The sequence below is a fragment of the Rhipicephalus sanguineus genome, chromosome 4 (genome assembly GCF_013339695.2).
Source record: "Rhipicephalus sanguineus isolate Rsan-2018 chromosome 4, BIME_Rsan_1.4, whole genome shotgun sequence".
Lineage (NCBI taxonomy): Eukaryota > Metazoa > Arthropoda > Arachnida > Ixodida > Ixodidae > Rhipicephalus > Rhipicephalus sanguineus.
Window position 1 is genome coordinate 141,110,067 of NC_051179.1, and position 72,089 is coordinate 141,182,155.

At 46.8% G+C, this 72,089-nt stretch overlaps 1 protein-coding gene across 1 annotated transcript; it reads left to right on the forward strand.

The window, feature by feature from the left end:
• Positions 1–18,040: 18,040 nt before the first annotated feature.
• On the forward strand, positions 18,041–55,603 carry LOC119390757 (uncharacterized). The gene is made up of 5 exons (XM_037658446.2): positions 18,041–18,282; positions 42,964–43,191; positions 48,396–48,539; positions 52,316–53,497; positions 54,988–55,603. Exons 2-5 carry the CDS (start codon positions 42,984–42,986, stop codon positions 55,197–55,199), a joined length of 1,746 nt encoding a protein of 581 aa, XP_037514374.1. The 5' UTR covers positions 18,041–18,282; positions 42,964–42,983; the 3' UTR covers positions 55,200–55,603.
• The last annotated feature ends 16,486 nt before the right edge of the window (positions 55,604–72,089 follow it).

Genomic DNA, 72,089 nt, shown 5'->3' on the forward strand with positions numbered 1-72,089 from the left:
CTTTATGACGAACGTAAATGAGAGGTGCTAATATGAAAGCTATTACATGCATGTCATATATGTCATGATTTACATGCCACGCTCATGGTGCATTAGCGGCCGTTTCGCTAGCTTGATATACACCAAAAGTGCTGTTGCGCGACGCGGCTCTATGACGAACGTAAATGAGAGGTGCTAATATGAAAGCTATTACATGCATGTCATATATGTCATGATTTACATGCCACGCTCATGGTGCATTAGCAGCCGTTTCGCTAGCTTGATATACACCAAAAGTGCTGTTGCGCGACGCGGCTCTATGACGAACGTAAATGAGAGGTGCTAATATGAAAGCTATTACATGCATGTCATATATGTCATGATTTACATCCCACGCTCATGGTGCATTAGCGGCCGTTTCGCTAGCTTGATATACACCAAAAGTGCTGTTGCGCGACGCGGCTCTATGACGAACGTAAATGAGAGGTGCTAATATGAAAGCTATTACATGCATGTCATATATGTCATGATTTACATGCCACGCTCATGGTGCATTAGCGGCCGTTTCGCTAGCTTGATATACACCAAAAGTGCTGTTGCGCGACGCGGCTCTATGACGAACGTAAATGAGAGGTGCTAATATGAAAGCTATTACATGCATGTCATATATGTCATGATTTACATGCCACGCTCATGGTGCATTAGCGGCCGTTTCGCTAGCTTGATATACACCAAAAGTGCTGTTGCGCGACGCGGCTCTATGACGAACGTAAATGAGAGGTGCTAATATGAAAGCTATTACATGCATGTCATATATGTCATGATTTACATGCCACGCTCATGGTGCATTAGCGGCCGTTTCGCTAGCTTGATATACACCAAAAGTGCTGTTGCGCGACGCGGCTCTATGACGAACGTAAATGAGAGGTGCTAATGTGAAAGCTATTACATGCATGTCATATATGTCATGATTTACATGCCACGCTCATGGTGCATTCGCGGCCGTTTCGCTAGCTTGATATACACCAAAAGTGCTGTTGCGCGACGCGGCTCTATGACGAACGTAAATGAGAGGTTCTAATATGAAAGCTATTACATGCATGTCATATATGTCATGATTTACATGCCACGCTCATGGTGCATTCGCGGCCGTTTCGCTAGCTTGATATACAACAAAAGTGCTGTTGCGCGACGCGGCTCTATGACGAACGTAAATGAGAGGTGCTAATATGAAAGCTATTACATGCATGTCATATATGTCATGATTTACATGCCACGCTCATGGTGCATTCGCGGCCGTTTCGCTAGCTTGATATACAACAAAAGTGCTGTTGCGCGACGCGGCTCTATGACGAACGTAAATGAGAGGTGCTAATATGAAAGCCATTACATGCATGTCATATATATCATGATTTACATGCCACGCTCATGGTGCATTAGCGGCCGTTTCGCTAGCTTGATATACACCAAAAGTGCTGTTGCGCGACGCGGCTCTATGACGAACGTAAATGAGAGGTGCTAATATGAAAGCTATTACATGCATGTCATATATGTCATGATTTACATGCCACGCTCATGGTGCATTCGCGGCCGTTTCGCTAGCTTGATATACACCAAAAGTGCTGTTGCGCGACGCGGCTCTATGACGAACGTAAATGAGAGGTGCTAATATGAAAGGTATTACATGCATGTCATATATGTCATGATTTACATGCCACGCTCATGGTGCATTCGCGGCCGTTTCGCTAGCTTGATATACACCAAAAGTGCTGTTGCGCGACGCGGCTCTATGACGAACGTAAATGAGAGGTGCTAATATGAAAGCTATTACATGCATGTCATATATGTCATGATTTACATGCCACGCTCATGGTGCATTAGCGGCCGTTTCGCTAGCTTGATATACACCAAAAGTGCTGTTGCGCGACGCGGCTCTATGACGAACGTAAATGAGAGGTGCTAATATGAAAGCTATTACATGCATGTCATATATGTCATGATTTACATGCCACGCTCATGGTGCATTCGCGGCCGTTTCGCTAGCTTGATATACACCAAAAGTGCTGTTGCGCGACGCGGCTCTATGACCAACGTAAATGAGAGGTGCTAATATGAAAGGTATTACATGCATGTCATATATGTCATGATTTACATGCCACGCTCATGGTGCATTCGCGGCCGTTTCGCTAGCTTGATATACACCAAAAGTGCTGTTGCGCGACGCGGCTCTATGACGAACGTAAATGAGAGGTGCTAATATGAAAGCTATTACATGCATGTCATATATGTCATGATTTACATGCCACGCTCATGGTGCATTAGCGGCCGTTTCGCTAGCTTGACACACCAAAATTGGTATTGCGCGATGTGACTGTATTGCAAGGGCTGGGCAAAGATACTTTGAAATTGTATCGCGATACGATACAAGATACTCAGGCAAAAAGTATTGGAGATACAAGATACTGCCGCATTAATTGTATCCGATACGATACTTGGCAATTGTATCTTAAGATACTTCGATACATTCTCAAATTTGTTATTATAGATCCATACAATGTAGCAGCAAACGCCTATACACAAAGATGTCTTTTTGAAAATTTCTGAACTGTGACCTATTTAGTTTCACTTGCATGAAATGTCTGTTAGTATCTCAAAAGTTTTGCCCTTCTTGCTCAAAGTACATTCGTTTCCTTCCAAAACAACTTATTGGGGCTTGCTTTAGCTTGTTCACAGGACAACTCTTTATACACTTCGCTGACAGCGGTTCTTGCTTGTCATTTTTGTAATTGATGGGAGTCGCTGCTCAGCTTGCCAACCAGCTAGCGGGTTGCCATGTAATCACAATAACGTCAATAAGAAGCCTTCGCACGACGGCGCAAATACAGGTGTGGACTTTTACCTTGACCGTAAAAGACAGTTTGTACAATACCATATATCCGGAGAGGTGTACAGCAGCAACAACGCTAATAGCGACTTTTTTTCTTCCTGGGGGGGAGGGGGGAGTGGCGCGAGGAACGCATGGTGTATACGGGGCTTGCGACCGTTCGCTAGCGGCCCGGCCGGCACACATGACCGTCACCGTTCCGTTTGTTTTTGTTTTCTAAATAAGTATGTTAGTGAGCTACACAGACATGACTGGTCTCAAGCATTTCTTTCGTGAGGAACACATGGTCACCATGTGCTGAAACATAACCGTGGAACAAAAACTCTATATTTCAATCCGCGTCCAGATTTCACTCGTTATGTACATCCGTATCGTTGTTTCTGGAATCCGGACTCAAAATCCCCTTCAGAAATGACCCATATATGAGATATGTCAAAGGCCTCCTTTCAAACGGCAACGTCATTTTGTTCAAACTCTCTCTGACCCCACCATCTTCACTGTCCCCGGACCTTTGGAGCTAAATTTCGCGACTGCGTCCCGCCGGCTATAATCTGAGTTTGAGACCCCTGGTGTATACGTAGATGACGTAAACCTGCAATGAATTTGCATGTTCTACTTAGCTGCTGGCGTATGGGATTCTTTATTGGTATAATCACTAACGTGCAATTTTTTAGCAATTTTTCTTGAACGAGAGAACATGTGCCACACAGAAATGTCTCAGACGTATTGCGTAGCTGCACGAAGCATCGCAGGACACCGCAGCTATTCGCGCTATTGCCGCTTACGTAGCGATTAGTAATAAGAAAAATATTTAAGAAGGCCTAAAACCGGAAAACAAATATTAGTAAAATAAAGAGGTGGTTGTTTATCAAACATTCACATTGAATGAGTACAGAAACACGATACAGATGGCGCCCTTAACAGCTATGATCACGAAGTATCGTCAAATTACCTGTTGAGACCAGTCCCTTAGCCCAAAATTTTTTCGGGAGGGGGGGGGGGGCACTTGCTGAAAACCTTGACTATTTGAGAAAAACACCTATTTTCATTATTTATTTTTGGCATAACCACCTACATCACCAAAATTTCGGGGGGGGGGGGAGTGGCCCGGGCCACTGCACCCCCAAACCAAGCCCTTAGCCGGGGGGGGGTGGAGTGGCCGGGGGGGGTGGTGGAGCCCTTAGCCGGGGGGGGGTGGAGTGGCACCCCCAAACCAAGCCCTTAGCCGCCCCGCCCCCCCCCCCCCCGGCTAAGGGCTTGGTTGAGACAATGTGAAATTCAGTGCCTATGGAAAATTGCCTGAAACGGCTCGTTGGGACGCTCATGAGTAAAACGGAGCATTCAGTAAAACAACGTTTATCGAATCCCCTTCCTAACATCTTTAAGATGGCTCTTCCATTTTTATAATGCTAACTCAATTTCGCTATTTTCTTAAGCGGTAAGTAGAATATTTTGTACTGTATACTCAAGGCACGCCCACATAATAATATATTTGTTTTCAAAATCACCTTGGCAACGTGTAAATGTGTAAACAGTAGTAGAAATAAAGCAGACAGAACAATAAAACAGCAATCTTTTTTTGGGAGCGCGATACAAAAGACATACTGCAGGGACCAGACCGGAAAAACAGTGCAGAGACTTAGGTAATGTATGTGACGCAAAATTACAGCTAAGAAAGGACTTGTACCTTGTGCTAATAATGAAATTATGATTTCATAAATTCTTTGAATAAATGCAGATGGAAGTGAAAAATACCGTACGCCAAGAAATTTTCTGTTAGGTAAACGCTTGCTCTATTAGATCTAGCATCAGTACTTGTGGTGCTAAAGTTGTTAGAATCTTATTTGCATATATAAGTTAATTTATTGCATGCAAGTCAAACTTATATCCTCGAGATCTTTTAAATCGCTGATATGTAAAATCCACGCGACGCAAAGCAACGCCATTCTTGCACGCATCACATTTCGTTACGGATCAAGACGCAAAAGAGTCTGCAATAACGACACTGTAACAACATCAGATTTTGCGCGATAGACGCCACACGTAGTGGAGTACGCGGCGCAGGACAGTGGTTATGAGCAAGTGTAGCGGCATTAGAGCAAGTAAAAAATGCCAGGCCTGCGCTGAAACCGCAGCACAGTCACAGCGAAAGCTGGAAGAGCGGCGTTTCTAGAGCCCGTTAAGCTCTCTTGGGGCTACAATACAATTACACTAGAAAGGTACCCACTACGTCATAAATCACAATTTTTGTGAAGTTGGGAAGCACCTACTAGGCCATTATTCGTCATTCTGCGGAGAAGCGAGGCACCAGCTACACGTCTGTAAGGCATTATGTGCACTTTGTTGACGCGACGACTGATGACGATGAAGGAATTATGGCTCAGCCCTTTGTAAAGGGTTGGAATCTTTAAACGGCCCACCAGTTATGTAATTTGCATTGGGTGACGCCCGGTCGCTATTTCCCTCTCCCGTCATGCTGTAAACATACGTTGACGTGAGAGAGAGACGGGGGGGGGGCGAAGAACTTTACTGAGACCCCGATGAAATGAATCATGCGCTTATGAGCTTCCTTGACAACCAATACAAGTGCACTTGCGAGGAACCCACTACGCTATAAATCATTGTAATTTTACTGAGACCCCGAGGAAGTGGATCGTGCGCTTATGGGCTTCCTTGGCAACCAGTACAAATGCACTTGCGAGGAACCCACTACGCTATAAATCATTGTAATTTTTGAGATGTAGGGCAGCAGGCACTGTGCCATTTTTCGTCATTCTACGGAGAGCGTTGGCCTGCTAAACCCATGTAAGGCATTATGCGCACTCTGTTGATGCTGTGCCTAGAGACGATGAAGAATTATGGCAGAGTCCTTTGTAATGGGTTGGAAGCATTCAACAACGTACTCGTTGCGCAATTCGCATTGTGTGACGCCTGGTTACAAAATTCGCGTTGTGCGACACTTGGTGCTTATTTTACCCTTCTACCACGCTATATTGCATATGCTAATGTGGTTCCTTCCCGACATGAAGCCTCTATAGGACTTTTTGCAAAGCAGTTTCAAGCACCGGCATGGCTCAGAGGTTGAATACTGGGCTCCCACGCAGAGGGCCCAGGTTCGAACCTCGTTCCATCCTGGAATTTTTTTCTTATTTCCCTTTTTTTTCTTATTTGGAGCGATACTGGTTACGGACACCGGCGGCGGCGGCAGCGGCGGCGGCGTACAACTACGGCGCCAAAAACGGCCGGTGAAATGAACTCATAACAGCTTTCGCTGTAAAATAAAAGAAATCGAGAAAACAAAAGGTACGTGGGCTGGGCGTAGACGTCCGCGTGCTTGTCTTCCTGAACTACCCTCACTGAACGACTCTGGCGTAAGAATAACGTCACTGCCCTTAGACTTATTCAGATCGCTTAGTGGCACCAGTACCAGCTTGAGAAGCGGAGTTTGGCGAGCGATTATTGTTTCGCACGGCTGTGTTGCGATAGAAGTATCTTGTATCTTAAAATACACGATACATCATCGAGTGTATCGGAAATACAGATACAGATACTCGACTTTCGAGACGTATCGCGATACAGATACAAGATACCCAAAGTGTATCTAAGATAGTATCTAAGATACATGTATCTTCGATACTGCCCAGCACTGTGTATTGCGAACATAAGTGACAGGTGGTAACATGAAAACCATGATATGTCATGTATGGCATGACTTACATGACATACTCATGGTGCACTCGCGGGCATTTCGCTCGTTTGATATACACCAAAATTGGTATTGCGCGATGTGACTGTATGGCGAACATAACTGAGAGGTCTTAACATGCGAAACATGTTATGCATGTCATGTACGGTATGATTTACATGACACTGTCATGGTGCGCTTCCGGCCGTTTTGTTAGCTGGGTATATACCAAAATTGGTATGGCATGACACGATTGCGTGATGAACATAATTGAGAGTTCATGCATTGTATATACCAGAATATTGGCATAGTATATACCAGGTTTTTGCATGCATGCGTGCATAGCAAACATGCCATATATGGTGAACTAGATGCCATGGCATGAATGATTTCATTTGGCTCAAAGACAAACAAAGCGATGTATACAGCTCTTTGCTGGCTGCTTCGCATTACATCGATTCCCATAGTGCGTGGGATCTGCCGGATTTTTTACAGTTTGGAGATAATTGCGACAAGTCACAAGGTCCTGTTTGCCTGATCGACCTCATCACATGGCCGCTGCAAAGCACCCACAGAATGTCAGTGATGCTCTGGCTGTCCCTTTTGCAGACAGACAACCAGATCAAAAGAAGTTGATTGAACAGCATCTGCATGATGGCACGCTTCTGAAGTGTTTTGACGCATTGGGAAAACGGTTTACCTCACGTACTGGACATGAATCCGAATTCATTGTTGAAAAGGATGACCTGTACACATAGATCGTATTTCTTTCAGGAAAGAAAGTGAAACAGTTGGCAGTACGCAGAACATAAACGCTGACCGTACTCAAGCTCGGGCATGAAGGTATCATGACAGGACACCAAGGAATTAAGAGGACTACAGATAAGGTGACCGCCGAGGTCTACTGGCTGGTTATGAGCGAAGATATAATCAAAAGATTCATCAAAGCTTGCGATATTTGTCAGAGGACGATTCCGAAACACCTTCCGAAACACGATTCCGAAACACGGGCCCATTTAGGAAACGTGCGCATTATTGATGCTTTATTTGAGAGAGCTGGGATTGATATAATAGGACCTTAGAGGCCTTCTTCTGCTAGTGGAAACAAATATATTTTAGCGATGGTCGATTTTGCTACCCCATATGCTGACGCCGTAGCTCTGCCGATTATAGAATCCAAAAGCGTGGCAGAAGCGTTATCACAAGTATTTTCGAGGGTTGGCTTAACTCGCGATATATTGAGTGACCAGCGCAGGACATTTACGTCGGAGCTAATGGCAGAAATTAGCCGCCTGCTGTCCATCCGCCAAATAACTACCACACCGTATGGCCACGCCCGCTTCTTCTTTTATTTTGATGTATTCGGGTTTGACCCTCAAAGACGGCTAGCAACGCTCGACGCAGACCGCACCGCAGCGTTTGAGAAGCTTTGCGACTGTAGTAGATCACTTTGTTAAGATTGCGCGCAGGACGCAAGTAGTCTAGATTATGCCAGAGCTTGCGCGACCACCAGTGATAAGACTGGTTAGTTCGATGCGCGATGTACAAAAACGGCGCTTCCAAGCCATGATCAATTTTTTCGATGGCCGACGCTCTGTTCGCCGCTATCAGTGTAGAGTGTGTATTGCTGTAGTTTGACTTTCAGTTGTCCGGCCACAAATAAAGAGTTTCATCTTGGACACGCCGACTGCTGCCTTCGTCGACGTCACGACCCCGTGACAATATCATCGAATGTGCAATGGCCTTGAGGAGTGATTCAATGGCACGCTGAAACGAATGCCTTGCCCTTTTTGTCAAGAGCAGCTGAAGAAGTGGGGCAGATATCTGACTCTTCTTCTCTTCGCGTATCGGGAGGCTCCACAAGCCAGTTTAGGATCTCTCTCTTCGAGTTGTTATACGCACGAGCGAGGTGATATGACAGTGTTGACAGAACTCTGAACAAAATACGCACTGGACACGGAAACCAGAACTACGTACGAGTATGTTGTTGACTTAGGGAACCGTCTTGAAGAGATGTGTAAAATGACACGAGAAGTTGAAATAAGTGAAAAGCAGCCAAAAGTTTTGCTACAATGCAAAGAGCCGTCTGCGTGAGCTCAAACCTGGTGACAGAGTACTGATACTGTTGCTCACAAAAAATGACAGCTATTACTTCAAAGGACAGGGCCCTTCATGATCACTGAACGAAAAAGTGAAGTTGACTACTTAGTTGGCCTGGACACGAAAAAGCGCTTGTTCCACATCAATCTACTAAGCGTTACGAGGATCGAGACACGGTCTTTCGCAGGCGAACTTCAGCAACCTGTGCAGTAAAAGCTGAAGAAGTCAAAGAATCAGAAATTTAAGACATTCCTTTTGTGCTGCTAGCGAAGACACAGAACTACGTTCATAATTGAAAATTTTGTTGAAGCGCACTAAAAAACAGACGGACAGAAGAGACTGACAAGGACAGCGCTTTAGTGCGCTTCAACAAAATTTTCAATTATGAACGTAATCCAACTGGCCCAACTTGCCATCTTGCCACAGAACTACGCTCATGCAGAAATTTGTCAGGAAGTAACACCTGCACAAGTGCACTCGCTAAGCGGGCTCGATGCGTCACTTCAAGATATATTTTTTATTCAGCCAGGCCTAACTGATCTTGAAGTATGTCGTTTACAATTGACGACACAGTCACCTATTCAGGTGAAACTATATTCAATACCTTTTGCAGTTCAGAAGGCAGCAGATAAAAAGATTGATGACATGCTTTAGCAAGGCATTAAGAAAAGTCAGTGTCGCAATATCCGTCACCTATCGTTGTGGTGCAAAAAGCCAGGTAATACAATTCGACTTTGCTCCGATTTCCGACAAGCGAACAAAAATACTGCGCGATTACTGTGAACCAATATCCCGCAGAGACACTATATTCGGGAATGTGACCAAGAAGAAATACTTTTCAAAGGTAGATTTTACGAAGGGGTACTGGCAAATCCCCATGTCGTAGGAGTCTAAGCCCATCACGGCTTTTTCCACGCCATCAGGCCTATACCAGTTTAGATAAATGCCCTTCGGTCTAAAGACGGCACCAGCAGTACTCACAAAACTCGTCAGGAAGGTAGTAGATGGCCTACTAAGCATATTTAATTACTTCGATGACTTGTTAGCGGTGACCGACACATGGGATCAAGAGTTTTTTTTTTTACTCGCATGCTATTCTCGCGAGTCAAACGCGCCAACCTCACAATCAAATCTTCAAAAACGCAACTCGGCTTTAGTTCGATACAGTGTCTTGGTCATTAAGTACGATATGGCACAATGAAGCTGTTGAATCACACAGTAGAAAAAATCAAAAACGCCCAGCCTCCACAGACAAAAAAAAATACGTACAGTCCTTTTTAGGTCCTGCAGGGTATTATCGAGATTTTATACCTGAGTATGGCTAGCTCACATACCCTTTGACGGAACTTTGAAAGAAACGCGCACCCAATCAAACTGGTAGCGCAAGCGAACATCAAACCGCTTTTGATAGAGTGAAAAGCGCACTTGAAAGGAACCATGTATTAAAGGCTCCTGATTTTACACTTGAGTTCGTTCTGAGAACGGACCCATCAGAGCAATGTTTAGGGGCTGTGCTTCTCCAAGAACATGACGCAATATTACATCCAGTAACATACGCCACTCGAAAGCTGTTGCCACGAGAGGTGCATACTCCGCTGTAGAACCTGAATGTCTAGTGGTAGTATGGGCAATCAAGAAATTTCATGTATTCTTGTATGATCATCATTTCATATTGGAAACAGGCCACCGGCCCCTGCAATACATAAATTCAAACAGGTCTTCACTACGCGCATTCTCCGTTGAAGCTTGCTTCTGACCGGATATGGTTTTCCTGTACGTTATATCCCTGGAGCCACCAACGTGGGTGCCGACTACTAGAGTCGCAGGTGATGTGAGCCTGCATGTGATCATACATAGGTAAGCACCAAATTGGTAGTCTCTTCGGGTGAGATAACTAGTTTTGCGCAATGTGCATATATGTTAAGATTGCACAAACATTGTGTTACTCATGAGTAACATCACGACGACGGGTGTTTATCTCTCTACGGTGCGTTGTTGTTTGTGTGTGTCTATTTCTACGGAACAATGCCATAGCATGCGATTTCACAGCGAAGTGTTCCCCTCGAACACTTCTCGAAATGGGGGCTAATGTGGTGAAGTGCATCGGCGCCACAAAGACGAGGACGACGAAGTGGCTACAGAAACGCGCAAGCACGCGCCAAGCAGCACTACTGGCCTCGCATGGCAGACACTGTGCTGCACGGGCCACGTGGGCAAAGAAAAAAAAAAGGAAGAAATAGAACAGGCCACATAAGTCAAGCTGACGGAGCAAGGATCTGGAGCAGAAAAGACGCGTTGGCGTGGTCGGATGTGAACGTTCGGGAGGCCAACATCTGTCGGAGGTACCTGGTGGGGCGCCAACGCCCGAGGGACATCGCAAACGGCGCGTCTCCTGTTACTGGCGCCCAGCAGACTAGACGCAGAAGAACCGGAGAGAACTCGTCGAACGATTCTGTGATGGAGAACGCCACGGCAGCTTCGTCCAACAGCAAACTATGGGCGTTATATATTGCTTGAACTCTTATGTAGAGGCAGCTTGGGTGTATATTATATGCAGTTGTAGTCTGTTATCATTGTCGTTTGTGCGTTTTGTGTTCGAATATATGTTTGTGTGCCGTGCCACGGTGTCCTCTTCTTGGTTGCCCTTGGAGTCGTCTCTAACGCACGTAACTAAGCCCCCGAGTCTACTTCGTTACACCGGTCATGGCCGCTTTAACGGCAATTGCATTCTCGACAGGAGTGACGCGTTCAGATTCTCAATGAAACTGTTCATTTTGGAGGCGCATCCATTGTTCTCTGCAGCACTCCATAGCCCGTCAGCGAATGAACCGTGCAATCCTCTTTTGCAGAGCCTGACCTTCATTCTACCCCATACGTCCTCAATGATGTTAAGGTTTGCCCCTTTGGCGACCCATCTGCGACACCACTCCCCTCGCATGTTTAGAAGTTTCTGAACAGCCTTCGCGGTGTGGACAGGTGACAGGTCTTGTTGGAACAGGAAGTCTCCATCAGGAAAAGGCATGTCCAACGCGTAAGAAATCACAACATAATGAAGGATGTCGCAATACCTTGCCGATGTCAGCGGTCCTTCAATACGATGCAAAACGCCAAGTTCATCTCGGGACAGCAGTACGACCTCTCAGTGCGAATTCCTGCATGTAAAGAGGGTCGCAGCGGGCATTGACAGGGCGCCGCACGCGTTGCTTTTGGTCCCAGGGTGTTGTGAAGGTAGAGTCATCGTAAAAAAAGTACGGTGTTTCAATCGTCCGTTGCCCAGGAGACGTTTTCGGTCGCGAAGACGCACTCTGTCTTGTTTGCCTCGGAGAGGTGCAGATTATGGGCCGCGAAGTGGCTCTTGAGTTTTCTTTCTGCTAGTCTTTATTCTCGACGCGCTTGCAAGCACACCAGCGGCAGCACCGATCTCTTTGGCAGCGCTGAAAGGGCTTGCCTGCGCGATGTCAAGGATAGTCTTGAGCAGCAGTCATTGCACGCGGGCGCCGTTTATGAGGAACGTCGCGGATGCGGCCTTCATCCCTACCAGTTTGGATGATGCGATTGACAGTCTTAACCTCACCGCCATGTCTGCTATTTGGCGTTGAGTATATTAAAGACGATAGTCTTTCTTGGGGAACCTAAACGCCTAAATTTTGGTCTGTCTTTCTGTCTGTCTGTCTTTCTGTTTGTCGGCACGTCCCTCGATTCAGCCACCCGGCCAAAGTTGAACCACTTGCTTACCGCCCACCCATCTTGAACTGGTATGGCTGTTCATACTAGTGAATGTTGTCGATCAAAAAGTAAATATTACGCATATCTGAGGCGTAGCATCATTAGGTAAGTATTAGGTGGTGTGTTCGTTTAATAGAAGATACATAGATACGCAGTTTTAAATACCTTGATGGTATGCGTTTAACGTTGAGACAGTAACGCTGAAGCGATCAGCGGTCCAAGCCGAGCAAGCGCGAGCGCCAACAACAACCGTCTTCGTCTTCTTCTTTCGCAGGCGTTCTTGTCTGCGCCTTACCATGTTACAAATCACTCCCCCGCGGAAAAGGAGCCATCCTGGCGACCTAAGGAACAGGTACAACTGGTGGGTCATAATGCGGCTTCAGTCGATCGACGTGAACAGTCTCGCGGCCGCGACGACGGCGGTCCGTAGATGATTGAACAGGCTCAATCATATAGTTAATTGGGGATGCTTGACGTAGGAAGCGGTAGGGGCCTTCGTACTTAGGCAGTAGCTTTGTGGAAAGGCCAGGAGCGGAGGAGGGAACGCGAAGCCACACCAACGTTCCAGGCGAATACGACTGAGGAGGAAGGTTTTCGTCGTGACGGTCCTTCTGGCCCTACTCGCCCTACAATGTTACAACCCTAGTTTCTTAAGGTGCGCTGAAAATGCGACTGCGCTGAAACTTGTCTTCCTCCGTGCCCTCTGCACAAGCTCATGTTGTGTTTCGGTTTCGGTTCAGTATTGCATTGTACGAATGACAGGGGGCGCCGCTCTGGCATTCCTGTTTTACCCAGGCGACGTGTAAGTAAGAGAGTTTGTGGAGAGTACTCGTTGAGTGCGGACGTTTCTTCTCCTTCGGCGCATCGCGCCAAACAGCCTGTTTGGGCTGGCCGGCGTCCCCACCGGTCGCGTTGGTCACCGCCGGTCTTCGCCTGCCGCTGCGCCGGGACTACCAGCCCGCAACACAGCACTCATGTTTCCCGACGTATTGCCAGATGGCATCCATATCTCACGCAGCGCCTCTTCTATCGTCTTTAGACGACATTTGCAGCGAAGCACGCAGATACACGGCCAATTTTTTCTTCAGGGACAGTTAAGCTATGTGCAGGCGCTCAGTGTGTGGCAGACGGGACGTTTTCCAAAGTAAAGAACATATTACTATTTCATTCTGCGCACAACACATAGCCACACTCACGCTATTGGATGCGCGGCGCATCAGTCCGGAATTCCCCTTCAAGTAAAGTCAGGCAAACACAAAGTGCCAGGTTAGATATCACTTATTTTGTGAAGCTTGACTTCTCGTGCACGAAGTTTGGACGTCAAGCCATGGCGGCAGTTATCATTCTCGAAGCTGGCATCAGAAGGCAAAACGAGGGCGGGCGTGAAAGCGAGTAGAGGCGATACGCACTCGGAGGAACAGCCAAACCCTGCCCTCACAACTCCTAAACATGTTACAATTGGCGGCACAGTCAACCTTACAGTGCGCTTGGCCACGCGCTCCCGCGTTGTTTCGGGTTGTTTCGACGAGGAAGTGGCGAAACCTTTGAAAAATGTGTGACATGCCTCATGCTCAAGCACATGAAGATTAGTGATGAGGTACAAGTAAAAGTGCATGTGAAATGTGTTGGCTGACCACGTAGCTGCAGCCGTCCGCGAAGACCCTGCCGATCCATCAATAGTTGTCCTTGTAATGGACCTAAGACCCTTCCTAAGAAGGCTGGGGGATTTATGGCAGCGCTTATGGGATAATAAAACACATAATAAGGCACATGTTTTGAAACCATATCATGGGTAATTGGTCGCCAATATCCATGACATACCGCGTAGAAGTCACGCATTGCAGGCTTAGAATATGCAATACACACAGCGCAAGCGCACATTTTTGTCCGGTGGTGAATCACGCAGTAATTGCTGGGGGTTTACGTCCCATAACCATGATATGATTATGAGAGACGCCGTAGTGGAATGCTCCGGAATTTTGGGCCACCTGAGCATAGGCCTGCGCAGGGTTCCGGTTAAGGGGAGGCGAAGTTTCCTCGCAGCCCCCCTCCCCCCATTGAGTCAAAGTATGGGGCAGACGTTGCCCCCCTCCCTCTTAGGTGCCTAGACCCCCCTCCCGTGCACAAGCCTATGCACCTGGGGTCCTTTAATGTGCACCTAAATACAAGCACACGGGCCTCTAGCATTTTGCCTCTAACGAAATGCGGCCGCCGCTGCCGGGATTGGATCCCGTGGCCTGTGGGGTTAGGACCGTAACCGTTAGACCACCGCTTCAGGTGATGGTGACCCACCTAGCTATGATAGATGTGGGGAGCCGGTACCGTGCTCCAGATACTCATGCAAACCACAGAACTAGAGTATTACAGGAAAAAGCATTTTCTAATCGCATATGGCGGCGACAAATGCCACTTCATCCTTTAATGCTCGTGGGTAGGAAGTAGTGGCATAGGCAGGGGGTGGCACACCGGGCCCGTGCCTGCCCCCCCCCCCCTCCGAAATTTCTTTTTGCCATGGCATATAGATCACGTAAAGCCGTATATAGAGCACAAAATGACACTCGACCCCGTCTCCCTGTCCGGCCCCCACTTCAGATCAAGGAAGTGAGCCCCTCCCCCTCCCGAAAAAAATTTCTGCCTATGCCCCTGGTGGGAAACCTCTTTTCAAATATAAATCACTATTAATGTTTTGAAAAGATTTGTGTAGTTTTAACGGTAGATTCTCAGGAAATCCGTAGTACGGCCTTTCAACAGGGCTTGTTGCTGCGGAAGCTGCATTACAGAGAGGACCGGCTTTCTGGCTCACAGGCCTTGAGGATGCAATCGTGCTATTTCTATATCGTCGCATTTTGGCACCGTGTCACTTGTCCCATATTTAACAGCGATAGACCATTCCACTTGTCGCTGTCATATATTGACACTACCTTTTACGCTTGATAGCGATTGCTTTTAGTCACATTACAGTCGTATTACATCTTATCGTCGTAACTCATTGGTCAATTAACGCTGACACCACATCAGCAGTAATGGCGCTCTTTGGCCACAAATGGCCCTTGCTTCGCTGAACCCCGCGTATCGTCATCATATGTTTCTTCAATCAAACCAGTGCTGTGCTTTTTGAGACCGCGTTATCCCCGCAAACTTTTTCATTGCATCAGGCCACCTAACTTTCTGTCCCCCCTTCGCACGCTTGCTTTCTCTTGGAATCCAGTCTGTAACTCTTAGTGACCAGCCGTCATCTTGCCTTCTCACTACCTGCCCTGCACATTGGGTCCTGTACCACGTACCCTGCACTGTATGTGCCCTGCACATGTGCGTATGTCGGTTTATTCCTGTAAATTCGGGGCTTTTTAAAATAGAATTTCTTTGCATTTTCTTGTGGCGAGCAATGGGGGACGTTATCACACACCGATTGTACCGATAAGCATCTGTAAAGCCTCATTTATTTCTCTCTCTCTCTCTCTCTATGATTCTTCGAACTCCTGATCAGTTCTTTTTTTCTTTTTTATTTTTTGTCGTGGAATTCTAGTTTCTTCGTCTACCGCCTATTGTATTCTTGGGCAAAAACTTGGCAGCTGCGCGGTCGGCTGTAGAGTTCGCCAAGTAACAAGTAATAATTTCTCAGGTTTTACGTGCCAAAACCACTGTGTGATTAACAGGCACACCGTGGTGGTGGACTCCGAATTAATTTTGACCGCCTTGGCTTCTCTTACGTGCACCGAACTCGAAGTACGGGGCTGTGATTACAATTCGCCCCTATAGCAAATTATTACGATCGCGGCCGCATAACGCTAATGCGGCCGCCATGGCTGGGAATTTAACCCACTACCGCGAGCTTATGCGCGCGAGACCTCGGCCTGCTAAGATGCCACGACAGGTAAGCTGTGTCACTAGAGCAGGGGTCTCAAAGACGCGGCGCGTAGCTTCACAAGGAATAAAGTTTTGTGACTTGTCGCTAAATGGTACTCGCTTTATTTTCTCGCCTATTGCGATTAATAACGCTACGTTCGGGTAAGCCACAGACGGGACTGGTCTCAGGCATTTTTTTTTTTTTTTCGTGCAGGCACCCCATGCGGTCATTATGCGTTGAAACATCACAGTGGAACCAAAACTCTACATTTCAGTTTCAGCAGATTTTAGTTGTTGTGGAGACCAGTATCGATGTTTTTTCTCGAAAGCTGACGCCAATTGCCCTTCAGAAATGACCCATATATGAGATATCGGAAAGCCGTTCTTTCACATGGCATCGTTAGATGTCCGTCCTGTGTCCTTTCTAAGTCTTCATGCATAGTGCGCTTGTTTCATCATGAACCTTTACCAACCTACAGTACTGACAGTTATCGTTAGGTGGTATTTTGTTCAAGATCTATATCCCCCCCCCCCCCCAGTGTTGCCAACTAATTTCTGAAAATACCTTACGTAACGGTCAAAATTACGCTTCTTTACCCTACACAACTTTTTTATTACCCTACGTTTTACCCTACGCCTAAAAATTGCTCGACCCCCTTTCCCCCCCCCCCCCCCTCTTGAATCATCGTCACTATCCCGGCACTAGCACGACTAAAAATTTCGTACTGCGGGCCGCTAGCTGAGGCGAGTTTGAGACCCCTGGACTAGGAAAGAGAAAGGGTTTAATGAAATGCTGGACATGTTAGCGTGGCTATTCGCCTGAACATGCTACTCCAGGTGCTGTGTGATGATTAGTACATGTACACTGATAAACACTTAACATCGTATACAGAGACATAGATTGCACTACTTACAATGTATCGTTCAGGCTCGTGGCCCGCAAGAACGTCAACAGGGCTTTCGTGGCGCGTACCGCACAGTTTGTACTTTGCCATGGGCCGAGGATATGCTGCAGTTCTAAGCGCGAGTCCCTTTGAAGGTGTAATGCGACTAGTACGCAGAAATTATCTGCGCGGTGAAACAGGACAAGTTACCGAAGATTGTGTAGGTCTCATAACCATGTATATAGCATTGAACAGTTTTTTTTTCTTGTGTGTTGATTATAACGTGATCTAAGGCACCCGATATGGCACATCCCTTACATAACAAATGCCGTTGATTTAGCAAATATCGTTGAACACGTAGTGCTTCGGCCAACGGAACAGCACGAATGAGCATGGGACAAATAAATAACGCGTGATAATGGCGTTCCCTTGTGCGTGATTATTTGGAGCCACTTCTGACCAGTTCATTCTTACCTGCAGGCTTCGCATTCGTACCTTTTTACGACTACCGAGTGTTTACTGTTGCGCGTCCTTGAGCACCTCTCGAAGGTTAGAGATGAGAGCAGGCAAATTAAGCAAATCGTGAGTTTATCGCAGGGCGTTCATCTGCTTCACAACCTTGAAGGTCCAATTTCCTTAGGGCGCAAGGCACTGAGCAATCAAAACCCGGCGCGAAGAGGCGGTGCAGGTGTGGTTTGTGCGGGCTAGTGCTTAAAGTACTCAGCCGTGGGTACGCGCGTGGAGCAAAGCAGGCTGGTGGACGGGCGATTGCGCAAGAGCATGTATTACACATATTTCGAAAACACGAGCAAGTTTTCCGCCTATTGCAGTTCATGACCGCCGCGTCACTTTAACCTTCGTAATGGCACTTATACATAGCAAGTGGCGGTTTCGCTTTCCCCCTCTGAGACGGTGTCCAGCGTTTGCGGACGCTATCGAAAGCAAAAGGATTTGCTTTGTGGCTGTCGTCGGTGCTGGCGATATGCCATGTGGCCGCATCGGGATGGGTTTTCTGTAGATATACGCGCGAAACAATCTTGCCGTCGCACAAGAAAAATCCAGTCATCTAGTTGTAGGAGCAGGTATAAGAAGAAAGCGTCGACATCCATTCTGTCCTCTGCGACCACGGTGACTTACCTGCCGGAGGAAAGGTTCCAAGAGGAATAAACTTTTTCAGGGTAAGTGATTTTCTCCATTCACTTCAATGTGCCTTAAAAGAGACGATATTGGGTAATAATAAGGTTATATTATGCACAGTTCGAATTGGGCGCACACACACACACACACTTCGCACTCAACCTCTTTAGAAAGGAAGCATGGTTAACGCGTGAAAGAAATCCAAGAACTGTTTGCACTCACACAATTTGTAATCGCATGTCCTCCTTTTTAAAAAAGGACAACAATATTTCCGCCTACTGCGTAAAATTACACGTACCTATTCACCCCAGTCTAATTATTCGAGATGATGCACTTCTACCCGTGCCCAAAATTGTCAGTTTTATTTTACAGGAAACTGGCTTTTTAAGTTAGTGTTGTAACCACGCAGTTTGTGCTGTTTATTATACACCTTTTGACTGACTCAGCGTAGCCATAGCCGCCTTTGCGACACAAAACTTCGATTTACGTAACATTTATTGAACGTCATACAGTAGTGATATTACATTACATTAAAGTGGAGTTGGGCGAAAATAAATGAAACTTAAATTTAAATAAAACTATCTATGCCCTACCTGCCCCACCAAAGTATCGCAGGCCAGAACCGATAACTGAGATAAAAGAACAAAATGTACCTAAATTTCGATTGGAAGTGCCTCATGAACATCTATAAGGGCTTCGTACGATCATAGTTTGAACGCAACACGCGATCGTAGTTTATGAGTCTATACGGCCAGCGCTCTCAAGATGCTGACTTCATGCCCCGCCACGGTGGTCTAGTGGTTATGGCACTCGACTGCTGACACGAAGGTCGCGGGATCGAATCCCGGCCGCGGCGGCTGCATTTTCGATGGAGGCGAAAATGTCTGAGGCCGGTGTACCTAGATTTAGGTGCACGTTAAAGAACCCCAGGTGGTGGAAATTTCCGGAGCCCTCCACTACGGCGTCTCTCATAATCATATCGTGGTTTTGGGACGCTAAACCCCAAATATTATTAAGCTGACTTCACGACCCAATGCAATGAAATGGAATAGAACATCACAGAAAAACACTTTTCAGTAGAATACATACAACACTTTCTTTTTCATCCAGCAATGTCTCTAGGCACAGAGTGAATCCGTTTTTTAGGGGCGAAGCTCCTAAAGCCGTGGGTCTGTCCTGTGACCGGTTTGTAACCACCTAGTTGGGGCCACCTCTAGCTCGTGAGAAGCGCGCGTTCTGGTATGCAGAAGAAGAAGAAGACCACGTTGACGAGTGAGACTCTCGTGCGTGTTGTCACTCGTCAACGTCGTCTTCTTCTTCTACTGCATACCAGAACGCGCGCTACAATATCTTCCATGAAGAAAGACCACGCTCGCGCCAATGCCATCGCCGTGCTGCAGCGCGAGTTCGCTTCGCCCCACTCATCATCATTCACCACGTGGATATGCTGCAATTGTTTTTATTGTCAGCCTGTTTTCAGCTGTTTGCATGGTGCTGGCACAATCCACGTTAAGTCAAAGGAATTCTTCGAGCGTCCTCTTGCGAGAGGATGCCGAAGCGACAGCACAGCTATACCTTCCACGTGCCTCTATGACTTTACATCCAAGGGTCACGAAAAGCAAGTATCGCCGCTGATACTGCTATGTCTTCGTGTACCATTGTTTTATAGTATATCGGACAGGGACGCACATTGTTATGATACAAGTGCACATAGATCTTATCTGCTCGAACTCCTACGCGTGCTCGGCTTCGCAAAGCGCAGTCTAAAAAGTACGTCTCCGCCTGTAAAAATAATAATAATAAAAAAGCCTAAGCGAAGTTCATCCGCCCACAATTAGAATAGACATCCTCCGTCTGGCACCCATCAAAATGTTATTTACCCAGTGACTCAGAAGCGATGTAGCAACTCTGAGGAAAGTCGCAGTTTTCATGTTATACACCCGCGCGACCTTAAGCACGGCCTCTTATCAGAGGTTGCGGCTGCGGTAGTTATTTTAAGTGAACGCACGTGCCTCCCGGCCCTTGGGCTCAATGACATTCACGAGGTACTATGCTAAATACGCATTCTCGCGCTCTTACTGGAGAGGTAGTTTCACGTAACTGGAACCAGTTTAATAAAGGGGTTAACCGCAACTGAATGAAACCAACGACATGTGGATTGTTGTCATGTCGCTTTCACGAAGGCATTTTGAGTTGCACGAGCAGCGAGTGACACTATTGTTTCTCTTCTAAGCACTTCCGGTCGAGCGCTCACTTCTGGTTTTCCGAATATTCAGGGAATGCGCTTTCAAAAAATCAAACTAGTACGAAATCGATGGTTTCGCTTAAAGAGATATATTGGATGCATATGACGTCGCTGAATAGGTTCAGTAAAGAACAAATTAACTGTCACGACGATTATAGAAAATTAATTTATTTATTTTACCGAAAGAGCAGACGCCTATCTTGTGAGAAGCTGGGGTGGTTATGGCACCTGGCGGAACAGATCTCAACCGCGCGCTTCTTTCTGCGTGGCCTCTGAGATCCCCGTATTGGCAGCGCGCGAAACTTAGTTACCCAAGGAATACACCAGGACACATGAATGCCGATTGCAGATGTCCCTACCAAGTGTGTACTGCTACGTTTCAGAAGGCATTACGAAACGACCGTTGCGATTTCCTGCGGCAACGTACATGCTGCACGCTGATTTTCTGCGGCGTTTAAAAAAAATGTCACAGTTTAACCGCAAGGGAAAAGCAATGAATGCGATAGCAACAAATTGTGGTGTTACACGAAGTGAGGGTGGCAGCTAACTGTTTTGTATCCGGCCTCGCGTAACTACAAAACGCTGGCGTAAGAGAATACGGCTGCTCGAGGGAGAGATGCTCTCCGCATAGTCACTTCTCGTTGAGAGCGCAGCACGTAGAAGGGTAAACGAGCCGCCCGCTGTGATGGCTTTCGAGATAGCGCGCGCGCCTTCTTACTAGCGCAGTTGAATGCATTGACATCTACGGGGCGATTTCATTCCAACATACTTCCGGTATAGCAGTAGGCTCATTCTTAGAGCTGCTAAGAACCTACCTTGGTTCTACTTAAGTAGAGTGGAAAGAGGACATCTGTTTACAAAAAGATGGTGTGTGCATCGGTTCATGCGTAGCTCCGATACTGAGTGACATCTTTTTAGCGGAATTAGACTGTTGCAGCAGCGCCTGATAACCACGCAAGTGTTACGTGTTTTCGGATTCGTGGGTGACTTTTTTATTGTTCTAAAATGTGACGAGGAAGACTTGCAAAAGGAATCTTCTGATATACTACTGCTTTTTTCGTTAGTGCTTGGCACCTTTAGTTGTGACTCACGGGCTTCCGGTTGATAGTTCTTTATCTTTCCTCGATTTAGGGCTTCATTTTTCATTTAAACACCTCTGCTGGGCGTTCCATCCAAGAGCATAAAAACCGGTTTTGCTGTTTCATTCCTCGCATTCTAAGTTTGTCAATCGCAGCATCGTTTATTCATCTTTTTACAATGACATAAAGAAATGATGCGTTCACGGGCTACGAAGTAGTTTCGACGACCAACTTCGTCGTCTAACAAGCCTGGGGTACCCGCGAGCAAATCTATCTAGCCTTGCAGAAAAAAATGCTTAAAGTGAAGAACCAAGGCGCTAACGCCAACCGTGCAGGAGCACAAGTTTGCGGCACAAAGAATGTATCCGCCATTCCTTACGTACATTCCGTTTCGCACAACTTGAAGAAAGTGGCGGAAAGGGCGGGAGTAAAGGTGGTCTTTACCGCGCCCGAGAAACTGGCAAAAATGTGTCGAGGGGTTAGCGAACAAAGTAGGACACCTGTTTGCGCTAAGAAGCATCGCGACAGGTTTGTACAGTGCACCGATAATGTGGTTTACGCAATCCTTTGTCTTGCGGTGCGTCATACATAGGCCAAACAAGAATACGCCTAAATGATAGATTAAAAGAGCACAAATATTTTCCGCCTGTTAAAAAAAAAATACGGCCTGATCGTGTGCACTACACAATACTGGTGTACCTATCCCAAGCTTCAGCGGAGGCACTTCTCCAATTTTTCAATAAAATATGGAAATTTGCAGATTGCCTAAAGATTGGAAAATGCAATAGTCATACCTTTCCTAAAGCCTGGTAAATTCCCATAATCTCCGAACAGCTACAGGCTCATTTCATTAACAAGTTTCTAGCAAAAACATACGAAAGCATTATAAACAGGATTTACCTTCATTCTTCAAAACAAGACACCTTATAGACCCGCACCAGGGCGGATACAAAAAGGGCTGCTGCACAACTGACCACCTCGTCAGACTGGAACACGAAATACGAGATGCATTTTTACACAAGCAGCACTGTCTTGCTGTCTTTTTTGACTTAGAGAAAGCATATGATACGACTTGGCGATATGAGATTATAAGAGACCTAGCTGACCTGATGATGAGCGGAAGGATGCTGAACTGCTTATGTAATTTCCTGTCAAATCGGACATTTCAAGTACGTCTTGGCACAGTACTCTCAGGAATATTTCTCCCCCCAAAAAATGGTGTACCACAAGGTTGCATTCTGAGCACAACTCTCCTCATAGTCAAATGACCTGCGGCGCCAGAGGCGCCAAATGTCATTTTTCGCGACATTCAACTAAGAAATAAACATATAAATTCATCTCTCACGAAAAAAACAGGGTTGGTTTGAGTCAATGCGACGGACAGTCTTTCTATCGACGCATTCATTTCATGTTCTGGGCAGTTGTCGGTCTCTTTAACGATCTTCAAATCGACTGTCGTGACTCGAACCTGTCAACCTGTGAACGGCAACTTCAAATTATTCAATAAGCTGACTCAACGGGCTGACCGAAATGGTTATCGCTTTTCCACACAAAAAAACTACTGCTGCTCTCTTCACGCAAAAAAGAGGAATGTTCCCTGTTCCACTTCTTAAACCAAAAAACATAGAAATTCAGGTAAAACAAGAACACATTTCTAGGAATTACATTCGACCGAAAACTCAACTTTCTGGCACACGTAAACACACTAAAAAATTAAGGCGAATGGGGCACTAAGTCTTCTCAAAGTGTTATCCCATAAGCACCGGGGTTTCGATCGACTGTGCCTGCTAAGTATTTACCGTTCCGTTGTGCGCAGCATTTTAGCGTATGGTTGCACTGTTTACGGCTCAGCACGATATTCATATAGTCGCCTTCTTGATCCTGTACACAATCTCGGTCTGCGGTTGTCGAGGGGCGCTTACAGAGCATCGCCTGTTCAAAGTACATAAGTACGCTGCAACAAGCCTCCTCTGTGTCATCGAAGAGCGTTACTAACGTTCGCCCTTGTTTTAAGAATAAGGTCATCCCATCAACACACACCTGCCACGACATTGCCACAAAGTGTAACTCACGCTTACACTACCTAAACAAACCGAAGTTAATCAAGCCACTTGTTCTACGCTTCGAGGAATACTGCCGCACGTATGTCATCTCTGGAGAAGCACTTGATGTCGCCATGAAAACACCTAGACTGCCGCCATGGTTTGACCTGACACAACTTTGCGGCATTTGCTTAACTCACCTAAAAAAAAGAAACCCCACCTGAACACATATTTCAGGAATTCCGTACACTTCAGTATAATTATAGAGATTGCATCGAATATTATACAGACGGCTCAAAAACAACAAAAAAAAATCATGTGGGTATTGGTATCATGACAAAAGAAAGTGCTGTCAGTGTTAAATTTCCTCAGTCCGTGTCCATTTTCACAACTGAAATCTATGACTTGTATGAAGCAGTTCCAAATATCACCACTGGGGAACACAAGAAGGCGATAATATACACAGGTTAGTTAAGTGTAGTAAAAGCATTACATGTGTAATCAGAATGTGAACCCTCAATTGGCGACATTTTAAATACGATTGTTCGAATAGCGAGGCGGTTTCTATTTGTTTCTGCTATCCCAAGCCATATTGATATACCTGGCAAAGAAAAAAAAGCAGATAAATATGCTTCCTTAGCAGCTCAACAAACAGTTATAAAAACTAAAATTCCTTTTAAAGACAGCCAGCGAACAATTGGTAAAGCGTTGTTTGATAAAATCCTTCGTGAACGATCAGGTAACGTCAGGCCTGTTGAAAGACGGTAGCGAGATTATGTTAGAAAAACTGGCCACCCTGTATACGAAGTTTCTCTCGACGGGGATGATACCAGAATATTGGAAGAATGCGAACATCATCTTGATCCATAAGAAAGGGGACGTCAAGGACCTGAAAAATTACAGGCCCATCAGCTTACTGTCCGTTGTCTACAAGCTATTTACAAAAGTAATTGCTCAAAGAATTAATACGACATTACAGTTCAATCAACCAAAGCACCAGGCAGGATTTCGTACAGGCTTCTCAACAATAGACCATATGCATACTGTCAATCAGGTGATAGAGAAATGCGCAGAATACAACCAACCCCTATACATATCCTTCATAGATTATGAGAAGGCATTTGAGTCGGTGGAGACATCAGCAGTCATGCAGGCACTGCGGAATCAGGGCATCGACGAAGCCTATACAAACATAATAGAAGAAATCTACGGCGGATCCACAGCCACTATAGTCCTCCATAAAACGCCAGGGCTGCGCGGAGAGCGCAGCACAGTCACAGCGAAAGCTGGAAGAGCGGCATTTCTAGAGCCCGTTATATACTCTCTTGTGGCTACTAATAAAAGTACATTAGCAACGTACAAGTTGCGAAGCACACACCACGATATTACTCGTCATTCTGCGGAGAAGCGAGCTACCACCTGTATAGCATCATATGCACCTACTTGATGCGACGGTTGATGACGATGAAGAATTATGGTTGAGCCCTTTATAATGGGTTGGAAGCTTTAAAAGACCCACTACGTAATTCGCATTGTCTGACGCCCGGTCGTTATTGAACTCTCCCGCCACGCTTTATAACATATGTTAACGTGTGAAAGAGAGAGAGAGAGAGAGCGAACTAACTTTATTGAGACCCTGAGGAAATGGATCATGGGAGTCTTATGGGCTTCCTTGGCAACCAATAGAAGTGCACTTGCGAGGAACCCACTACGCTATAAATGATCATAATTTTTTGAACTAGGGAAGCAGCCACTATTTCATTTTTCTTCATTCTGCGGAGAATCGTGGTACCCGCTAAACGCCTTTAAGGCATTATCTGCACTTTGTTGGTGCTGTGGCTGATGACGATGAAGTATTATGGGAGAGCCCTTTGTAATGGGTTGGAAGCATTCAACAACCCACTCGTTGCGCAATTCGCATTGTGTGACGCTTGGTTACAAAATTCGCGTTGTGTGACGCTTGGTTGTTATTTTACTCTTCTACCACACTACATTACATGTGTTAATGTGGTTCCTTCGCGACATGAAGCCTGTATAGGGTCTTTTTGCAACGCAGTTTCAAGCACCGGCATGGCCCTGTGGTAGAACAGTGGGCTCCCACGCAGAAGGCCCAAGTTCGAACCTCATTCCATCCTGGAAATATTTTCTTATTTCGTTTTTTTTTCTTATTTTGAGCGATAGTGGTTACGGACACCGGCGGCGGCGGCGGACAACTACGGCGCCAAAAACGGCCGCTGAAATGATCTCATAACAGCTTTCGCTGTAAAAGGGCGTACGGCAGGGAGACACGATCTCTCCAATGCTATTCACCGCATCTTTACAGGAGGTTTTCAGGGCCCTAGATTGGGAAGAATTAGGGATAAGAGTTAATGGAGAGTATCTCAGTAACCTGCGATTCGCTGATGACATTGCATTAATGAGTAACGCGGGAGACGAATTACAGCTCATGATTATTGAACTGGATACGGAAAGCAGAAGAGTAGGTCTGAGAATAAGGATGGGATGGGGATCATTCGGCAAGCATTATCAAATCATGAATGGTAGTCTACCACTGTCCCTCAAGAGGAAGGTATATAACAGCTGCATCTTACCGGTAATTACGTACGGAGCAGAAACCTGGATACTTACAAAGAAGGTTCAACTTAAATTGAGGACGACGCAGGGAGCGATGGAAAGGAAAATGATAGGTGTAACCTTAAGAGACAGGAAGAGAGCAGAGTGGGTCAGGGAACAAACGGGGGTTAGGGATCATAGTTGAAATCAAGAAGAAGAAATGGATATGGGCCGGGCACGTAGCACGTTGGCAGGATGAAAGGTGGCCCTTAAGGGTAACTAACTGGATTCCAAGAGATGGCAAACGCGTGAGGGGGAGACAGAAAATTAGGTGAATAGATAAGATTAAGAAGCTTGTAGGTATAACGTGGTAGCAGAAAGCACAGGACCGGGTTGATTGGCAGAACATGGGAGAGGCCTTTGCCCTGCAGTGTGCGTAGACAGGCTGATGATTATGATGATATTTGATAAATGGCAGCAGCATTGGGACTCGTGCGCAAATAATGAGCTTCACCTGGTAAAGCCCGCACATGAAGAATGGGAGACCTATCGTCAACAAGAACGTTTTGTTGAGGTCGTTTTATGCCGACTCCGTATTGGGGCGCACACCTGACACACAACTGTTTACTCACAAACAGTGAACAACCAATCTGTGAAAAATGTCAAGAACCCTTAACAGTCATACACATCCTAATCACATGTCCTCATGCTGCTACGCAGACACGAAAATATTTCGGCCAGCTGTACAAAGAATACACGCCTATCCACCCCGCTCTACTTCTTGGAGATGGTCCACTCGTACCCTTGTCTTCTGTGCTGAACTTCTTGAAAGAATGTGGCTCTTTAAATGAGCTTTAAAACATCACTTCATCCTTCCTCACCTACCGCATTGTACCTGGCGCAGCATAGCCTCAGCAGCTCTTGCGCCTTGAAAAATTGGCCGCGTATCTGCGTGCTTCGCTGCAAATGTCGTCGAAAGATGACAGTCTACTGCCAGCCTTACTACATGAGTCCTGTTGTCATCCGCGGTCACCCGTGATGCTGTTCTCGTACCATTTCCGCCCTGGCATGATAAGTGCAATAGAGGTTTGTATGAACAGGTTTCATTTTATCCGCATTATTTGAGGCGCTGCGTGAGATGTGGACGCCATCTGGCAGTGGCGTCGGGAAACATGAGCTTGTGCAGAGCCCAGGGCCACTGACACGTCGCAGCACCATATCGTCGGCAGAGGGCTTTTTCGTGCATAGCGGCGCATTTTCAGCGCAGCCTAAGAAACACTAGGGTCTTTAGAATTACGTATCTATGTATTTTATAGTAAAGGAACAGGCCACCTAATAGTTACGTATTGATGTTTAGCCTCAGGTATGCGTAATATTTGCTTTTTGATCGACAATGTTCACAAGTATGAACGCAGCTACCAGTTCAAGATGGCTGGGCGTTCAGCAAGTGCTTAAACTTTGGCCGGGTGGCTGAATCCAGTGATGTTTCGCGCAGGGAATTTTCCCTTTTATTGCGATAGCAATTATATGGACAGTCTTAGCTGGATTTTGCCGTCGCCGTCGCCGCCGTCATGCACCGTATATGTATAAGTATGTATATATACATAAAAGCCCCAAAGAAAAATAATTCAGAAAAATGCTTCCGAAGCGCGCAATCGAACCAGGGACCTCCTCCTCCGCAGCGAGTGGCGCTAGCCACTACGCCACGAAACGCAGATCCTCCACGCAGGTAACGGCAAGCGTTATATGCACACACTTTACCGCTGGACGGACTCGGAGACGGCTGCGCTTATAAGCGTTTCTTCATTACCAGCGAGATGGCGTTAGGAGCGCGACAGGCGCATTTAAAAGTCGTCGGCGAGCTCGCTCGCTTCTTCTTATACTTGCGCAGGGAGAACCTTGCCCTTCCGCTGTCTGCTCGCGCGGTTTTCTTGTGCTGAGGGGAAGAGGGATGTTTCACGCTTTCACCGTGATGTCCGCGCTCATGTTACGGAGCGTACGAAAGCCACTCGAGCTGAAGGGACGCCGCTAAACGAACAAACAGAAGATGAGCGCGAACTATCAAGTGTCACAGCTCGACACTTGAAGCACGCTAGTTTCCTTCGCTGCTTCGGCCGCCTTTGCAACAGGAGCGCTGTTCAAACTGAGAGTATCCATTGGCGAGCCTAACTTAATATAGCATTAGTTTCTTGCTATCACATTCATTGCTTCGGCCTTGCGTCGAAACTTTTTCAGATAATTTTCGAGCCTCATTTTAGACGAAAGGGAAAAAGGGAATCTTCGCGTTATTGCAGGGAATTTCAGGAAGGGAAAAATTTTTTGTAATGTACAAAACGCTTCGGTTGCGAGGCGCCTTCGGATACTCGAACAGTTTTCGGCGCATGTAGCACGCAGCATCATAGCCTTTGAGATTCGTTGCATTTATTTACACGGAGCGTCTTTTTGTTCATTCCGGGCGTCAGACTCAAAACCCAGGTGTGCACGATGCATTTGCAACACATGAGCTCCGAGATCGGAGCTCATGTGCGGTTATAACGTGATATATAGAATATTATATTACTGTGTTTGTGCAGGGAAATATTCGGGGATTTTCGGCGATGCATGCGGGGAAAAGCGCCTGAAATAGGGAATTTTCGTGCCTCGGAAAGGGAATTCTTCGGTGCGGGACGGAACATCACTGGCTGAATCGTGTGACAGACAGACAGAAAGGCCAAAATTTCTGCGTTCAAATATCCCAAGAAAGACTATCGTCTTTAAAACGCTACGAACTAGCTTTGTGGCTGTCGTCGGCGCTGGCGATATGCCATGTGGCTGCATCGAGATGGGTTTTCTGTAGATATACGCGAGACACAATCTTGCCGTTGCACAAGAAAAATCCAGTCATCTGGTTGTAGGAGCAGCTATAAAAAGAAAGCATCGACATCCATTCTGTTCTCTGCGACCGCGTTGACTTGCCTGCCGGGGGAATCATTCCAAGAGGAGTAATCTTTTTCAGGGTAAGTGATTCACTACATTCAGTTCGAGGTGCCTAAAAAGGGGCGAGATTGGGTAATAATTGCCAATCGAGGTTATATTATGCACACTTTGAATTGGGCCCACACACAAACTTCGCGCTCAACTTATTTAGAAAGGCGGCATAGTTAACACATGAAAAAAACTCTAGGAACTGTTAACACTCACACATAATGTTAATCGCGTGTCCCTGTATAAAAAAAGAAAATATTTCGGTGAACTATGCAAACTACACATACGTATTTACCCCAGTCTAATTATTGTAGATGATTCACTTATACCTCTGCCTAAAATTCTTAGTTCTTTTTTTTTATCAGGAAACTGGCTTTTTACGTAAGCTTTGTAACTGCACAGTTTTAAGCTTTATAACTGGGCAGTTATAAAGCTTACGCAGCTACCTTAGCGCTGCGACCTTGTGGCTGACGCAGCGTAGCTGTAGTCGTTTTTCCGTCATAACCGCTCAATTTTAACTATTAAACACGCCATACGGTAGTGACAAGTGCCTCATGAATATCTAGAACAGCTTCGTGCGATCGAGGTTTGACTACGCGGTCGCCATTTATTGGTCTACTACACCCATTGCTCTTAAGATGCTGACTTCACGTCCCGGTACAATTAAATGGAATAGAACATAAAAAGAACACTTTTGAATAGCATACACAGAACACGTTTCTACTCATCCAGCAGTCTCCCCAAGCGGAGATTCGCTTTTTTTTATTGTCGGTAAGTTTTCAGCTGTTTGCGTAATGCTGGCACAATCCACGTTATGTCGAAGGAATTCGTAGCACGTCCTCTGCCCAGAGGACGCCTTAGCGACAGTACAATTTCACATAACACATGCCCCTATAACTTAGCATTCAGGGGTCATCGAATAAAGTATCGCCCTAGCACTGGCATGTCTTCGTGCACCACTGTTTCAGAGCATATAGAACAGAGATGCACTTTGTTATCGTAGAGTGGCGAAGCCACAAGTTTTATATGGCCGGGGATTCAACCATACTTTATATATGTATGTACAGCCGCCGAAATCTTTAACTATCGTGCGCGAGCGCCGTACGACGGAGCCAAGTAGCAAACAGGGAAAGAGTAAGCGCATGCCCTCTTACAAGAACAAAAAAAAAAGCGTTTGCGTCGCCAGATAACAAATGAACGATCCACATTTGTCAGCTTATCTCATGCGCGAGGGCGTGTGACGTATCTGCGGATTTCGTTTTCTCGGTTGCTTGCTGGTCTTCTGAATATAAGATGTGAGCAAGACGCGGTGCCTCTTCGTCTGAAGTGAGTTAATGAAGAGTGTCGTTCTCACGAAGGAACAGCCAAGAAGACGATGGGTCCAGCTGAGTCCGTTATAAACACTCATGGGCCAAGTACACTAGCAGCGTACCCACTACACCCACAAATCATAATTTTTGTGAAGTTGGAAAGCACCCACCACGACATCATTCGTAATTCTGCGGAGTAGCGAGGTATTATCAGTAAAGCATTATGTGCACTTTGTTGATGCGACGGTTGATGATGATGAAGAATTATGGCTGAGCCCTACGTAGTGGGTTGGAAGCTTTAAACGACCCACTACATATTCGCATTGTGTGCCGCCAGATCGTTATTTAACTGTCCCACCACGCTTTATAACATAGGTTAACGTGAGAGAGAGAGAGAGAAAAATAACTTTATTGAGACCCTGAGGAAATGGATCATGGGTGCCTTATGGGCTTCTTTGGCAACCAATAGAAGTTCACCTGCGAGGAACCCACTACTCCATAAATATTCATAATGTTTGTAATGTAAGGAAATGAATCATGGGAGCCTTATGGGCTTCCTTGGCAACCAATAGAAGGGCACATGCGAGGAACCCACTACGCTATAAATCGTGATAATTTTTGTTATGTAGGGAGGCAGCCACTATGCAATTTTTCGTAATTTTGCGGAGAACCGTGGTGCCCGCTAAACACCTGTAGGTATTATGTGCACTTTGTTGATGCTGTGGCTGATGACGATGGAGAATAATGGCAGAGACCTTTGTAATGGGTTGGAAGCATATAAGAACCCCCCGTTGCGCAGTTCGCATTGTGTGACGCCTAGTTACAGAATTCGAGTTGTGTGTGGCCTGGTTGTTATATTGCTGTTCTACGGCACTACATTACGGCCTTCCCAACATGAAGCCTGTATAGGGCCTTTTGGAAGGCAGTTTCACGCCCCGGCATGGCTCTGAGGTAGAATACTGGGCTCCCACGCATAGGGTCCAGGTTCGAACCTCGTTCCATCCCGGATATTTTTTCTTATTTAGTTTCTTTTTCTGATTTCGCGCGATAGTGGTCACGGACACCGGCGGCGGCGGCAGCGACGGACAACTACGGCGCCAAAAACGGCCATATTTGTGATCGCATAACAGCTTTCGCTGTAAAAGGGAATCCTGGGGTTTGAGCCGATGCTGGGTGATTAGACCTTTAAGGCAGAGGCAACACACCCCTTTGGCCCCGGCTTCACGTAGACGACACCCCTGGGCTGACCAACCCAGAGGAATATGGCAGTTGAATTTTCCTGTCTCTCTCTACCCACCTCTTCGTATTTCTCTCTCACAACCTAGCGTTAACTATATTTAGTTACAGCGGCCATGTACTGCTGGCGTCCGTGTTTCCTTTGCGTCTCGCGGCGTCCCCTTGTTGGGCTCGGTGGTGGGCGGCTGGCATGGCTGCCGAACTAACAACAAACAAACAGCGGGGGCGCACCGATGTAGCCAACCAATTCTCATTGAACGAAACGGACAACTACACCAAGTACCATGTTATTCATTCTGAAAGCACTAAAAAGAAAGTGACGAACATCTCGCCTTTTCTTGTCTCTAGATGCCTGACAGAAACCATTGGCAGTGGCTACAAAGCCACCAAGATGGCCAGTGGTGACCTATTAATCGAAGTGAAAGACAAGCTTCAGTATGATAAACTAACCAACCTTGTCGGATTTGAAGATTGACCGATCTGCGTTAGTGCACACCGAAGTGTGAACACCGTCAAAGGTGTTGTTTCAGACTACTACCTCGCATACATCACCGACGAAGAACGTTTGGATGGGTGGAAGCGCGAAAATGTCATACGTGTAGAGCGCATCAAAATCAGGCACAAGGACAAGGAACTTCCCACAAGACATGTAATACTCACCTTTGCCTCCAATACACTCCAAGAAACGGTAAAGGGCATACCTAAAGCTGCATGTCCGAGCATATATGCCAAACCCCCGGCGCCGTTTCAAGTGCCAGAGGTTTGGCCGTGCTTCTCAAAGCTGCCGAGGCTCGCTACAATCTGCACAGTCACACGCGCTAACTGACTTACGCGGGACAAGAGACAACCGCCAACTTATCGGCCTACCGCTGCAACGGAGCCGGCGAGTTGCGGCCGCAGCTGATTTCGTTCGCTCAAACCACAGCTGAGAGCAGCACGATCGCGGCGCGCGAATGCGCTAGTCACGTGTTCTTTTTTTTTTTTCGCGGCATTTCCTTTCAGCTTGTAGAATGGTACACGTGAGACTGTCTTTATCGCCAATAATGCAATGCGTGTTTCAGACGATGCTCTCGAACTTTCCAAATCCCATTTCTTGCCTAAACTCAATATTTAGCAGTTTAGTTAAATAATCCTAATTAATAAATTAAGAAATGATCAAAAATTGTTTTTAGTGAGCAAGGTGGCTGTCAGCAATATGCACCAGTTTTCAATCGCCTGCCTCTACTATCGCATTGTTTAACACCTGGGCACAAGTTAGCTGGGAGAAACGGTATATCCGCGCGATCCTTAGCACGGCCCCTTATCAGAGGTTGCTGCTGCGGTAGCTATTTTAAGTGAACGCACGTGCCTCCCGGCCCTTGGGCTCAAGGACATTCACGAGGTACTATTGTTAAATGCGCATGCTTGCGCTCTTACTGTAGAGGGTGTTTCGCGTAACTGGAACCAACTTAAAAAGGGGGTTAACCGCAACTGAATTAATCCAATGATATGTGGCTTGTTGTGATGTGGCGCTCATGAGGGCATTTTGAGTTGCACGAGCAGCGAGTGACACTCTCGCTTGCCTTCCAAGCACTTGCGGTCGAGCGCTCACTTCCGGTTTTTAGAATATTCAGAACATGCGCCTTAAAAAATCAAACTGGTACGAAATCAATGGTTTTGCTTGAAGAGTTATATTGAATGCACATGACTTCGCTGCATAAGTTCAGCAAAGAACAAATAACTGTCACGAGGATTAATGAAAATTAATTTAATTACCTCATCGAAAGAGCAGAGGCTTATCTTGTGAGATGCTGGGATCGTTGTGCCACCTGGCGGAACAGATCTCAACCGCGCGCTTCTTTCTACGCGGCCTCTGAGATCCTCGTCGACAACGCGTGAAGCACAACGCTAACCAAAGGAATACACCAGGGCACACGAATGCCGATAGAAAAGGTCCAGACACCTAAATAAAGGATTAGGTACGCCTCGAGATTTTTATATCGTGCTTAATTGGCTAACTAAGATCATTTATGCAAAGTTCTTAATATTCACTTGAGGGCCAAGTGTGCACTGTCACGTTGCAGAGGACAGGCCGAAACGACCGTTACAATTTCCCTTTACATCGTCACAGGATAGCGCGCACTTACAACGGGGACAAAGGGAGAAGAAGTTTCTTTTGCGCGCAGTGACGCATGCGCGGTATTTAGTGTTGTTTTCGTCTCTTCCGTTTTTCCTTGAATAAACTTTAGTTGAAAGATAGCGCTTGTGTTGTCGTGTTCTTCTCCCTTTGTCCCCGTTTTAAGTGCGCGGTATCCTGTGACGATGAATACATACCAACTCGCCCAGTTTTCTGCTTTGTTATGTGCCATTTCCCTTTACATTTAGGTTCAGGGTAAAAAACCGCAGGTGGTCGAAATTTCCGGAGCCCTCCTCTGCGGCGTCTCTCATAATCATGTCTTTGTTTTGGGACGTTAAAAGCCCGCAATTAGAAAACAAGATTGCATCACTTTCCACTAAAGGGAACCATGTGGGGATGCGAAGCAGCGCATGGGTCGACTTAAAGTTCCGTTCATCACGGGCACCTTGCCCGATGTGAACGCGTCCTTGGAAGCGGAGCACACCATGAATTCATTGTAGTTACTGTTTCTGTTGCTCGTACCGAACTCTTGTTGGAGCACGCCACGCGGGTTCATCGCGCACCTGCAGAATCCCGTTCCCCGACGCCATCACGTGATTGCTGAGAGAGTGTAAGGGGGAGAGGCCACAGCGTCTTACCGAGCCCCTTACACAGGCCCGAAGGCGCTAGCGCGTGCCAGCACACATGGTTTTGTCTTCGTTACGCCAAGCTAGGACAGCATAGGGCAGCCCGGGCCCCTAAAGTGCTCTGCACGTATCATCATCAAGGCGGTCGAAGAACGAGAGGAAGAAGACTTTTTCATGGCGCGAGCGCGCGCTCACATGGCTATGCTAGGTGGGACGGTCGCCAAAGGAACTACGGACACAGCCCAGCGCAAAAGCTGCTTCGCATCTAAAAAAAGAAAAAGAAAACAGAAAAGATGCCATTTCCTGCGGCAACGTACATGCTGCGCGGTGATGTCTGTCCTTACTTTTTGTACATGCAGTAAACATTTCCTACGATGATCCAGCTGCGCCATTTGCGCCATTATGCTAAAGTTTTGTCTGTGCCTTACTCCGCCCGTGCAAGTGCACGCAGCTCGCGCCAGTTACTGCGTCAAAGTTTACCTTTCCGCTTGCATGCACGTCAGCGGAGCTTGTTTTTTTGTTTTACCTGAAATACTCAAAACCCGCACGGACACACCGCTTTTCCGTGACTGTCGCGGAACCCCTCCGCTGTTTCTGTTTCGACCGATGCGTTTCCATCAAAGCACGCCGGCTGTACTGCTACAGCATTACACGACGTCGTCCATTTGGGTATGCACAAATTCATGTGATCGTTCGAACGAAGATTCGCTTGTTTATCGCCTTGCACGGTGTTCAATATAACGACTACTATAAGCTAAGCCTACATATCGGTGTATTTCGCGCACTACACGAAAAGCTGCCACTAGAGCACTGCACGGGCTCGGTGCTACCTGAAAACCCGGGCCCAGCCCGTGGGTCGGGCCGGGCCGGGTAAAATAGTTTTCACGGCGGGCCCGGGCCGGGCTCGGGTCTGAAGCTCCGGGCTTAGGGCCGGGCCCGGGTTTGAGGTGGCGGTCTCGGGTCGGGCCTGGCTTGGACTTTGCTCCGTTCTTAAAGGGACACTAAAGTGAAACACTGAATCAGTTTAGACCGATAAATTGTGCTCTGATAACCTGAACGTCATTAATTTCACCATCATTGAGTCCATTAATAGAGGAGAAAATCAAGGTCAAAATTCCATTTTGAAATTTCGCGCTGAAATCTGCGCACGTGACGGATTTCAAACTGTATTTGTCGCATTTTTGGGGACCTTGACTCAAGGAAATTTCGAGAAACTTGGTATGCTAAGTCTGAGGTCAATGTACTTCATTTTTACCCTTTATAAATTATGTAGGGCCCAGTAGATGCCGTCAGAATCTATGACGTCACGGCGTTTGCTGCGTGAATTTCAAGTTGGCGTTGTTACCTGCGTTTTCCTGCGAGTTTTCTCTTTTACCAAGAGTCTTGTCGCGGCGAACGTGGTGCTTTTGGAATGGTAAAGGGGTAATTTACTGATAATAGAAAAATCGTTTTCTCTGTAATGTGCCTTGTTCCGCATACGTTGTGCATATATATAGGTCCCACATTTGATCTCGAAAGAACGCTTTTTTGATGTGGGGTAAGCTATTTGGAGAAGTTGTATGAGGGACCAGTACTGAACTTCTTTTTCTTCTTGCATATGAGCTACTTGATTTATCTGAAACGGGCGAGCGAAAAGTAAATAGACCAGGCGCTTACATGTAACATCTCGCTATTCTGTGCTTTATTTGCTTTCGTTATTATTTTATATCCCAAATGTTACTCTGTAATCGCAGTAATAAATGTAATATAATAAGATTATACCTATGAGATGCCATCGCAAAAGCGATCACAGAGCTACAAAGCGGGGAAACGTTGTTGAAAGTTAGAGCCCCCTCTAAAACGAAAGGATGCACGGAGTCTTGATACATAGAATCCCTATAAAGGCACATTTTTTTTTCTGTGACTCTGTGACGGCTCCCAGTGGTCATGTGGCGCAAGATGGACATGCATAATCTGCTTTTTGCGGCCACACTGTTAATGTCTGAGCTTTCGTCTTGTTCCGCCATATCAGGGGTCTCAAACTCACCTAAGCTAACGGGCCGAATTCACGAAAATTTACTCCCGCAAGAGCTAGGGCAATGACGACGGTAGGAGCGTGGGAGGGGGGAAGAGGTTTTAAAACTACCGTCATTTCACAGCAGATCTTTCCCATATCTCATATACGGGATCATTCCTGAAGGGGATTTTGCGGCAGGAGTCCAACAACGTATCGATACCCATTGTTGGAAATTAGTGCGGAACGGAGCAACTTGTAGCGTGCCAGACTCTATCGAAGAAGAGGAAACCGAGGGGCATCGAGGGCACGTGCATGTGGCCGGCGCACCAGTTCGCCTTTAGTATTTTCATTAGACAGATTTAGTTGGGCGTCCGCAACAACGTACGGACGCAACCTGCCAGCCATTTCCTATGGCAGGCTGCGTCCGTACGTTGTTGCGGACGCTCAACTAAATCTGTCTATTAAACGGACATCTCTTTCACGTCTGGGGAACCAGTCATTTCGTGTCACCCATATTGACTAAAATCTGGACGCCGATCCTGAAATATAGCTTTGTTTCACGGTTTTGTATCAACACAGGGGATGACCGCAGGGTGTGCCTCACGAAAAAGATGCTTTCGATCTTTGATGGCTGCGTATCACAAGAACATATTTGTAAAGAAAAAAATGGGATGAAGACAGTCATGAGCGGGCAGAGGGCCGTTGGCGAGAGGTCCGCGAGTCGCGTGTATGAGGCCCAATATTGTGCGCTATATAGTGCGAGAGCTACATGATACTGCCGCAACAGCGTTGTAATGTGCATGAATAGAATACGTCCATTAAACAAGGCGTGGGGTGAAGTATATTCTCTTGACGAAATATCTGGCTTGAAAAAGGACAAAGACAGATTCCGTGCCGGGTGATGTCCACTTACCTGGAACCATATGCATCCAATGAGTAAGCTTCGAAGAGCTTAGTCGCGCCTTTATTACCAAATTCGAACGAACCCCGAAAATACATCGAAATCGCTTCGTCCACCTCCTGCCAGTCCTGACCGCGTAGTCCAATGGCCACCTTCTACCGGTACAACATCGCTGGGAAGGCATAAACCTATTATAATATGGAAAAAAACGAGCACGGTGCAAACCGTGCATAACATACACTACTGAAAATTTGCAACGAGAAGCCCTCAAAGGAGAGGTTTGTATAGATGGCATTGAAGAGTGGCACAACGTTCGGGTACGAGAGAACTGAAGGGATGAGCTGTACAGCTATGGTCATTCTGCAGAGGTCCGCAAAGACATCCTAAATTTGCTCCACTGGTGGAAGTTGAGAACAACGCCTGCCGACGCCTTCGCAATCGGCAAGGCAGATGTGGTGCGCCCGTGAGGCCAGCGCGAGCAGTGTAGGAAGCTTTAGCGCGGCAGGATATGTGATGCAACAGCGCATGGCGTGCTTAAAGCAGGAATCTCTTGATACTTTGATTTTTCTCACAATAACATGTGAAGAAGTAAACTATAAACCATGCCATAATGAACTTATAGACTGTATATACTAGCAGCGGTGTGGTATGTGAAAATAATGCTATGATAAATAGTTTTTTTCTGCCTTTCGGCTGCTTATACGCATACACGTGGTGCACGCGGTTCCATACCTTTATCTACATTAGTGTCTTTACACAACGGTCACAAATTTGGTTGTTTCCGGGCTGTCACCGAAGGCCTCTCTCTACCTGCCCCGACCTGGGTGGAGCCGCCGGATTGATTGGCGGGGCCTTCGGCACCGCTTTCTTTCTCCTCAGGACCTGAATAAAGTTCATACTCACTCACTCACTACCTCTGCTTCTCTTGCTGTGGCAAGGTGCCACAATAGTGAAAACAGGTGCTACATATCTAGAAGGGTGCACGATTGTCTTTGTGGTTAGAGCATGCTATAAATTTCAATAGGCTATAGTGTGCAACAAAAAATGTTGCAGTGGCTTAGCTCAGCTATGCCAGGATAACGTAGCGTTAGCAAACGGTCAGCTAATTATTCTTAGCTTTCCTGATTGCCTCGGATTAGCTTCATTATCATGCTTACTGCTGCTCCAATGACACACACACGGTATACGTATTATGTGGCACATGTATATTTAGTTTGCCAGGCAACTACTTCGGGATCGATGAGATAAGCTTCACCGCTCTTCTGCGCCGTTGAGCAGCATTTGCGCTCTCCTTCTCCATGGCTATACCACACTGGCAAACACCAGTCAGAGGCGCTATCAAGCGGCTCCAGGGCAGTGTCAGACGGCGACTGCACAGCGAAGGCGAATAGCTGCGCGCGCGCCGGCGCCAATGCATATGCCAAGGCTACGACGTCACTCCTTTGGAAAGCGCAGACCGGCGGCGGCGGAGTGCGCGGAAGCTGCCAGCTCCGGTGTGTGACATCACTGATCCTCTCGCATGCGCAGCACGACTCTTGAGGATCCACGCGAATCTGGTTCGGCTAGGCCGGTGTAGCTAACGCTAGAAAAACAAAGTGAAGTCAGCGTTTTGTTCTCTGCCAAGCCAATCTAGAACACATGCTCTGGCGGAGCTCCGCGTTACGTGGCGGCGAAGTCATCATCCGCAAGGTAATGTGTTGGGCGAGTTGGTTTCTAGCTTCCAAGACACACGCTCCGTGTGTCTTGTGTTCCTTACTGTGTTGTCGTCTTGCGCTGTAAAATATGGAAATATGGAAGTCATCATGCCGTCTAAATGGGAGGCTGGTATTGGAGGCTGGTTCTAGCTCCGCGCTAGAAGAACAGCTGTATGCGCCGTCCAACGGGCCTGCGACGCAGCAGAGAGACTTGGTCTTTCTGTTCCGATGTCGGAGCGGCCCGCAGCGCGCTAGAGCGAGTTCCGATGGACCATAATAAAGTTTATCCATTCATCGATCCATCCTTTGTTGTTATTGCGCTGCCTATCGAAACTGAACTCGTGCTGAAAATCACTTTCCTTGCTACAATGTCTGCTACGAAACGACCTTCATGTAGAAAAAATGGGTACAGTACACCACTGCCGAAGAAACAATCATTGTATCCAATATGTCCGCTCTACTGTTTGCACCGTGAGCCCCTTTTTACAAGAAATTACCGTATGTTAAAGTATAATTGTTAGCAAAACACACGCCAACAAAGCGTAGGTATTTGCCGCTTAAAACATCTTGCTGGCGATTCCATGTTCCGGCAACACCACCTAAATTACTGGGTCGGGCCTGATCTGTGGTCGGGCCGGGCCGGGTAGGCGAAGTATTTTCTCGGGTTCGGACCGGGCCCGGGTCTCATTTTGAGTCACCGGGCCGTGTTCGGGCGGGTAAATTTGAAAGATTTCCGGGCCCGGGCCGGGCCCGGGTCAAGAATTGCGGCCCGTGCACTCGCGCGCTTCGAAGCGCTTTCGTGCGTTGTCGTATGCTTTGATTGCGAGAGTGACAGTGTTGGAATATTCTAGGCGCTGTATTGAGACTGAGCCATCCGGACGTAGAATGGCGTGAGTCACAACGCTTGACAGCGCTCACGTGTCCACAAAAGACACCCTTTATAGAGTCAGTATCGTCGTGAATCAGCAAAATGAGCCTCTAGCTTGTAAGTTAGCGCTCGTCCCGTTGTGTCTTTATCCTCCACGTCCGCTAGCGCTGTGATACCTTTTGAAGCTTGCAATCCCCCGCCCATCTTTTAAATGCGAAGCATTTCTTAGCGAAGCTCAGGCACTTTGGGCGTCAAAACATTTTTGCTCGAAAAATGTTTTGACGATCGTGGCGCCCTCTCGAATTTCGCTTGTATTTGTTAAACTGTGCCTAATTGAAAAATGTGTATAAAATATATTTTTGTGTATTGAGCTTCGAAACCACGCTTGCGCTATTGCAGAGGATCTGTTTAGTTGTCCTATTCATTAATTCCGAAATTTTTGTGTTTCACTACCTGCTACGTTTCTTCAAAAACTATCTCTACGAACTTGAAAAATCTTCAAAGTTCGTTATTTTTTCTTGAGGTCTCTGGAACTCTCCCTAACCAATTTTAATAATAGTGTGACTTTCAGGAAAGCGTATTTTAGTGAAAAAATGTTTAGGGGGAAAATGGACTTGAAATCTTCCCGAAAAAAATTGTGAAATTAGAGAAAATATGCGATTTGTCGCATGTTTCACCGTAGTTTTCATACTGATGCGGTCCAAGTAAATCTCATCAAAAAGTAATGAAGAAAGTCTAATGAAATCACTTTTGGTTTCAAGGAAGAAAATAATTTTTGAATTTGGCCCTCCGAACGCGCTCTGCATTTCTTTTTGTTGCCGCTTCGCCGCAAAGCACACGGTCGCCCTTGCAGCTGACACTCGTCACAGGCAGCGGCCAGATGAGAGATGTATGTCAGTGGCTTGTGAGTGCTCGAAAGTCTTGTCGCGTTGATGTCAGGGCGACGAGTAATGAATTCGCGTTACAATGTGAGCTTGCTTGGAGAGCCCAATGGGAAGTATGGACGCCCGAGAGCAGCCTATGGCGTCGTTGGCACAATGTGCTAGAGGGCCGTCTGCACAACTAGCATACACATAGTGAAAGAAATGATGCACATTGTATACACTTTTTTCTCTGGCTATACGCTTCATGCGGAACATGATAGCGACGGTAAAAATACCCCTGGATTTTCCACATACTTGCCATCGCAACAAAAGCTGTTTGCAGATTGTGTACGCGTAGATTTACTGTAAAAGGTAAGGTATCTGGCACACTTTTTTCTATGCATATCCGCGTTTCCAGCTCATCCCTAAAAACGATTCGTGAGATTTGCCCCGCGAAATAAGCGCACACCACAACTTCGCTTCGGTTATACGGGGAGAAAAGCGCGTTCATTAGGCGAGCTTATTCGGTTGCGGGCAACTGAGTGAGCTCTTTTCCACGTAAAGTTATACTGTTCACAGTAAGGACCGTGCGGCGCTCTCTTTTCTCGAATGGTTACAGCCCACATAGATGGGTATGGAGGAAGAACACACAAGACAGCGCTTAACTACGAGTGATACTCTATTTCTGAAGGAGCAAACTTGTATCCTCTTGAGTCCCGGCTATGGAGAATTGTCTAATATATTGGACAACTCGTTGTCGTCTGCTCCAACCCCAGCACCCACTATTTGACGTTTCAAACTTTTTCATTAGTTTTTTGAACGTCTACTGGCGCCCTGTGTCAAGTGTGGGCAAAATCAATGCAGCGGCGCGCCTGGAATGCTAGTCCAAAATGGGAGCGGTCAGCAGTGGCGTGTTCTACGGCCGCAATCGTCAAACTACGTAATTTGTCTTGCATTTCTGAAGTTTGTTTGCTTGCTTATCATTTTTAAGTACCTTATCATATTTAAAGTACCTTTTAGGTACGTTATTTTCGCCGTGGTATTTGGTCCTGATGTCCAATATATGAAACAGAAGAACGAAGTCAAGGCGTGATGTCCACTATGTTGGACATTTCACCACATACTTTTACTAAGCAAAGCTTTAACACCTTTTGCCTACGTGATCTATTCGAGCCACACTGAACTTTCTGAAAAAAATTCGTGCACCTAACTTTAACCCCGGACTTAGGGGCATATGGGCTTAACAAGCCAATGACAACACACGCCAAGCGCCAACAAAAATAAAGTAAGAATGTGACCCTCATCATTTTGCACTCTGCTTATCAGCGTTCAGAATTTCTATTTCCTTTATTGAGAGCGTCACGGAAGGAGCGCTGACGCAATTATCTTTATCATGATCAATTTCGTCAGCTTCTTCTACTTCTCGGGTCGGCTTATCCGTCTCTTTATTGACCACCGAACTGCCGGAAAAGCGATCCACAGGCATAACTTTTGCAGTGTAGCGACAAGTGGCCTGAAAGGACAGTCTTTCCAACAAGGTTCTTGTGCTCCCTGAGCCTCTCGTTCAGACACACCGGGAGCAGACTGTCCATATACCTTTTCCCGCAAGTCAAGGCCAGAGAGCAGACGACGCATTTCTCGCAATTGACAAACTGCTCCCTGTGTTTTTTGAAGCATCCAGCTTTCCTTCTCGAATCATAAGTGACAAGCGTACAAAGTTTTGACAGTTTGTTAGGGGCGGAAAAGATAACGGCTACAGCAGCGCACATGCCTATTTTCTTCAGACTGTGGTTGACATTGTGCACGTAAGGCACCACAACAAACTGTTACCTTCTTTTTCCTTACCGGCCGACCCTGCTGAAATCCACGCTTCATCTCTTTTAGCAGGACACGAGCCACTGACATGGGCATATGACGCGGGAAACCAGCCGAAACCAGCCGGGAAGTCTGAGCAAGAAAACTAATCTCTGTCGAATGTAAACATGACTTCAGTAGAGAATTTCTTAGACAAGACGCTATGATGCCCAGTTTTACAAACGTGGTGTGATGGGAGGGGTACGGGAGCAACGGTTTGCTGGCCCTTGGTTCATATCCACGGGAAGTTCGTTCGTGAAGTGCAGTGGCCTAAAACAGTCGCTGAAAAAGGCGAAAGCGCGTGAAACAGACGCTTGAATGTTACGTTTGTCTCTCTCCTCCCTTGAAAGTCTCTCTTCTAACTGCTGCTTGCAGGCATCAACAACGGTGTTGCCATGGCAAAGGAGCTCCAAGACCGCCGTGACATCGTGGTAGACCGCTGCTGGAGTCTGGCACCCCTGTCGGCGATGTCGGCACTGCTTGCCATGCTGATATCGAAGAACAGCGCGCTCTTCTACGTGGCCTTCATTGACGAGTTTGGCGTGAGCCACCAGAGCGCCAGCTGGCCTCTCACCCTAAACGTGGTGATGGCACACGTGGCAGGTACGAATGTGGCACTGACTGAATGGAGTGTTACCAGATGCCCTGGAAGCCTAGCGACTAAGATATTGCGCTCCTAAAATCCAGGAGGTGGATGTGATTCCTCGCCACGGAGGCCGCATTTTGGATCGCGGCAAAATACCAAAGCGACATTGCACTGTGACTTCGGTGCTCATTAAGGAACCACAGTTGGTCAAAATGATATTTAACACGAAAGTGTTGATGCCGGGGTCCACCAAGACTTCAGTGACGGATTTCCGTCACGGAAATGACGTCGAAAAAATGTACACGATCAGATGGCAAAAGAAAAAAAGTTCCGTCAACGGGCATCAAACCCATGACCGCTCGGTCTGAAACAACAGATGCCGGGCACGCTATCCACTGCGCCACGGTTTTTTTTTCACAGATTCTAGAGGTTTTACAAACGCGCCTTTTATATCTACCACTCTCCCGGTCGGCGGGGTGGTGTTGCCCTCTGGGAGCGGCAAAGTAGAGTAATTCATCATTACTGTAGCTTCCGCGATTAGTACCTGCAACGCTTTACAGGTTCGTCGCATTCAGCGCGTTTTCAATAGAAGTGCAATTTTGTCAATGCCTTAACATACCGCGAGGTGACGACCTTAACGCAAGCGTCGTAAGAGCGTCGGCCTCGCTCATAGCATCACGCTAATCAAACCAAAAATAGCTCTGCGACGCGCGCCTGCCTCACCTGGTTGTAACACCGCGTTCCCCGCCTACGCGCTCGCCTCGAGAAAAATTGCGGCCAGGCTACCGGGACGGCACGACGCGCTTTGCGTTTCCCCCTAGTGCGGCCGTGGTGTTCAATCACATTTTAACATCCCGCAGGATGGCGACCAAGTTCTGCGTCCAATATGTGACGCTCTTCTAGCTATCACAACTCGTTCTCTGATTAGGCTTTCACCGTTAACTACTACAGCTGCCACAGAGGTTTGTTTAGTCATTGAACATGGATGTTAGTCGTCGGCATGGAGATGTACCACCAAGCATCAAAGTGGGTGCATCCAGGGTAAACGGTGCTATAGCTGCCAGACATCAATATACATTGTGCAAACTCTCCTATATCAATCTACAGTAAACATTCAGTTACTTCTATAAGGGCACGTTTTACTTTCGTGTTATTCCGATTCCTATGACAGAGGGATCAACCATGTTTTTTTGAATATTTTACGCGCAGCACATACTATGTTGCTCATGCACCAATGAGCTCTTACTGACCGACTCACTCACTTACCCACCCACCCACCCACCCACCCACTCGCCCTCTCAGTCACTCACTCCCTAACTAACTAACTAACTAACTAACTAACTAACTAACTAACTAACTAACTAACTAACTAACTAACTAACTAACTAACTAACTAACTAACTAACTAACTAACTAACTGGCTAACTAACTAACTAATCATTTGGTAGACATAGCGCAGAAAGATAACAATGGGATGCACGAATGTGAAATTGCATATACTTGTTCAAGCAAAAATAACGGCTAATTGAATCACAAGTCATTGCGCAGGCAAAGACGGTGTTGCGGCTTAAAAGTAGTATTATCATGCTGGCTTTCTATTCCGTGCAGCGCAACGGCAGGAAATGGACTAAAAAGAGAAGACCACAAATCTAGTCCTGGCCCGTGAACATAATTTATGTAGTTACCAGTTTAGAGACCAGATTAATATTCGTGAGCTATTCTCTTCGTGTCGTTTCGGCCGGCGCTTATTTTCTTTTTCTGCCTATCAGTACGTTATAACTTTTCGCGGCGTGCTTGACGTGTGTTTTTTACTTGAATAGCGTATGTATTTGCAAATATTCTCTAGTTAAAAAAATAATTCAAAAATGTCGAAATACGGACGAAGAATCGCTCTATAGCTTGTCAGTTTTAACATAAGAGACCGTAATCATGCAACTCGTACGTCCGCCTCTATCAAGCTGCAAAAGTGCAGTACACGTACTGCGCAATGCAGTGGCATCGTAGTGCAAGGTCCAGACTGCATTACGTAACTAGAAGAGAAATGTGAAAGAAGAAGATAGAGGAAACCCGGCGAGTACGCCCCGTGGCTTGTCCGCGTTGCCCTGACCTTGGCAATGAGTCGCTCGGCTCAAAACACAGCAATCGAGAATCGGTCGGCCGCTGTAATGGTCAGCAATCCGGGAGAGGGTTTCTATCGCAGCCGCGCGATCGCCTTCGCGAGGAGATCATTGTGTCGCGCCTTTTATAGATTGGGCGAGGGTAATGACTGCCGGAGCGAACCGTTGGCAGCCCTCGTGGAGTCAAGGTGCGGGAGGAGGTCGCGAGGCCACCGTCATCACTCGGCCTGCCCCCGCTTATTTTCATTCACGGATTCGGCGCTGCGTGGTGTGAGCCGCTAAAAAAGACAGAAGTGGCCTCAAGAAAGAATCGTTCCATATATAGACGAGGACGTCGATTCACCTCCCGAGGCATTTATGAACAAAACAGCGAGTTGTTGGGTTAGTTGGTTCACCATCTCTCCTGACCAGTGTTGTGGAATGGGCGCCTCCATTCCATTCTACTTCCATTCAGTGGAATTAGAACTAGCCGTAATTCCATTCCTTTCAGTTCCTCAGAACAAAAAAAACTTAACTCATTCCCACTCCGGGAATGGCCGGGCAGTTCAATTCCATTCCTGCAATTCTTCAACGTGAGAAAGGCATCTTGATATATATTTATCGAGTTAAGAATGAACGCCCCATAAAGCTGATGTCATCAGATAGCCGCCAAAAGGCGGCGGCGCGACGGCGGCGCCTGTTCGGCACGACGCGCACGACGGATACCAACGGCACAGAACCGCGGTTACGCGAAAAATAGAGACAAACTTCGGAGCAACACAATCTTTATAAGGACAGAATTGTAGTAGGCGTGTTGCTTATAAATGTACCGTGCTTGTAATCAGCCAAGCCATTTTTAAAAATACTGCTTTATTGATAAATTCGAGGCTGTGACTTACTAATGTTTGAAGTTTGAAAAACAGCGCGTAGACGAAAACGTGCTCTATATATTTTCGAAAAAAGACGTAATTTCATTTTCATTCCATTCCGGGGTCGCGAAAACGTGGAATGATTCCGGAGTCATTCCAATTCCGGGGTCGCAACTCCGCAACACTGCTCCTGACCTGCGTACTTTCTTCTGAACGTTTTCTGCGCTCCCCTTCGCAAGACATTTCTGAACGCTTTCAGCACTGATGCCTCGTTCGTTGCTGGTGCTGAAATTTCTGAAACTATGCCCGAAGAAAATGTGTGGTCGCGAACTGCATGCATGTTATGTAGATTTCATCATTTTTTGCTGCACGTGTAATGCCACCTCCATGACATTCACCCAGCGCTGGTTTTAGGCGAAGATGCACTTGTTCGTACATCATGTGTCCATAGCTTTTTAAGGGAAGCAGGACTTCTGGGAAAACTTTATACTCACCGTGTACTTATCTAAGTATTGTTGATTGCCTCATCTACTTTCGCATCTTTGATAAGAGGAACGAGGTTTTTATTCTTATCGGTTGGGACCGTCGGGGCCCTTGCTTAGAAAAGAGCTCACTAAGCAGACCCCACTTTTAACACAGATTATACCTTGCCTTTGGCGCAAGATGGCCTAAGATGCCTATGTGCCATTAAATCAAACAAACAAACCTCCATGTATACAAGTAGATGCTGCTGGAATGGGAAGTCGAAGCGAACAAATTCATTTGAAGTTGGATAAAAACTATCGGGTGTCTTGCATGTCAAAATAACGGTCTCACAAGGCAGGCCGCTGTGAGGAAACAGTGAATAAGTTTGAATCCTGCCAACTAGCCCAGCTTTTGTCATTCCACGTTTGAGCAACTCTAGTTCTCGAAAGTGCACCTAAGTGTAATTCCAAGGACGTTGCGGCCTTTGCCGCAAGCTCGCGACATCGTGCTCAGGGATCGTAACGCCATAGCCGCTTAGCCACCACGGCGGCTATATTACGTTCTATCCTTTATTGAGGAATAATAACACAAGTGGCGATAACAATATTCCAATAGGTTACACGTCTTCCATGCTTGAAGTATCGGGATGCAATATTCAGTGTGAATATTTAAGGAATGTTGAAAAGCAATGATCATTCCCACTAGGTTATGTTCGATGCGTGTATGTCAACAGCAAGAAAGTTCTATCTGTGCCGATAAAAGTAACGTCAAAATACTTATTTAGTTACTAATGCGTAAATTATATAGCGATTATTTTCTCTGCATTGCCACTGACTGCGCAATATTCAGTGCACCTGAGGAATATTTCCTGAATGATCGAATGCGTCCTATAGTGCAGGTAGATGTTCTGCATATCCCAATTGAGCGAGCTATCTGAGCAAAATTTCTGAGTAACTTGTTGGCAAGTTAATCTCATTATAGGTTAACAAAAAAGTCATTGAGGAAGTGCTCAACCCAGTGCTTAAGTGAGATCATAACATTCTGCCTATTTTTTAAAAATGCGAATGCATTTCTTAGTCGGGCTATGTCAGGCGTCCGGCGTTGTCCGCGGCGCCCTCTCCCATAGCAACAGCTGCGGGCGCGCGCGCTTATCCTCGCCCCTAGCAACCGGAGCATGTGGTGTGAAAGAGTGTAGGAGAGGGTAGGTGCAGTGCTTCGCCGCTCCTTCTTTCGCCGTTCGCTCTCTCTCCTCCCTGCGCCCCACTCTCCCGTCCGCTCGCGCCTCACTCTCGACCGTTCGCTGAGGCGCTGCGCCGTGCTCCCGACCGGGCTGCAGAAATTAGGCGCCTTTTCCTCTTCAAACCACTACCACCACCACCGTTCGCTGGCTGGGCGCCTCTCAAGAACATCCGGAAATGTGTGCTCGAGACGCCGCTGTGAAACGCCTACGCCGAGCCGAGAACGCTGGCACCCCACTCTCCCGTCCGCTCGCGCCTCACTCTCGACCGTTCGCTGGCTGCGCACCTCTCAAGGCGATGGCAGAAGTCGGTGAACGCGAAAGTCTGACGGCAACGGTACCCGCTCTCGGCGCAAGAAATGCATTCGCATTTCCTCACGATTCCCTTCGGGGAGGTGGGGGCATTTTTTTTTCGTCTCACTCGCTTGCGCTAGTCGAAACATTCACTTAGGATGTTTCACCAACAAATCCAAAACTGCCACGACAGTGGCAGTTTGTACTTGTTGTATTTGTTGTAGTGCGGGTTTTGCATTTGTGGATTCGTTGTATTGCAGGTTTGCTAGTGACGTTGCTGCAGGAAAGATTCACTATCTACCAAATCGCCATAGCTGGAAGCCTGCTGAACTTCGGCGCGCTGGCGGCGTCGGCCTTTGTGCCCAACATGATCTGGATGTGTGTTACTCTGGGCTTCCTAAGCGGTGAGCGTGACGTATATAGCTGTGTTCACTAGGTATTCCTTCTTTGTACCACATAACGAGCCAAGCACTAGCTTTTCAGCAGTCAGCAAAAGCTTCCCATGCAGACTTCGTTGTCATGTTAAAAAGTCGGCGTTTGTGGCGTCCTGACTTCTCTCTTGTGTCCGTGTTTTCACGCCCAGTCTTTTCACATGACTACGTACCAATTAGCTCACCTGTAATTCTAACACTTCGTAGGCTTGTCACCATTGAAGATGAACAAGAGGCAGAGAAGCGACAAAACAGCGCGCGCGCGGGCATGCACCCATGCACACACACACACACACATACACACACACAGAAATGCGCGCGCACACCACACACACACACGCTAGAAATACCAACGGACAACTTTGTCGAGTATAGCAAACCGACACGCCGCCTGGGAGCGAGCTACAAAAAAAAGGAGAAGAAAAGACCGCATCACCACGATCGCGCAGTCTTCGCTGTGGTTGCGCGAGTTGCCGCAGCGAGACTAAGGAAAAGTAGTTTCAACAGTTCTATGAACAGTTCTGTGGCCGCAACATCATCTGCAAAATGTAAGCCGCAAACGCAGACATAATGCGCGCTTCATGAATGCAGCATCGCTTGCGTGCTTGGGCAACACAACACAAAAACTGTAATTGATTAGCTTGTTTTGTCGGCAGCAGGTGGCGCAACAATATGCAGACCTCCACAATTTCGGCCTATGGCGTGTCCGGATATTCATACGTGGAGTCTATCGAGACTTTCTTAATTCATATGATTGAAGCACTCTGGGCAGTACATGCGGAGAACTGCACACATCGTTTTCATAATGACACCGCAGTCAGAACTCCTTATGCCTGGTTTGCGTTTTGCCTTGCTCTTTTTTTTTCTTTCTGACGAAATAGTGAATTACGGAATGGAGCACAGTGTGCAATTCTTTCCGGACACGATGGTCGTTTGAGGCGGCGGACTTTGCTAGCGCGACATATTGCAATCTTCAGGTGGCTAATTATTTTTTTTTCTCAATAGCAGACATGTCTAATATGAGCGGATACATTTCGCAGTGGAAATTGTGATATTTACCTCGGAAAGCAGTGAAACTATAGTTGTTTACCAGAAGCCCTAATCTTGCCCATAACTGCCAGAGAGACGAGATGAGGATATCGTAAACTAGAAGGACAATATTCGCAATGCCCACGAACTATAGGTGGCGCGCCGTGCTTTTCAAGATGGCGCCAGGAGGAGGGTCAACCCATGGGTCAACCCGTTTGTTAGCATAGGAACAGATAGTACGTGCGGACGTACGGCCCGTGCCACTTTCACCGGATGAAGTCATGAGCTGTGCTGAATTGAATATGAGACTAAGCTACTTTCCCGAACCATGGAAAGTGCAAGTACTCGCCACCTAATTATTTGCTGTGGTGTGAAATGTTAAATTTCAGCTCCGGTTACCGTGCATAACGATGCTTTGCGAAATCCTGTGCGTGCTACATAAAACTGCATGAACTAAAATTGACGTATGAGCAGAACGGCACTCCGAGGTAGTACGTACCGAGCCAGCGTTTATAGATACGTTGTACCGAGCCTGCCTTACGGATTTGCCGCAGTAGTAGGCCGCGAGCGAGTAGCGCCATCGCTGCTGCACGGGACCGCACGTTTAACGTGGTGATGGTTTGCAAACATAATACGCCGTCGTCATTACTTGTGCAGCCGGGAACGCGGAGTTACGTCTTCAACGGAACCAGGGGCGTAGCCAGAAATTTTTTTCGGGGGGGGTTCAACCATACTTTATGTATGTTCGTGCGTGCGTTTGTATGTGTGCGTGCCTATATACGCAAGCAAAACTGAAAAATTTCGGGGGGGGGGGGGGTTGAACCCCCCCCAACCCCCCCCCCCCCTTGGCTACGCCCCTGAACGGAACACAAGCATTTAACTTCCGCTTGTGCCACAGCCATGCCGAAACTCTAGCCGTGTGCAATCCACTTCACTCGCATGTTGCAGGCTCGATCAGCACGATCGAAACACGAATATCGAAAAGAATGCACACGTATCCTTTTCGCAACGTCGAAGAAGTTAGCCGAGAGGCGTGGATTGTAGCCGTGACTGCACGTTCCAGCGCTCTAACCATTTCGCTTCTCTGGTCGAGCTCGAGCGTGTTGGCGGCATGCGGCGCTCCATAATATCCACAACAATTGATACATGCAATGCACAAGAGGAACTATGCTTTTATTTTGATCTCGCTCAATGATATTATACATTAAATACAATCAAAGTGACTTACGAGCGTGAAAGAACAATAACGCACGAGGCGACGTGAAGTGCAACTCGCTTCTCGTGAGTTAGCAGCCGATCGTTCACTGTCGCTGCCACTCTCGGTGCCTTCACAGTCTTCTACGTCCAGTGAAAAATCCTCGTCGTCAGGACGGTTTCTTTCAACATCACTGCTGAAAGCAATCTGAAGAATTTCCTCCGCCGAACAACTTCGACCACTCCGCGTCACCACGTTTACAATTACAGAGACGTCTGGGCGCGGATAACATATAACGTTTCGCTCTCAGATCGGTCAACGAGCAAATCGCTTGCAGTGTGCTGCCACCTATCAACAAACGTACAAAAACAAGCGGCGCAGCGCTGGCTATGAAACCAACACACTGGCGAAGGACGGCGTGGAAAGTATTCGCTCCACGAAAGGCGTGGAGCAGACGCGTCCTCGAGTGACTGGAACGTCGCTCGCACGATTAGTAACAGCGCTTTGCTGACAAAGGATAGAGGCATATTTTAATGTATCGACAACTTGAGATCGCTCAGTTTTACAAGAGCACATCGCGAGCCGGCGCGACCTCCCGCGTACAGTGTTATGGGATTCATGCACTAAGAAACACCGACCAATGCTTTATACAAGTAAAACAGGGTGAGCTTCAACTGAATATGTCAGACAATAACATTTAACTAACCCTACGTGGCTACAGAAAGCCTCGCGAAGCTGATAGTATGCGTACGCTGTGGGCTAGCATTGAAAGCGCGAGTCGCCACGTATTTTCACGAAAACTTCGCGCCTTGCCAGAACGAATCAGATTTCTCGTGTCACGGAGGGCCCGGTTTGTTCACTGATGTAGGGAACATGCCAAGTCGTAGTGTTCCTTCCTTGCCAACGCGTTAACACTGAGGTTAGCACAGCCGAACAAGGGAGCGACTGCGTAGTGCTGCCATGTTGTCGTCTACTAACCCTCCTCGAGAGGACGCTCCTGAATTCCGCTTGGCGGCGCGACAGTCTATGGGCATTGCGAATCTTTCGCTACTTGGGTTACGTGCAGAAGAGCCACAATTGATGCTGGCGATCAGGTTATTGCTAACCACTCACTTTATTTCTGACTACCTTCGATTTCGGAATTGAAAAATTGCTGCGAAATTAAAAATGGAAAGTCCATTGCCGAACATTTCACAACTATAACAAAGGAACTCTCTGCCTCACGGAGCTACCTGCTTTGAGTCAGTAATATAAGTTAAAGGCGTAGCAGCGTTATGTCTCACTGGCGATTACCAAAAAAAAATTGTTCTAACTAAAATGAACAAACTAAACAGGTGGTGTGGCATGCAGGGAAAAGCGTGCCCGATAATTATCTATGGCTAGGAAACACATACTGGATGTAAATCATGAGTGAGCCGCATAGGCCCCAAATTGTCAGGCTGTATAGTGCATTTGTTTATTCATGACACAAGTGCTATTGAAGTTTTAGGCACTGTGACGGTACTTTCTTGTTGCCCTATTGCAGGTTTATCGGTCGGTATGATCATGCTCTGCCTGTCGATATACAACATGCTGTACTTCGACAAGTACCGGGCCACCGCCAGCGGCTTCAAGTACACCGGCATGACGTTGGCGCCGCTCGCTTTCCCGCTGCTTCTCTCTGCGCTGCTCCGAGAGTACGGCCTCCACGGTGGCCTGCTCCTGCTTTCGGCAATCACGGTGAACACCCTGCCCGTTGCCATGCTCATGAACAAGCCCCGACCCATAAACCTGTGCTGCGGTCGGCAAAACGTTGACCCTGCCGAGGAAAACTGGGATAGTTGCGGTGAAGAGAGCCGTTGTGGAATAGTCCACAATGCAAAAGGTGCAGCAAAGGCCGTTCGTTCGGCATGCGTCCCAAATGGTGGCGATGTCTTCGGGAAGGACGCTCCCGGACATCAGAGGAGCGCACCCAATGGCTTTGTACCACGTAATAACAATGCTTCTGATTCTACATGTGGAACGGGCTGCAAGTTGAACGCTGTGGAAGGCGCTGCTAGAAAGAAGTATGAGGCCTGCGACCGAAATGGGGTCTCTCACTCACCGTCTAAAATGGGCATCGCAAGCGTTAATGGCGAGAAGGCCCCGTGCTCTGAAGCGCATGCCAAGATAAGCTGCCAAGGATGCTGCAAGTCATCCACAGCGGAGCACGACGAAAATTGCCTAGTGCGAAGAACGAAGGCGCCCGACGGCGTATGGAAGAACATTGTGCTGCTTCTAAAGAACCCTGTTCTCTACGTTCTCGTGGGCACATTCACGATCGGCGAGTACACTACGATCACTTTCGAGACGACAGTCTTGGACTATGCGGCCGACAGAGGCTCCGCGAGGCGTCAAGCAGAGCCCATGGTAATGTACGTGGCTACGGCTGAGATGCTGGGACGGCTGGTGATACCTTTCTTCTGGGATCGCGCCCGCCTCAGCCGCTACCTCCTGGTGGCGCTGTGCCTGCTGGCCGAAGCTGTCTGCCTGGTCGGTATGCCGCACGCCACCTCCTTTCCACAAGTCGTGGCGACTGCCGTGGTGACGGGCATCCCCGCGGGTTGTATAGTGGCGTTGAAACCCGTGGTGCTGAGTGACCACTTCGGCGTGGAGAGGTTATCGGTATGCTGGGGCATCGCCGGTATCGCTTTGCTGCCTGTCGCCTTCGGCGGGCCGCTTCTCATAGGTAAGTGCGCCCATTTATCGCAACGGCTTAAGTACGTCTGCCTGTAGTGACAACCGACCAGCCATTAAATATGTGTGTGACACAGTCCAAAAGTGAAGTTTGAAGGGCCGAATGAAGGGAGCGGAGATTAATTTCATAGTTATTTTTTAGATATACGGTTACATACATATGTGCCGGTATTTATAGGCCTGTGAATTCTGCATACCCTACATAAATTAGATAGTGTATGGCAATAATCAAGGAACGCATTCGGAGCTTCGCAGAAATAGAGAAGTGGCGATTCCATCGTAATATCTTCGTAATTACCAGATCTGAAGAACGAAAAGGGTATTTAGGTTTTGAAGGCTATTTTCTTTTCCAAATCGTAGTAAGGAATTCCAAGCGTATATTTAAATTGTACTGGTGGTTACGACTGGAGCTTGAAATGTTTTCTCCTGTAAAAGTAGCAAATCTAATGTAAACTGAGTACAGTTGCTTAATGAGCGCGTTTTGACAATTCGGTTCAGCTTTACCAGTGAAGAATTGTCTAGGCATCAGCAGGCACTGCCACTCCGAAGACGCCAGGTTGATAGTTTGAACAAACCTATGGTGCCTTTACCATTAGTATTTTCTTTTAGCGTCTTTACGAGCTTACCAAGCGTTCTCTCGCACTAAGAATGGTATGGCTTTGTATTGAGCAACTTGCGAAAAATACCATACTGGGCTTCACCGTGGGGCCCTTTAGGCTTTTACAACATTGCTACGTCTTTACCACATCAAAACTTAATACTGCCATTTTTGCGATAATGTCAGTAAAGGAATGCATTCCACTCATAGTTTTGGTAATTATGGACAGGAAAATGAGCTTGGAAACACCTTCATTTTTATCCGGACTAGTTATCGGCTTAATGCCGCGCGTCCTCGTTCCTGAGCGTGAAGCCGTACGAGGTTTCTGCAGAAGAATATTCATATAAGTTTGTCTTTCCTTCCTACTTTATTGTGATTCAATGTGGACGGATTCGCCGAAATGTCGTCCAGCTTTCGAATGACTTTCTTTCTAATCTGAAGTCTATTCAACTTATGTTGTCACACGAATTCAGCATTTCTGGTTTAGCTTTCGTCTACTGAACGGTTGTGAAAAAGGCTACGGAAAGAAAACCAAAACATCTTTTTTTAACGCGGGAGGTGTATTTAGTACCTACCTACAATACGTGTTACTCTCCGGCTGTCGTCTGTACCTGGCTACACTGGTACCAAGAATTGCTGGGAATAAGTTATACCTTGTAACGGATGACGAAACGAAGTAGTTATTTATGTAATAGTAATCTAGGCAAATAAACGCAAAGTTTGCTTTGTAAACTCAATTGAAATTGTCCTGAGCACACGCAAGGGTGCTCCGCCCCCCTTTTTTCTTGATGTTTGCTGCTTTTTTTTTTCGATTGTGACTTTGCGACCATGCACATTTCTGACAGTTTCTTACAGCTGAAAGCGATGTCTATTTCCACTTACAGGCCTGTTTCGGGACACCCTGGGGTCCTACGAGAATCTGTACCGCATGCTGTCCGCCATGTGCGTCACCTGCGCCGTCGCGTTCTTCGTTCTGGACTTCCTGCTGACGCGAGCCCGGAGGCAGCGGAACCTTGCCGAAGAGTCGCCGTGCTCATCTCAGCGATTTCGGGCTCGATCCTTTGACTCCGAAGTGGATGTTAGAAACATTTACTGACTGCACCAGGACGCTGACGCTGTTGATTCCGAAACTTCAGAAGAGAGGCTCTCGAGGTACACATTCCTCGGCACTGCCATGATGTGACGTGCCCGCGAATGCGCAAATAGTGTAACTCGCGCAATAGATGTGAGAACGCGAGTGCATGTATATAACGAAATTGTGAACCAGTCCGTGCACGTATCGCATTTTAACACATGTGGAGCGTTATAAAGGCACTGACTACATGTCGTGCAATATATTTTACAACGCGTGATTCTTCAGCTGACGGATGTCTGCTGAAAACGCACGGGAGCGATACATCCGCAAAATAAGTGTACGTGGTATTGCATGAGTCGTAAAAATGACGGACATTCCTTCAAAATAATCTTGACTTGCACATATTGCGCTTAAACGAGGTATAATATACGTGCAAAAGTGCCTTTCCATCCACAATATGGCGTAGATTTGTCGTCGCATAAAAAAATAGCGGCGTTTAAAGTTAACGTAAATCATGCGGTAAGACATAGTTAAAATAAAAGTGTTCACGTGAGCATATCGGGACTCGCCAAAATGCGTCAGTAGCTGACGTATCACTTGCACGTAGTATCCTGCGCTTTGGCTTTCAATTTCAGTTTCCAAACAAAATGGTCGGAAAGGTTATCGTTCAGCAGAGCCTAATAGAAGCACCGTGTTGGTTGCCGTAAAACTTATTTGTGATCGCCTTCGTAGTAGCTAGAAACATTACGTGGTCAGTAATCGAGTAACTACGAAAGTTTAATACGTCATTTAGCATTGTCAGTCATTGAGCTAGGGAGTTATTGCACGTAACTTCATTTCCGACGTCCGACGTTACCACGAATTTAGTTCTTAAAAGAGAGCATGACTGTTATTGTTGCTTTGTATTAAAGACTTTTCTGTCAGTCCAGGAACATTTTTGGCAATACCGCGAACAAGTAACTGGTAGGGCACATAAACATAACACAGTTTACGTTTCAGGTTACATGTTTTATGAAGTAATGTCGTAGGCGAACGTTATTAGCAAATGTACAGACAACGCACATAAGTAAGCGGCAAAAATAGAGCACTAGCATGCAAAAAGTACCAACAAAATTCTGTGAAATGAGGCGGCAGGAACAGACCAAATCATCTGTACAAACGCGAAGACTGCGTGACAACACAAGAGTTTCACGACGTGGACGACAAGGAAGTTGCCCAGGCTTTGTGACACGTGAATTAATGTGGAACACAATTCTCATTGCAAGATAGCAAAACGCAAATACATCGGAACAAGCGAAAAGCTACAACGAGCCCCGCCACGGTCGTCTAGTGGTTACGGCGCTCGACTGCTGAGTGGAAGGTCGCAGGATCGAATCCCGGCCGTGGTGGCTGCATTTTCGATGGAGGCGAAAATGCTCGAGGCCCGTGCACGGTAGATTTAGGTGTACGTTAAAGAACACCAGGTAGTCGAACTTTCCGGAGCCCTCCACTACGTCTTCCCTCATAATCATATCGAGGTTTGGGACGTTAAACCCCAGATAATATTAAAGCTACAACGAAGAAATGAAGCTTTACAGTTGAATAGCAGTCATGACAGGTGATGAGCTGTCCATCCGTATAAGGTGTGGAGAGAGGGTGCTTAAAATTTCTGCTTATTATGCGTGTTCGACTGCGGCGTGGCAGCTTCGTCCTCTGATATCAGTATCGAAGCTTCTTAGCGCTCTCCCGTACTCAGAAGAGCACAGCAGCGAAACTTTGCGGTTGCCGTCACATGCGGGAGAGTCACGTGACTTGAGCAGAAACGTCGCGTGTGACGTCACTGGTAGAGCACCACATCGCTGTCGACCATGGCTCCGTCTGGCAGTAAGTGATGCTGGCATAATAGTGAGCACCGCGAAGCGGCACGGCGACCAGTCACTGACACTGTCAAAATAGCGATACTGAAGTAAGGCCAGCCACATCTCGCTTTCACTTAACTTTTGGCGGTGGTATGACATTTCTGCTCAGGTCACGAGACAATCCCGTATGTGACGGCGAGCGAGAGTGCCGCTGTTGCGATTTTATAATGCGGAAACATGCTGTCATGCTGTCACGTGGTCGTGACGTTGACAAAAGCAGCAGTCGGCTTGTTCAAGATGAAACTCTTTATTTGGGCGAACCGGTGCCCGGGAAATGAAAACTCAAATGGCAGCATTACGCGCTGTACTACACTGATAGCGGCGAACAGAGAGCGTCGGTCGTCGATAATCTGATCTGCGGCTAGGCGCGCCGGCTTTTATACATGTGGCATGGAACGTTGGAGTCTTATCGCTGGTGGCTGCGCTAGTTCCAGAACAAACTCAACTGTTCGCGTTTGCGTGCGCAGGCCTATCAGAAGATTCCAAAATAATCTGGAAGCTTCCCAGACATTCGGGCGCGGTATGCGAAAGGCAGTGGCTACACGTGTAACGGATCGGTTACATAAAAATACAAAAAGGAGTGCACGTGGCAATATATGTGCGGTAAGCCATTTGCAACGAACTTGTGAAGACGCCACGGCCGTGCCCTTCGTGAGATCCATGTAGCTTTCTTTCGCCAACGTGGATGCTGCCTTTTTCGCCAGTTGGCTTCCTCTATATAACTATAGGCCAAGTATCGGCTAGCCATTAGAGTAGTAGGTATGCGATCCAGATGTCCGCGCGACGTGAAACGTGTCGCTTCGCTGATGAGACTATCCGCTCTGCCACTAGTCACTGAACTCCACGTCGTTTCTCCTGCGCATTTCTACTACGTTTGTCTCTTCCTAAAGTTTGTTTAATATTATGATGCATATTTTTGGACACGTTTGGCGCGATGACCATGCGCTGGAAGATTTCCTTTGGGCAACATAACTTGCTTGCCTCCTGTTGAGGAAATGTCATTAAACGTACAACTGGTGTATTTAAATATTTTGCTAGTAAAATACACACACACACACACACACACACACACACACACACACACACACACACACACACACACACACACACACACACACACACACACACACACACACGGGTGGAAGGAAGAAGACACAATTTTAGTTTTTAGCTCAGTGCGGAATATCATGCCAAACCGACTGTCGCTTGACATTCAGCCCTTCCTGTTCATCTCTTTCTTTCTGAACAATTCTTCTAGTTGTTTTTTTACTGCTTGCATATTCTTCCCAAGTACGACTGCCGCGCACTCTTCACTCTTACTGCAAGAAAATTTTGGCAAATCTTGTTTTGCTGGACAAAACGAATATTACAATAATTAAAATTTTCGGAGTTTTACACGGTAAGTTCACAATATGCGTGAGACGCACGCCGTTGTGTGGTACTCCAAAGCTAGTTTAGACCGCCTAGCGTTGTGCACACATGCAAGTATATCTAAGTACACTTGTGTTCCTGCATTTTGCCCCAATCGAAATGCCACCGCTGGCCCCGAATCGAACCCGCTCCGTCGAGCTTAGAGGCGCGACGAGCGTAACGACTACTACGTCCACAATACACCGTGTGCTCCAAAGCTGCCAAAATCTGGGAATGCAGCATTAGTTCGTGGTACCCTGATTGCAGGAGAACGTACGAAACCGCAGCGCGACGAGCAAAGCTACAGGCTGCCACCGTTCTGCGTCGTTGAAGTGGTACAGCTTCGAGCGATGCTGGAATGGCAAGTGCAAAAGAAGGCACGTTGAAAGGCGCGTGTCCATATGTACTGTTGTGTAGTGGAGCATAAAATATATATATTTTTTAATTTAGTGTGGAGAATGTCTCAACAACGACGCACAACCCAGATGTTTCACGGAAGAGTGCTGCTGGCTCATTTAGTTAATATAATCACCGCCATCACGTTGACTACGCCCACTGCAAGGCAAAGGTCATTCTCACCTTTCTCCAATTTAGCCGACATTTGGGAAGCTTATTTCGACCCTTGGATTCGGTACTTGCATTATGCAGCAGTTCGTTTTTTTCTCATCTGTATGCGCTGCGGTCATATTTCTATACGTTATCGACGCTGGACGGGAATACCCACTTCTTCTTCTCTAGCTCCCTCTTTTCCGATGTCGAGGGCCTTGATAAACGGCGCATCGGCCACAACCTTAATACGTGCGCCCTTGTTTTCGTGCCCTTATCGAACCTTGAGGTGATCGCGATGGTTCTATATGCGCGTCGCATTTCGCAACATGCAGCGAGCTATTTTTCACCTGACGATGTGCCAACCATACCGCGCAAGGTTGCGTCACCACGCATGGGCGGTTTCGCGTCCGTGCCGCGACCTTTGAGCGTTACTTAGTGATGACAATGTGAAAGTGGAAAAAGTGACAAACAAAAATGGCAGAGTCGGTAGTCTGTCGTTAAGATAAATGAAGGGATCATTTTAGCCAATAGGTTTGTTTTCAGGCTGTCTGGCACATCGGGCCGACGCGTGTTGTACAAGGCAGGCTTTCAGATCACGCATGAGAGACAAAATAGGCCTCAAGGACGCGCCATTCGCGCCACGTCGTGAAGGAAGGCTTCCGCGACGAAAGGCTACTCGATGATATATTGACACTAGACGCAGATTCAGGTAGTCCCGACGTTTCGAGACCGATCCTTCCAATTTCCTCGGGGGTGGAACCAAGCGCCTCGAAGAAATGGCTTCGTTTCTTCGATTGCTCCAGTCAACCCTTGATGAAGGCACCAAACTTGCCTTGCAACGTCGGGACCTGCGGGGAGTACGGAAAAATTGACGTGTGCCAGTTGAGCCTCGCAATCACTTCACCGAGCTTGAAAATTTTCCATCGATGGTGTCCTCTTTTAAAGATATATGATAATGTAAAATGCGACTTCGACTATACATTGTTTTTTAGTTGGGGTCGCATGCGACAGGTTTAACCACGCGGAACTGATGTTTTTGTATATAATTGAGCGTTTGAACAGGTATTAATGTCGCTCGGCGCCAGACAACTTTCTCGGTCCACTGCGGAGTACACTGGTTTTGACGGTCAAAGCATGGCCCATCGCCCATGCGCACATCGTGAACAGGACCTATCGTAGCGGTAGTGGAGGGCTCCAGGTAATTTCGACCACCTGAGGTTCTTGAACGTGCACTGGCATCGCATAGTACACGGGCGTCAGACATTTCGCCTCCATCGAAATGCCACCACAACAGCCGGGATCGAACCCGCACTATTGGTGATATCAATCAACCACCGTAACCACTGTACCACCGCGAGAGTTCACTTGTTTTAGAGTTTCGTGGGTTGTAGAAGGATTTTTAGGGTTAGATTATTAGCTGCATGCTGTTTCCAGAGTCCGTCACTGGGTAAAATTGGAAATGCTTGTCATCGAAAGGAAACCTCGGTGTATATATATAAGAAAACCACGGGACCTTTTCTGGTAAGTCGAGATGGCTTCCCAAATCCTCGCAAACTAATGCATTATATACATAATGCGTATAACTTATATTATTCGCGTTCGCGCTGAACGACCATCCATTTGATGCTACATGGCATGCATGTTACTTTTAGGGGCGAAGCTCCTCTTAGTCTAACCTTGTCACGTCTCCGTTGTCCGGCGTAAGCACCTTTGCAAACTGCCCACTCCTTCGTCTTTGCAAACATCCCACTACGACCCATCACCGATCCTTTGCAAACCGCCCACTACTTCGTCTTTGCAAACAACCCACTACGATCAATCACCGATCCATTACTTGACCGACCATAAAGCCGTTATAATGAAGGGGGAACGGAAGCGACCTTTGCAAACTGCCCACTACTTCGTCTTTGCAAACATCCCACTACGACATATCACCGATCCATCACTTCACTGACCATAAAGCCGTTATAATGAAGGGGGAACGGAAGCTACCATTCTAAAAAGAGACAGGGCGTGCAAACACGGACACAAAAAAGAGATCAGGACACTACAAACGCCGACTAACAACTGAAGAGACGCACAACGGCTGAAAAGAAAGAAGGCACGAAAACTTATCTGCGCATGCCCATGCAACCGGCGAACCTATCTATCAATCCGGCACGCGTGGCGGTCTACGTGGAAGATAACTGTTAAGGCATTTGATTTCATCTTTATGCAAGTTAATCGATGGTTGGCTCACGCATGCGCTACCACTATTCTCGATATGCCATGCTTCAATCATCAGGCGCGTTTCTTCATTTCTATGCCGGTACAACACTGCGCATTCATCGAATTTTGTGATGGCACGCCCTTTCTCTTTTTTGAATGAATCCGTACCAACTAGCTCAGCTCTCTGTTATTTGGAAGCTACCACTAACGATTAATCGAATTTCTTGTATAAATATATAGTGTTTGTCACGTCTTTGATGATGTACTGGGCGATCGCTTTGATTACTGCTGGGCGAAACCACTGAAGATTTCGCGGTGTAACCATGATTGCTTCAGGAGCTTCTCCCAAGCTCTTCATCATTCACCCGTGGATATGCTCTGAATTTTTTTTTTCGCAACCGGCTTTCGATAAATAACGAGAGTTGCTCAAAGCCACTGTCATGCGTAACGCTAAAGTAGTTCCCCTTAGCCCGTTTGAGTAAAAATAATATTTTTTAACGAGTTCTGTAGCTTCTGTTAGCGACGTAAAAAGTTGCAAGGCCAAGGCACATATTGTCGGAGCGTTTGCTTGATGTTTAATGCAGCACGCACGCTTGGTATACTGATTTGTACGCGAAGCACACCCGTGTGATCGCGCTTTTTCTTACGCTTATGCAGCGCTATTTACCATCTCGCTAACCGAAACATATCGCGGAGTCTCGAATTTCGAATGAATTAGGCTGCCTTTGGCCAAACATCCTGCATTGAGATAGGTCGAAACTTCACCTTTTCGTTACGAGTTATTGGAGGTAAACAACAAAATAAAATGAAACGGGCAGCGAGAAGTCTAGCCGGATTCCTTAGCTCTAACGACTGGTTTTACTTCAATCTCGGCCCGAGTATTTGTAGATGAACAATAAAAGTTCAGGTGGTTTGTGCTGAAACGAAAGAAAGCACCGCAGAAGTAGACTGCAGCTGTGGCGTTGCCCTGCTACGCATGAGGGCGCGCTGACTGCAGTTTCATTGGTCGAAAGGACAAAAAAATGAGAGAGAGAGAGAAAGAAGGTCGTTTATTTGCATTGCGGCGTACAGTAAGCAAACCCAGGTGGTCAGAATTAATCGGCGTCCGTCACCACGCGACGGAAAAATTATCATAGTTAGACCGATATTCAGGTGTTGCGGCACCACTACATTAACAAAGACATTCCGTTTCGGAATGATAATGAGCCAGCTCACGGAGTAACAAAGCCGTCGGAGAGTTTGTACTGCGCGCATATGTAGTGTTACTCCGTTTATACTACTCCGTTTTATAGGATAGATATACATAGTCTAATCCACGGTTGTTTTTCTACTTTCGCGTATCAGTCAAGGCTATTATTAGCATTCCTCATATAACGCGGTGGGAGTTAATTATCGCGGTTGTTGCGTTGCGGCTATATAAGGCGCCGGAGAAGCACATGCGCTCTTTCATTGCGTCGAGAGTGCAGAGACAACGAGAGAGGGGAGAAAGAACCCGTCTTTCGAGGAAGCAAGTTGCGTGACCCTCTTTGCTGCTTGCGACATCGGCGGACCGTTCTCGTGGCTTCCCTTCTCCTTTTATATACGATTGCGTGTTGTAGCTAATTTCTGCGTCCGCTCTCGGTTTCGGTAGCACAGACACGCCCACTCACGAAATGTCACGCGCGCGCCGGGGTATCGCTCTGGCCCCATTGTTAATTTGAGCGCTTTCTTGCAAAACCTGGTGTTTTTGGAGCAAGTACCGTGGAAAACGGCTACGATATATGTCCTTTCTTCCTCTGTTTTTGCTCATAACTTAATGCCGTCGTGAACAGAAAACCGTCCTTTGCGCAAATAAATTGACGATTGGGACCTTCGGTCCGGGTTGCGGATTCCGAAAGCGAGGATTTATACTATACGTTCATCGTGCGAGCCATTCCTGGCGTTCGCTTGAGAAATGTCTGTACGATACGCGGCCGCGTCTATCCCCACAATTACGTTTGTTTAGCGCGGCGACGAGAAAGGCGACAAAAATGGCCCGATCGAAAAGTAGAAAAAGTGAGAGAAATGCTTGAATGAAATGCTACAGATGTTAGCCTGGCTATTCGCCTGACGTGGTATTCCATGGTGCTGGGTGATGATTATGATATATACGCTGATCAACATATAACAGCACATACAGCCAAACATGCACGCACGCATGGATTACACTATCTGCTAAAGTTCATGGCCCGCAAGGTCCTCAAGCACGTAGCCAAACATTGCGCTATGGCACACGCCGCCGGACCCTTGTACTTGAGGAACTTGATCAAGCTGTCTCGCTGTTCGTAAACCATACGGCCACAAGTTCTTCACAAATAGATGCCGCGCTACTATTGCCTTGTTGCGCATATTTCGTTTTCAGCGCATGCCCTATACTACGGCCATTACCATATCTTTAATACTTATACATGTACGTGGACGTGGTGGAGAAGTTAGAGAAGGACTGAGGGAAGACGAGGAAGATGAGGGTGTTCTAAATAAAGAACATGGCTGACACCATAGCCTAGCCCAACGTGTATTATTACAAATTGGCGCAGCCACGTATAGTTCCTGTGTGGACATTCAAGTCAAGATGTGGGTGGACTTCACCATTGGAGCAAATCAACTCGGTGGCATCCGGATCTTGGCTGCAACGCCTCAAGATGAAGAGGAACAAGCTCTTCCGGAAGCAGTGAGCACTGACGAATTTGTCTCCTACATAAGCACTAGAACGAAGCTCACTCCAAGTGATTTAATTGCTAAAGGAACAGTGAGGATCAATATGAAACTTCAAGATTATGAGAATTTTGTTCTGACTCCAGTTGGAAACTACGCGAAGCCCGCTACCGTTGCTTCGTCTGACAGCTCCGTCGAGCTGTTCAACAAGTTTCTTGCAATGCAACAGGAACAGAACAGGCAGCAAAATGATTTAATGCGGTTGCTTGTAAACGTGACCGAACGAATAAGCAGACCAAGTCTCGAACACGTGAAGCCAGACATGTTTGATGGAGAGTCTAGCAGTCCCGAGTCCTGGCTAACATTTTACGAATATGCATGCAACGAAAACTACTGGCACAGTGACGAGGATAAAGTGAAAAACATGCGATTATTCCTCTCGGGAATAGCGAAGAGTTGGTATGAGTTGCGTGTCAACGCTCACAGCAACAAGCCATGGACAGAGTGGAAAGAAAGTTTTCTCAGCTCTTTTGGCGAGAACAAGGTGTTGCTATGGGACAAAGCAATCGCATTCAAGTACACGTCTGGATCTGCACTCAGCTATTTTTACGAGAAAAGGCGGTTGCTCCAGCTGGCTGACCCATCCTTGCCCGAGACGTCTGTGGTTCCGCTTATCATCCATGGTTTGAGTCCGGACCTCCAGAACCAAATACAAGTGAGAGGACCCAAGACGATTGAAGACCTTCTGCGGGGAATGCGAAACCTCTACCTCCAGGACCTAGGAACCCAGCGTCAAACCATGACACCTGCTGCAAGGTGTACAGGTACCACACGAGCTGATGAAAGACGCCCCTTTGCAAACTCGAAGTCTACCGCAACGCGTGTGTCATTTTTAACCGACCAGGAAGACTCATGCCATAATGAGGAGCTAGATGACGTGACAAAAAACTAAATAAAGAGGGTCTCGGCTTCCGCCCGATGACATCAAGAGAAGCTGTTTATTTGTCGCATACAAGTCTATTGTACATATCTGTTTTTGTTAATGGAAAGCAAAGGAGCGCGTTAGTTGACAGCGGAGCCAGCGTCACAGTCATAAATGCCAGTATTGTTGAGAGTGAGAAAGTAAAACAGGGACGACCTGTAGAAGTACACGGATACGATGGAAGGCGAGATGTTCACGATAAATGGACTTGTGTTACCATATCGTGTCTCGGAAACACTGTCGCTGCGCAAGCACTGGTATTGGACGGAGTGCCCTATGAATTACTCCTTTCACGTCCAGCCATCAGTGCCCTTCACCTTAACATCTACTGGACTGGAGAAGTGACTACAGAAGAAAAGCGCCACAGCCTCAACGCTTCAACTTCAACTTCACCTTCGAGGACTCTAAGGAAGCCATCGTCAGGTGAAGATGTGAAGACGCTTTACCCAGAATTGATATGCTTGAAAGGATATCCTACGGCAACTACAAAGTTTGAGGTACCATTCAAGCTAGATGATACGACGGTGGTGAGAAAAAAGCCCTACAATATGTCAAGGGAGAAAAGAATGTGGCTTCAGAACGAGATCCAAAAGATGTTGGATGCACAGATCATTCGTCCATCCACATCTCCATTCGCGTCGCCCATCACCATTGCACCTAAGGAAGATGGAAGTCTTAGACTCTGCACAGACTATAGACAAATTAATAAGCAGACAGAGCTTTTTCCGTTTCCTATGCCACGTATAGACTCTATCATAGATGAAACGGGTGGATGCAGAGTGTTCTCGCGCGTTGACTTATGCAAAGGTTTTTGGCAAGTTCCGCTATCTGAAAAATACAAGAAATATTCTGCATTCATAACGCCCTTTGAAATCTACGAGTATAATCGACTCCCATTTGGATGGAAGAACTCACCCGCTTGGTTCCAGAAGATGATGAATGACGTTTTGCGACCGTTTCTTGGGAAGTTTTGTAACGTCTACATTGACGATATAATTGTTTATTCCCGCAACGAGGACGAACATTCAAACCATCTTGCTAGAGTACTTCAAGCACTTTGTGATGCCGAGCTCAAGATTAACGAGAAGAAGAGTGAGTTTTTCCAAAGAAAAGTTGTGTTTCTGGGTAGAGTATTTGATGGCCAAACCAAGACAACGAAACAGGAATCCGTAGAACGAATAGCAAAAATGCAGAAGCCGTATGACTTACACTCTTTGCGGGTATTTCTGGGTTTGGCCGGGCATTTTCGGTCGTTCATTAGAGATTATGCGACAAAAACTAAATGCCTCACAGAAATGACTAAGAAGAATGTTCCATTTCAGTGGACGGCAGAGTGTGATTCCGTTTATCACAGCCTTGTGAGCATCATTTCATCTGATCCAGTTCTCACTCTTCCAGACTTCAAGTTGCCCTTCGAGCTGAACACCGACGCGTCTTATTATGGCACAGGTGCAGTGCTTTACCAAAGAGATGCCGACTGTCCGCGGAGCCGGCAACAGAGGGTCGTCGGATACTATTCGTACACCTTCTCGAAAGCGCAACTTAACTACACGACTACAGAGAAAGAAGCCTTGGCAGTCCTAATGGCCGTACGCTATTTTAGACCTTACCTGGATGGCAGGAGCTTCACGCTCTTCACGGATCATCAAGCCTTGACTTACATCCTTAACCTCGCAGAGCCTAGAGGAAAGATCGCTAGGTGGGTGGCCGAACTCCAGCAGTTTACATTCGTGGTCCATCACAGGCCTGGGGAGCACCTAAAGGATGCAGATGCACTTTCGAGACTTGCGGTCATTCCTGATCAAGAAAACATCAACGCAAACCTGTTGTGGGAGGGAACTGAAGAACTCCAGTTCCTCAACGGAAAGTTCGCAGTCCCCGAAACAATGGTGCCTCGAATCCTGGAACTTTATCACGACTCCCCGCACTCAGGCGGACACGATGGCTTTTGGAGGACTTATCGCAAGATCCATCAACGTTTCCAGTGGAAACACATGAAAGATGACGTCCAGCGGTATGTTCAGTCTTGTCATCAATGTCAAGTTCACAAAGCCAAGTACCTTCAGAGAACGGACGAGATGGTCTTGCCTCAACACTCCGACATACCGTTTGAAGTTGTCCACGTCGATTTTGCAGAGCTCAAGAAAAAGGCTGCTGGAGTAGGAAGAACACAGTCTTTCCTAGTGGCAATAGACCAGTGCACAAGAACAGTGGCTGCACGGCCGGGAAGAGAAGACGCGAATTGTGTGATTGCTCTCTTGAGCCGTGAGATGTTTAAGAGTACAAAAGTAGTGATATCAGACAATGGACCAGCGTTTCTAAGCCAGCGTTTGCAAGAGTGGGCGAAGCAACATGGAGTTACTTTGCGACGCTGCGCGCCGTACCATCCTGCAGGAAATGGCATGGCTGAAAGAATAATACGAGATTTGAAGCAGTTCATTTCAATGTACCCAAGCTTTGAAGGCGGATGGAAATGCTGCTTGGAGGCAGCTGTTGCTCATCACAACCGATCGCACACTGCGAGCATCGGCTGTAGCCCGTATTTTGCGGCATTCGGAAAGGCGCCAGTGCTTCCTGCTGATCAACAGCTTCGCATTGCTGACCGCCTGCAATTGTGCGAAAAGCGAAAAACTTCGGAAGCATACCAGCGATATCGGGAAGATATGAAGAGAAACTTCGACCGCCGCCACAACACGCGGATACCTAAGATACAGCTGAACGATCTGATACTCGTCAGAAAGGGCCTTCCCGGCACGAAGCAGGTGTATTTGGGACCTTATCGAGTGGTGCAGACTGCAGTGCAACAAGGCGTTCTCAAGAGGGTTGGTTACGTAAACGGTGACGGTGTGCTGGAGTTTGCGACTGTTGGAAACGTCTTCATGTATCATCCCAGGAGGGATGAGTCTTCAAAGAGGGGGAGTGTACGTGGACGTGGTGGAGAAGTTAGAGAAGGACTGAGGGAAGACGAGGAAGATGAGGGTGTTCTAAATAAAGAACATGGCTGACACCATAGCCTAGCCCAACGTGTATTATTACAATACATTCTAGGCAACTTACAGATCTGAATCGTTAGGCCTCTATATATCTATGCCAAATTAACCATTACAGAACTGGATGCTAAATTACGTCCGCTTTGGCACCCTTCGGCCAGACGCTATACAGCACCGCCTATCACCATCAGCCAATCTCGGCACGCAGTCATTCATCAGCAACATCCCAGGTGAACTATATAGTTAATTCATGGGCGCTACAGGCCAGCTGACGCCACTGGCGGCCTCAAATGAGGGTCCAATGTCAACACTCCACGATTAGAACTGACTTCTGAGTCAACGAACTTTGTTCTCTCTGTATACTTCTCAGACTTGGCTCTTAAATGATTAAATGCACGTCCAGTACGTTCAAAATATTGTGAAAAACAAACAAACAAACAAAACCGTAAGAGAATAGGCCATACCACCTTGTGCTTCCTGCAGATGTACTGCGTGCTAACTCTATTCTTGATTCCTCAGCATTTGGTTTGTCTCGCTGGGATAGTTTGTTTATATACATTCTGCTATCAAGGATGTCCAAAAAAAGAATGATAGCCATTGAAAGCGTTGCAATATGTGTAGTAAATGCCAGGAACCACGAAGTGTAGCGCGCATTCTAATTTATTACGTGACCACGTATGAAAAGAAAAAGGCGTGAATATTTGCAGTCACTATGCAATTCCACGCACCTTTACGACACGCCTGCATTTTCGGAGACGATTCAATCGCGCTTCTCTCAGAAATACGGAATTTTTCAATGACGCTGGCTTTCTGGAGAGACCTTAACAATCTTTTTCGAAAAACATGCCTATGAGACAAGCGAATTACTTCGTTTACGTTTTGCGTAATGTATGTTTGTTGCGTTTTGCGTAATGTATGTTGGCCATTATGTTTATTGTGGTGTATTGTGCTCGTTAGCTTCAAACCGCATCTCAGATTTTGTGCTTAAATCCCTGAGCTAAACAGAAAATTAGGCGAGTTGGTGGAAAGTCAGCTATGAATTAGCGACCGTGTGTGTTGTGAACGTCCTTGTTTTGTGCTGTGTGGTCTTGCTCTAGTTTCTAAGCTCATTTTTACATTGTGTTGAGAATTCGATTTCATTCAGTGAGGTCAAACTTTACACTAGAGCCATTCTTGGCGTCATGCTGTTTCGTCTTTATTGACCGATTTCCTACTTTCTAGTTAAAGGAATGTCAAACTTTTTTTAGAATATCACATCTCAACAACACTCTTTCGTATAGCCCGCTCGTCGATCGAGTTGACATTTCTGCAGTTAACGGTCAGAATGCGAATAGTCAAATAAACATTGACATTTTAAAATGGCATCAAATGTGAGGACTGTCTTAAAAAAACACCTATCATGCACCCGAGTGGCAGAGTGCCGAGCATTCTGTAGGGCCTCAGCGGTCCGCAGAATAGTGAGTCAGCTATACGCGAACACACCACACAAACACACACACGCATCTATCTATCTATCTATCTATCTATCTATCTATCTATCTATCTATCTATCTATCTATCTATCTATCTATCTATCTATCTATATATATATTATATATATATATATATATATATATATATATATATATATATATATATATATATATATATATATATATTGAAAGGGGGGGCTGGTTAAATTTAAAGTTGGCCTTGGTACCTTTTTTAGTTCCATAACAAATGCTGGGCATATGCACATCGGAAACAAGGAGGAACTCACGCAGACATATTTATGCAGGGTGCAGCTTTTCATCGGGACAAAGCACCGACAGCTTCATAGAAAAACGATAAAAAAAAAACCAACATCAGTGTTTTTAGTCTTTCGTTCGCATGTTGCTGTTGTGCATCTTTCGAATAAATAATTTAGGCCTGGCGCTGATTTTCGAACGAAGTATTTTACATTCAAATTGGCGTTTCCCGATGCCAATGGTTGCAACGCCGTTCCTATATATTTAAGTTGCCAATGCTATTTCAGAAAAAAAAGAACAAAGTATTTTATTTTTTCGGAAGACGGGATCACGTGTTCTCGAGCATTTAAGCTTAATGGCACTCGAATGTCAAAACGCAGTATATTTCGGCAACACTAATATAATTGAAGGAGGATGCAACGAGCGCAATGCAGAATTGCAATCGCCATGGCCGCCGCAATTTGATTGCGGTAGACGAATTGCAGACAAAACCATGCCACGGACGCTTAGTTTTGTGATAAAGTGCACTAAAGACGTTTTTTTTTAATATTATGGTGACCAGGGCGCACCGGTCTTGCTCTTCCGATAGAAAGACAGCGCAAGCAAGCGCTATAAGTAGCATGCGGATATACATGGCGCCTCCCGGATAACACGCGTTGCATTGCAGCAGCATTGCTTCGCATCGGAGCCGGGTGTGCGTAGATTTCCGGAGAGGACAGTGATTGACGGACGTATTATGGGTAATCCCTGGTCCGCGTACTTGAGCGCGCGCCATTTTCCTCTACGCCGAGTTTGCGAAGGGTAACTTAGAAACGACATTAAATGAAAAAATGATCGACCACGGGGCTGATATTTTGGCCACGCCTGTTGCCTGCATCATTACTTTCCCTACTACTATGCACTTTGTCGCATCATTATTCACCTGCGTAACTTTTATGCACTCGTCATTTTTTCATGTCTTCTTACCAGAAAGCAGCGCGCCGTGGTAAGGGGTTATTCCTGCGCATAGCGCGTGCTTTTCTCGTATTTCTGCAACCATGATGAGGGACACGAAAGTGCTGCCGGGAACACAGGCGCACGGTTATCTCGAAGCCGCTCATCGTAACAGAACAGATGCACGGTTTGGTAGCTGTTCGCACACACCAGAAATGACCAAGATATATCCTTAGAGCAGAACAAATGAGTGGTTTGGCGTGACTTCGGGGTCTCTTATGACCGCACGCACGTGGAGTCACACGCTGCTTCCATGGTTGTTTTAAGGCATACACAATTTCCTTAGTATGATATTTTTTTTATAGATGAAGGAAATAAGATTACTTTTAAGGGCTCGTTTTTGTTGTTAGACACAATAATAATGAGAACTAACAGACAATAATGCCACGGAAAGTATAGTTGATGTTATTTGTAGTAATTAGGATATACAGTAAAACCTCGGTGATACGAATCTCGCGGGACCACCAAAAATACTCGTATCATCCGAAATTCGTATCAGCAGAAAGCATGGAAATTAGCATGCAACAAATGAAGGCTGGCGTACATTTTCATTTATTGTTTTTCAGGGCCGCAGCAGCGTCCGCAAGAACCCTGAATGATTGTCAGTTAAGTTTTTAGATGTCGGCAATCATACCAGCACTCGTAAATATATGGCCCGTACGCGCGTATTTAATTAATGAACCAGGTGCGTTGTGACCCGCCACAGCAGTAGCCCCTTTAATATTTCAGTATCTTTTTTCTTTTGCATGACACCGGAGTACTGCAGCAAAAGTAACGAAAGAAGCGCTTTGACGCAATGGATCAAGGCCACAAAATTACAGAACCACGGTCTTGTGTTATGAGTTTGTTATCGCGGAGGTGTTGGGGATGTTTTTGGGATATTTACGGCCATGCCCGCACAAGTGCGACCTCAACGGTCGCGCATGTTGACACTGTGAGGCCTGCCTCCTTCGCAAAGACCGTCCTGGTCTTCTTTCGGTCCTCGTCCACCTTTCATAGGATGTCTGATGCACGAGGCATGAACGTGTAAACACAGTACAACGACAGGAGCCCGCGTCCACGCGTTAGAAAAAAAAAGCATAGCACTAATGTCCTCTGCAATCTAAACGCGAAGGCACACGGTGGCATATAAGAGCCTCAAAGATTTGTGCACACAGGCTCGGAAGCCTTGACGCGTCTCTGAAGGTTTATTCTGACCGTAAGAAAAGTGTTTTTCTGACACCGTGATTCTGACAATTTGGCGGTGCGGCGCGCATGCCCACACTTGCGTTCCTGCGCTCGCACGTGCTTGGCGCGTCTTCCGGGACAGCACAGACAGCACCTCTTCGTGCCTGTGCGGTAGCGTACGTTCGTATCAAACGTCACTGGGTGAAAATTGGTTCGCAACAACCGTACTCTATTGCATTGCAGGCCAATGGGCCTTGGCCGGGACCAATGAAAAATTCTTATCACCCCGAAATTCGTATGAGCTGTGATCGTAT

Excerpts from the sequence above, each read along its gene's own strand:
- LOC119390757 (XM_037658446.2), top strand. The coding sequence starts at position 42,984 with ATGGCAAAGGAGCTCCAAGACCGCCGTGACATCGTGGTAGACCGCTGC. Across the intron at positions 48,540-52,315 it reads TACTCTGGGCTTCCTAAGCG|GTTTATCGGTCGGTATGATC; the intron begins GTGAGCGTGACG and ends GCCCTATTGCAG. Across the intron at positions 53,498-54,987 it reads CGGCGGGCCGCTTCTCATAG|GCCTGTTTCGGGACACCCTG; the intron begins GTAAGTGCGCCC and ends TTCCACTTACAG.